This window comes from Bos indicus, chromosome 7 (genome assembly GCF_029378745.1).
Source record: "Bos indicus isolate NIAB-ARS_2022 breed Sahiwal x Tharparkar chromosome 7, NIAB-ARS_B.indTharparkar_mat_pri_1.0, whole genome shotgun sequence".
Lineage (NCBI taxonomy): Eukaryota > Metazoa > Chordata > Mammalia > Artiodactyla > Bovidae > Bos > Bos indicus.
Window position 1 is genome coordinate 9,215,140 of NC_091766.1, and position 72,089 is coordinate 9,287,228.

A 72,089-nucleotide genomic window follows, 5' to 3' on the forward strand; every position below is an offset into this window, starting at 1 on the left:
ATTAGTAAGGCTCATCCATGATGTTGAGTAGGACTGTATTGATCTTCTCTCTTGAATCAATTTATTATCAGTTTATTGCATTTCTATAGGTTAAGCATTTATTTACAAATAAAAAAGAGTTTATCACTTGAATTAATTAAATTTAATAACACCCATTCTATATCCATAACTGAGACTTGGCTTCTTTCCCAGTTAGAAGATACATCTCCCACCCTTTTTAAGTGAGAAACTGCTGCCTTTGTTCTAGATTCAAATCTTACTCATGCACCTTTAGATTTTTTACTATTTAGTTAAATTAGTGGAGTACAGTTGTATTCAATAAACTGAGTATTTAAAGTGAGCAACTTGATGAATTACAAGGTCTCTACAAAAATTAAGAGAAAATTTGCTGTTGTTCAGTGGCTAAGTTGTGTCTGACTCTTGGCGACCCCATGGACTACATACAGCACAGCAGTCTTCTGTCCTTCACTATCTCCCAGAGTTTGCTCAAATTCATATCCTTTGAGTTGGTGATGATATTTAAACATCACATGCCCTGCTGTCCTCTACTTCTTTTATCTTCGAACTTTCCCAGCATCTGGCTCTTTTCCAATGAGTTGGCTCTTCACGTCAGGTGACCAAAATATTGGAACTACAGCTTCACCATCAGTTAGTTCCAGTGAATATTTAGGGTTGATTTCCTTTAGGACTTTGATCTCTTTGCAGTCCATTGAACTCTCAAGAGTCATCTCCCGCACCAAAATTTGAAGCATCAATTCTTTGGTGCTCAGATCGGATCAGATCAGTTGCTCAGTCGTGTCCGACTCTTTGAGACCCCATGAATCGCAGCACACCAGGGCTCCCCGTCCATCACCAACTCCCGGAGTTCACCCAGACTCACGTCCATCGAGTCTGTGATGCCATCCAGCCATCTGTCTTTCCCTTCTCCTCCTGCCCCCAATCCCTCTGAGCATCAGAGTCTTTTCCAATGGTCAACTCTTCGCATGAGGTGACCAAAGTACTGGAGTTTCAGCTTTAGCATCATTCCTTCCAAAGAAATCCCAAGGGCTGATCTTCAGAATGGACTGGTTGGATCTCCTTGCAGTCCAAGGGACTCTCAAGAGCCTCCTCCAACACCACAGTTCAAAGGCATCAATTCTTCGGCGCTCAGCCTTCTTCACAGTCCAAATCTCACATCCATACATGACTACAGAAAAAACCATAGCCTTGACTAGACGAACCTTTGTTGGCAAAGTAATGTCTCTGCTTTTGAATATGCTATCTAGGTTGCTTATAACTTTTCTTCCAAGGAGTAAGCGTCTTTTAATTTCATGGCTGCAGTCACCATCTGTAGTGATTTTGGAGCCCAGAAAAATAGTCTGACACTGTTTCCACTGTTTCCCCATCTATTTCCCATGAAGTGGTGGGACCAGATGCCATGATCTTAGCTTTCTGAATGTTGAGCTTTAAGCCACCTTTTTCACTCTCCACTTTCACTTTCCTCAAGAGGCTTTTGAGTTCCTCTTCACTTTCTGCCATAAGGGTGTTGTCATCTGCATATCTGAGGTTATTGATATTTCTCCCAAAAATCTTGATTCCAGCTTGTGTTTCTTCCAGTCCAGCATTTCTCATGATGTACTCTGCATATAAGTTAAATAAGCAGGGTGACAATATACTGCCTTGACGAACTTCTTTTCCTATTTGGAACCAGTCTGTTGTTCCACGTCCAGTTCTAACTGTTGCTTCCTGACCTGCATACAGATTTCTCAAGAAGCAGGTCAGGTGGTCTGGTATTCCCAACTCTTTCAGGATTTTCCACAGTTTATTGTGATCCACACAGTCAAAGGCTTTGGCATAGTCAATAAAGCAGAAATAGAATTCCATCACCTCCACTAGCTTTGTTCCTAGTGATGCTTTCTAAGGCCCACTTTACTTCACATTCCAGGATGTCTGGCTCTAGGTCAGTGATGACACCATGTGCTCAGGCCATTGCGAAAGCTCGCGGTAGCTCCGAGGCACACGCTGGTGGTCCTCCCTGGCTCCGTTTACCTGAGGGACCTGCAGCTGCCCCTGGCCGGCGCTGCAGCCCCTCGGGAGCCCGGCCCCGAGGTGTGAGGGGAGCCCCGGGTCGTGCAGGCCCCTTCCTGTCCAGCTCAGTGGGAAAAGGACTTGGGAGTGGGGACTGAGGAGGTGCCACCACGGCTGCCTGCTCCTTCGTCTAACCCTGTGCCGAAGAGCCACCAGCAGGCGTGGCACCTCCTCCTCAGGGAACGTTATTCTCGGTGCCGCCAAAACAAAAGCCTTGGGCGTGCTGTGGAGGGGTGTCTCGGGGCTTTCTCGGGGTGGCTGGCTGGCCTGTGGGGGAGCCCGAGTTTGGGGCTGCGCGGACCGTGCTGCGAGGACTGGATTAACCCTCTCGGTCCCGAGCCCGCGCCGAGCAACCTGTTCGAGTGTGGCCCGCGCTCCCTGCGGGCCGCCCTCGGCCCAGCCCTGGGGCTCTGTCGGCGCCGCGGGGGCATGTGGCGCTCGCGGGCCGCTGGGGGCTGTGGGTGGAGCACGCGGCCGCTGGCGGGGAGGACAATACACAGAGGGCTGGGTGCGGGGGTGCGGGCAGCGTAGCAGCATCTGGACTGCTTCCTGTTTCTAGTTCTGAAAGTTGTCCCCTCTCCTCCCTCCCATCAGTTTTGCGAAGTCTGCATATTCCTCCTAGAGGCTTCCCCCTCTGCCCCTTTGGACGCTCCCTGTGTTTGCCCTGGGGTACCTCGGGGAGGTTCATCCATAGCCTCTGAAACAAGGTGCTGTTAAACATTTCAAGACATTTTAACATCTTCCTAGAGACCTTTTTCAGAATTAGGTGCCTTCCTCAATAAGAGAATAAGGGGTGGTTTTTTATTTCTTTCTTTCTTCAAAGAACAAAAGCATATGCCACTAATTTAGGCAAAGGGTCAACTAGAAGTTGCAAAATATCTAGGAAGGACAAAAGGTCTGGTTTTTTGCCCAGAATAAACGAAATTTTGAATTTTGGTTCCCTTCTGAATGTGGGCAGACAGAGCAGCAGAGCAGACCAGCAGCTATAGAAATAAATGACTGCTCCATAAGGTTGGTCAAACAATATCTTATTTTATAGAAGTAGTTTGGAGAGACCTGTAATGTTTATGTACGGGAATTGGGTTACTTGGCAAAGCCAATACCATAGGAGCAAGGAAACAAACACTTGACAAGGGGGATGTTACCTCCCTCTTGAGCATTCTTTTAGCCTTTAGTGGTGTGCTGATGAGAGGAGTTACCCAGAGCCATGGCTGCGCGGGCGCAGGAGGGCCTAGAGGAGCTATCCCACATTGAAGGTCAGGAAGGGTGGTGATGAGGAGATACCCCTTGTCCAAGGTAAGGAGCAATGGCTGCGCTTTGCTGGAGCAGCTGTGAAGAGATGCCCCACGGCCAAGGTAAGAGAAACCCAAGTAAGATGATAGGTGTTGCAAGAGGGCATCAGAGGGCAAACACACTGAAATCATACTCAGAAAACTAGTCAATCTAATCACACTAGGACCACAGCCTTGTCTAACTCAATGAAACTAAGCCATGCCCATGGGGTAACCCAAGACAGGTGGGTCATGGTGGAGAGATTTGACAGAATGTGGTCCACTGGAGAAGGGAATGGCAAACCACTTCAGTATTTTTGCCTTGAGAACTCCATGAACAGTATGAAAAGGCAAAATGATAGGATACTGAAAGAGAAACTTCCCAGGTCAGTAGGTGCCCAATATGCTACTGGAGATCAGTGGAGAAATAGCTTTGGTGCTCAGTTTTCTGTATAAGAGAGTATACTGCATGTTTATATGTGTGTATAATTTGACAGTGATAACAGTTTTAAATGCTTTGTTACATAGTTGCAAACAATTTATGCTTTCTGAACTTCCTGTCTCCTTATTTCTGAAGGCAATGTGGGATATTAAATGTAACTTCATATAGATGTTCTGAGAAATAAACAAAATGAATATAGAAATTCATGAATTTCTATATTCATTATTTAGTCTAAAGAAAACACTCAAGTGCAAATATTCTGTTTCTATGTGTGTGTGTTTGCCTACAATTTTTTTTCAAATAAGCACAATCCTATACATAAATGTAAGAGCTTCCCTGGTGACTCAGTGAAAAATAATCTGCCTGCCAATACAGGAGTCCATACTTCAATCCCTCGGTGAGAAGATACCCTGGAGAAGGAAAAGACAACCCAAGCCAATATTTTTGCCTGGGAAATCCCATCGACAGAGGAGCCTGCTAGCTACAGTCCATGGGGTAGCCAAAGAGTTCGACATGATCTAGTGACTAAAACAACAACAAACAATACACATATGTACACACAGATAAGATTAGGATTCCATCTTTTCTTTTTAAAGGAAACTAGAGATAAAAGTAGAGATAATAGAAACAAAATGAATGAACATTTCAATTAATATAAAATAAAATAATGTAGAAATATAGACACAAAAATTTTAAATACAATGGGTGACCTCTATCATCATACTGTATTACATTTCCTGCCTTAATGTCACAAGGCATCATAGTCAGGCAACTTTTACAGTTATGTAATGCATAGATCTTTTTATCAGCTAATGGTATGAAATAACTTCATACTGATTTAAAAGTTTTTTTTCTATTTAATGTGGGTTTTCAACATAAAATACTCTTATTAAAGTAACTGATGAATGAGTTAAACTCAATTTTTGCCAACAAATTTTATTGAATGAACATCTATATTAGGTTTCTGTTGCTGTTGTAAAATATCCCCAAACTATTGGTTACAATAAACAAATATGTGCTGTTACAGTTCTGGATATCAGACGTGTAAAATGAATGAGTCTCATTGGATCAATATCAAATATTAGAAGGTGGTTCAAGTTGGCAGCATAGGAAGATCAAACACTGACCTCGATCCACAGACACACCAAATGTGCAGCTACATATGGATCCATATCTTCTGAAATTTTCTGATTCTGAACCAGTACCATGCTGTTTTGTTTACTGTAGCTTTGTAATATATGTTGATACTAGTGACTGTGGCAACTCCAGCTTGTTCTTTCTCATGATTGCTTTGGCCATTTTCAGTCTATTGTTTTTATCCATACAACTTTTAGAATTATTTTTCCTGGTTCTGGAAAAAAGAAAGTGCCTTTGTTATTTTGATAGGGATTCCATTGAGTTTGGAGACTGCTTTGGGTGGTATTGTCATTTTAACAATTATTTTATTGTATATCTTTCTGCTTTTTGTGTCATCTTCAATTTCTTTCATGAAAGTTTTATGATTTTCAAAGTTCAAGTTTTTTGCTCCTTTATTAAATTACTCTTCAGTTATTTATTCTTTGATGTGACAGTAAATTATATTTTCCCATCTTTCTTATAGTTCATTATTGACAAATAGAAACTTAACAAATTTCTGTATATTAATTTTGCACTATGCAACTTTACTGAAAACATGTGTTATTACTGGTGGTATCTTTAGGATTTTCTATATACAGCATCAGGCTTCTGTGGTGGCTCAGTGGTAAAGAATCTGCCTGCCAGTGCAGGAGACATGTGTGTGATCCCTGAGTCAGGAAGATCCTAAGGAGAAATAAATCGAAACCCACTGCAGCATTCATACCTGGGAAATCCCATGGATAGAGGAGCCTAGTGAGCTACAGACCATGGGGTTGCAAAAGAGTCAGACATGACTTAGTGACTGAGCATGTACACGTATATAGCAACATGTCAATTGCAAACAGTAATAGTTCTTCCTTTCCAGTTGGATTATTTTCATATCTCTTTCTTATTTGATTGCTCTGCTTAGGACTTCCAATATTATGTTGAATAAAATTGTCAACAGTGGATATCTTTGCCTTGTTCCTGATTTTAGGAGAAATACTGTTAATTTTTCACCAGTGAACATAATATTGGCTATTGTTTTGTCATATATGGCCTTTTTTTTATGTTGGAGTATTTTCCTTTATACTCACTTTGTTGAGAGTTTTTATTATAAATACATATTGAATTTTGTCAAAAGGTTTTTTTTGTATCTATTCAGATGATACTACCAATTTTATTCTTAATATGTTAATTAGACCCTCTTACACTGTTGGTGGGAATGCAAACTAGTACAGCCACTATGGAGAACAGTGTGGAGATTCCTTAAAAAACTGGAAACAGAATTGCCTTATGATCCAGCAATCCCACTGCTGGGCATACACACTGAGGAAACCAGAAGGGAAAGAGACACATGTACCCCAATGTTCATCACAGCACTGTTTATAATAGCCAGGATATGGAAGCAACCTAGATGCCCATCAGCAGATGAATGGATAAGAAAGCTGTGGTACATATACACAATGGAGTATTACTCAGCCATTCAAAAGAATACATTTGAATCAGTTCTAATGAGGTGGATGAAACTGGAGCCTATTATACAGAGTGAAGTAAGACAGAAAGAAAAACACCAATACAGTATACTAACCCATATATATGGAATTTAGAAAGATGCTAACAAAAACCCGGTGTATGAGACAGCAAAAGAGACACTGATGTATAGAACAGTCTTATGGACTCTGTTGCAGAGGGAGAGGGTGGGAAGATTTGGGAGAATGACATTGAAACATGTATAATATCATGTATGAAACGAGTTGCCAGTCCAGGTTCGATTCATGATACTGGATGCTTGGGGCTAGTGCACTGGGACGACCCAGAGGGATGGTATGGGGAGGGAGGAGGGAGGAGGGAGGAGGGTTCAGGATGGGGAACACATGTATACCTGTGGCGGATTAATTTTGATATTTGGCAAAACTAATACAATTTGTAAAGTTTAAAAATAAAATAAAATTAAAAAAAAAAGTATCACACTGATCAGTCTATTAGTATTTAACCATTCTTGTATCCCTGGGGTAAATCTCAATTGTTCTTGGTGTGTGACTCTTTTAACATATTGCTGAATTTGGTTTGTTAATATTTTGTTGAGGATTTTTGCATCTATATACATTGGTCGAATCAACCTGTCATTATCTTTGTTGTGGTATGCCTGGTTTGTTGGACAATGAAGTTATAACAGCCTCTGGAATGAGTGAATACAATGTTCATTCAAAATAACATGCAAACATGAATTTTCATTCAGAATAGCTAAAACTACCTACACCTGAGTTGCATAGGCCCACAGCCTGGCTACTCAGAGTGGTCCACAATCTGAATATCTGGGCCCTCTAGGACCTGATGAATCAGAATCTGTATTAAAACTACAGCCATAGGTGATACCTATGCACACTGAAGATGGTGAAATGATGTTCTAGAAGAGGTTTTCTCACCTTCTCATGCTGACAGTTGAAACGGTATAATTATTTGTATTGAGAATTGCAGGTGTTTAGCAGCATTACTTCAGACATTGACAAATATTCACAGGGGCAAAATGATCTTGGGCTGATCAGTCTACAGTGTGAAAGCTGGATACATCTGGCAAAATTCTGATTAAGGTCCTTTCTATACTCAGTTTGAACCTTTAGGCATATCATTCAGTTCAGTTCAGTTCAGTTCAGTCGCTCAATCGTGTCCGACTCTTTGCGACCCCATGAATCGCAGCACGCCAGGCCTCCCTGTCCATCACTCCTGAGTGGTGTCCAGTCAACTCCTGAGTGGACTTCAGGAGTTCACTCAGACTCACGTCCATCAATTCAGTGATGCCATCCAGCCATCTCATCCTCTGTCTTCCCCTTCTCCTCCTGCCCCCAATCCCTCTCAGCATCAGAGTATTTTCCAATGAGTCAACTCTTCGCATGAGGTGGCCAAAGTACTGGAGTTTCAGCTTTAGCATCATTCCTTCCAAAGAAATCCCAGGGCTGATTTCCTTCAGAATGGACTGGTTGGATCTCCTTGCAGTCCAAGGGACTCTCAAAAGTCTTCTCCAAAACCACAGTTCAAAAGCATCAATTCTTCGGCGCTCAGCCTTCTTCACAGTCCAACCCTCACGTCCATACATGACCACAGGAAAAACCATAGCCTTGACTAGATGAACCTTTGCTGGCAAAGTAATGTCTCTTCTTTTGAATATGCTATCTAGGTTGGTCATAACTTTCCTTCCAAGGAGTAAGCATCTTTTAATTTCATGGCCGCCATCACCATCTGCAGTGATTTTGGAGCCCCCCACCCCCAAAAAATAAAGTCTGACACTGTTTCCACTGTTTCCCCATCTATTTTCCATGAAGTGATGGGACTAGATGCCATGATCTTTGTTTTCTGAATGTTGAGCTTTAAGCCACCTTTTTTACTCTCCTCTTTCACTTTTATCAAGAGGCTTTTTAGTTCCTCTTCACTTTCTGCCATAAGGGTGGTGTCATCTGCATATCTGAGGTTATTGATATTTCTCCTGACAATCTTGATTCCAGCTTGTGCTTCTTCCAGTCCAGCGTTTCTCATGATGTACTGTGCATAGAAGTTAAATAAGCAGGGTGACAATATACAGCCTTGACATACTCCTTTTCCTATTTGGAACCAGTCTGTTGTCCCATGTCCAGTTCTAACTGTTGCTTCCTGACCTGCATACAGATTTCTCAAGAGGCAGGTCAGGTGGTCTGGTATTCCCATCTCTTTCAGAATTTGCCACAGTTTATTGTGATCTGCACAGTCAAAGGCTTTGGCACAGTCAATAAAGCAGAAATATATGTTTTTCTGGAACTCTCAGGCATATCATTAAATTCCTTTAAACACATTTCTGCCATCTGGAATGGTGCTCATAGTAATACTACCCCATAATATAAAGTTTTCTAAAAGGTAATTTGAACAATGCCTAAGAGATGCCAACCTCAAGTGAATAGTATTGAAATATCTACATATAACATCTACATTTAACAAAATATTTTATAGTGAGGGGCTAAGTATCAGCTCTTAACTTGTGATGAAATTTGAAATCCCTAATTTTTGGACAAGTGTTTTAAGAAGCCCAAGATTATGGCCCCCCAAATTGCATTTCAGCTCTTCCCTTTGTTGAAGAGAGGAATAACAATTTTCTGAGGACAACAAGGCTGTGTGCTGACTATAAAACAGCCTTTTAGGGATCAAATGTACCTAGTTCTGACAAATTCCTTAATGTCAGAGTTTGGAGAAAATATTAATTCAGGGTTGGGATAATGTGATTGAGGTTAGATCTCCAAAAATCAGGAAAGATTGAGGACAAGTGTAATAAAAGACTGGATTCACTTGACTTCTAACCTGATCTCTAGGGAACAGAGCCATTAGGAGAATTTGCCTTTCTGTTTATTCCAGACGCCCAGTGGGAAATCATGTGCTTAGCGATTGGAATAATGGGAGGGAAATGTGCCTAGTGAGCAAGTATAGAGAGCTATTAATATCTCTCCTGCTGAAATGTCTTAGTGTTTGTATCCCTAAGCTGGACAGGACATGACAGGTGCTTTGGAGTCATAAGTCTCGATCAGGAGCCAACGTTTTACCACTACTCTCTGTTGTCTTGTCTGGTGACAGAGCTTCAGTTATCACCATCAACAATTCAAAGAGTAATTCAGATTTCAACCAGAGTACTCCCTCTCTGAGACCCCATATAGGTAAGTCTGAAAACCCAGCAGGTGCTCCAGAAAAGATTCAGAGAAAATTGAACCTGAGAACTTTTATCTTAAATCACCTGAGAACCTAACCATTCTAGCCCAGAAATGAGAGCTCACTGTGTTTGTATTCTTGATTAACTAGTGAAGTATAATTGATTTATTTACTATGTTAATAAGGATGTGTCTGTTTGAATCTGCAGTGCAAGCTGACAAGGAAGTGGTAGGAATGGAGGTTCAGTATGATGACATTGTAAAGTAAGTGAGATAAAAATATGGTTCCAGTAAAATTAAAACATACATGAGATTTGCTCTTCAGAGGAGTAGGAAAGTATAGTATTATATGTGGAGGACTATGCAGCAAATAAAGAATATTTTTCAAATTTCTAAGTTGCAGTATATTTGAGCATGTTCTGCATACATTAAGAAAGTCCAGATCAAAGGAGGTAGACATTACCTTCCAACAGCAGTTTTGTTGTTGTTCGGTTGCTAAGCCATGTCCAGCTCTTTGCAACGCATTAACTACAGCATTCCAGGCTTCCCTGTCCTTCACTATCTCCCAGAGTTTGCTCAAACTCAAGTCCATTCAGTTGATGCTATATAACTGTCTCATCCTCTGTCACCCCTTCTCCTCCTGCCCTCAATCTTTCCCAGAACCAGGGTCTTTCCAGGTGGCTCAGACAGTAAAGAATCTGCCTGCAATATGGAAGACTTGGGTTCGATCCCTGGGTCAGGAAGATCCCTGGAGAAGGAAGTGTCAACCTACTCCAGTATTCTTGTTTGCAGAATTTCATGGACAGAGAAGCTTGGGGGGCTACAGTCCATGGTGGCAAAGAGTAGGACATAACTGAGCAAGTGGCAGGTTTACATTCTGTATTGCAAATTGATTGTAAATATTATTAACACAATTTATGTATAAGGGTCTAAATGGCTCAGTGGTAAATAATCTGCCTGCCAATGCAGGAGATTCAGGAGACTCAGTTTTGATCCCTGTCTTGGGAAGATCCTTTGGAGGAGGAAATGGCAAACCATTACAGCATTCTTGCCTGGAAAATCTCATAGACTAGAGGATGCTGGAGGGTTATAATCCATAAGGTGGCAAAGAGTCAGACACAACTGAGCACCCACCCTTGCAAGTTTTTTTTTTAATATTTTTTTAATGTTTTCAGAAAAAAGTGATTTTTTCCCAATTAGTTTATTGTTTGACATAAATCATTTTAAATATAAATTTAGATATATGTGGGGAGTGTGTGAAAATGTACACATTTTGTATGATCAGTTCTATTAGTTAATCATGTCACACCCTTACATATAATTACATTTTATATGGAGAAAAATTTTCTGCATCCCTGAAAAGAATAGCAGACTTTTATATGCATTGTGTTCTTATTTCACATCTGTACTTCCTTAATGGTAGCTTTTTTGCCTTTTGTAGTTAGATTTGTTTTTAAGAATAATAATCATCTTCTCCCTTCTTGTGGAAAACATTTTTGGCATTCAACTGGCTACTGACATTTTTCATAAGCATATTGGAATCTGTTTATGTTTTTATTGATAGAAAGTTTAACTTAATATAGTTTCTTTATCTACTTTTCAAAAATTGTATCTTTATATTTCTTATATAATCTTTAATTAAGAGACCCATGTGGATGTGATTAAGTTTTTACTTTATATGTCTTATTTCATAATCAGTATTAGATTTTTGTTAAATATCATTTAATAAATTGTTTGAATCCACTAGTTTCCACATGGTTTTATTTTCCTTACCATATTTTTTATTTTGTGAATTCTCATTTCTTCAATTATTTTCTATATAAATGCACATATTTTGTAAACACAAAAGTGAACAAAATATGAAGTCTCTGTTCCTCTGGACCTTAAATCATAATGGGAAAGGCCTATTACATAATATAAATGCATGGATATGATATACTGACCTCAGAGATAAATCATGTTAAAAGACAAACTTTATAGCCTATGTAGTATTTTATGGAGTATGGTGTGGATAAGCCTCTGCATATTAAGCCTAGGAACAGAACCAGGTCTAGAGCATGCCCATCGGATGTGTCAAAAATGACCAAAGCCAAAGCTAAATAAAAACACAGAAAGGAATACCACAAAGAAAAATGAAAGAAGGGCCAGCACATCCACAGCTGCATGATTAAAAAAAAAAAAAAAAACAAAAAAAAACTGCTGTCAAATAAACAAAGATAAGTATAAAATCTTAGTAAGACCAAGTTCATGAAGTGGATTCCATGGTGAAGCAAGTGCAGTGGTAAAAGTCCAGTCAGTCTTTGGTCCCTCGAGACTGAGATGATGTCAGCACCCACATTGTTGCCTCCTCTATCTGCAACCTGGCTCCTCTGTTGGGCTCTTCATTTATGTTGCTTTCCCCTCATTATTAGAACAACTCTTCTTAAACGTTTCTTGCCTTTAATGCATTGGATTCTAGATGTTTTTGACTATGTATCAAATCCATGCCTTTATTTTGTGATCTTGCATGCTTGCTCACAAAAACCTTAATGGCAAAACCAATACAATATTGTAAAGTAATTAACCCCCAATTAAAATAAATAAATTTATATTTAAAATTTTTTTTTCTAAAAATGAACACATACACGCATATTCACACAGAACAGGACAAAGAGAACTATGAAGCAATATTACAGAGATTATTAATGATAGTCCTCAAGTATTTGACTGTATGTTATTTAGTCTGCAACACTAATGGGTCTCAATCTTAGAATATGGGAAACATTTTTCTGGCATATCCTACCCTCTTACATTAGTTCATTTGGCTCTCTGAATTTGTGGGTTCCACATCTATGGATTCACCCGACAATAGATTATAAATATTCCAGGAAATCCCAGAAAGTTAAAAAAAACCAAGATATGAATTTAAAACTCACCAATGTTCTTAATTATATGTACCACATTTTCTTCATCCATTCTTCTATCGATGGACATTTAGATGACTTCCATGACTTGACTATTTTAGATAATGCTACAATAAAAATTGGGATGTGTGTGTCTTTTGAATTATGGCTTTCTCTGGATATGTCCCCAGTAGTGGGATTGCTGGGTATTGCATGCATGCATATTCAGTTGTTTCAGTCTTGTCCAACTCTTTGTGACTCTATGGACTGTAGCCTGCAAGTCTCCTCTGTCCATGGGATTCTCCAGGCAAGAATACTGGAGTGGGTTGCCATGCACTCCTCCAGGGGATCTTCCCAACCCAGGAATCCAATGAGCATCTCACTCATCTCCTGCAATGCAGGCAGATTGTTTACTGCTACGCCACTGAGGAAGCCCCTTGCTGGGTCATATGGTAGTTCTCTTTTTTTATTTTTTAAGGAGCTTCCTTACTGTTTTCATAGTGGCTGTATCAACTTAAATTCCCACCAACAGTGCAAGAAGTTTCCCTTTTCTTCACATCCTTTCCAGCATTTATTGTTTGTAGATTTTTTGATGATGTTCATTCTGACAGGTGTGAAGTGATAATTTATTAGTTTTGAGTGCTCTGTGGTGACAGAAATGGGAAGGAAATCCAAAAAAGAAAAATATATATGTATAAATACAATTGATTCACTTTGAAGTACATTAGAAACTAACACAACATTGTAAGGCAAATATACTCCAATAAAAATTAATTAAAAATGAAAATCTCAAAATGCAACTAAATAAGCTATAGACTCTATTCTGTACATTACATCCCAATGACAATTTATATAACTGGAAGTTTGCATATTTTTACTTCTTTTACCCATTTTACTCATCTTTCTCTGGCAACCACTAATTTTTCTCTATTTTATGAGCTCATTTTTTGTTAAGGTTAGGGTTTTTTGTTGTTGTTATTTTAGAAACTGTCATGGTCTGTGTGCAGGTTGGAAAAGAATTTCCAGACAGGCAGAATGAGTGGAGAATAAAGTTTATTAGAGTGGAAGATGCTGTTAGAACAGTGGGCCAGCTCAAGGGACAGCTGATGTTGAACAGGGGTACTTAGTCCATTTTTATACCAAAGGTACAATGAACAGGATAGGGGTCTTATGGGTGATTTGCTGCTTGGATGAGGTGGGGGAAGAGTAAGGCAAATGCCTTCTCCCTATGGGTAGGAGGGGAGACAGGTTATACTGTTCAGGAGGACCTGAAATTCTTTAATAGTTACAACATGGGGGAGGGAGGGACAATAAGAGTCTGTTTTTTCCTGTTCCTGCATTCCAAGGCCCTCCTTGTTTTTTTTTTTTTTCTTTCTAAGTTTACTTTTATTGAAGGATATTTGATTTATAATGTTAATTTCTGCTGTACAGCAAAGTGATTCACTTATACATGTGTATATATATATATATATATTCTTTTACATATATTTTAAAATTTTGGTTTATTAAGGAGAGATAGAATTTTTAATGTGTCATTCTGGATGTGTTTTTTTTTTTTCTGTACAATATTGTATTGGTTTTGTCATACATCAACATGCATCCGCCACGGGTGTACATGTGTTCCCCATCCTGAACACCCCTCCCACCTCCCTCCCCATACCATCCCTCTGGGTCGTCCCAGTGCACCAGCCCCAAGCTTCCTGTATCCTGCCTCCAACCTGGACTGGCAATTTGTTTCTTATATGATATTATACATGTTTTAATGCCATTCTTCCAAATCATCCCCTCCTCCCTCTCCCAAAGAGTCCAAAAGACTGTTCTATACATCTGTGTCTCTTTTGCTGTCTCGCATACAGGGTTGTCATTACCATCTTTCTAAATTCCATATATATGAGTTAGTATACTGTATTGGTATTTTTCTTTCTGGCTTACCTCACTCTATAATAGGCTCCAGTTTCATCCACCTCATTAGAACTGATTCAAATGTATTATTTTTAATGGCTGAGTAATACTCCATTGTGTATATGTACCACAGCTTTCTTATCCATTCATCTGCTGATGGACATCTAGGTTGCTTCCATGTCCTGGCTATTATAAACAGTGCTGTGATGAACATTGGGGTACACGTGTCTCTTTCAATTCTGGTTTTTCTTCTGTTCTTTTGTCCTTGGGATACTACAGTATCCACACATGAGATTATATAGTATTAGTATTTTTCTTAGTCCATTTAACATAAAACAGTCAAGGTCCATCCATGCTATCACAAATAGCAATATTTCACTACTTTTTATGGCTAAATTAAAAAGACATAGCTTATTTTTTCATTTATTCATTGATAGGCATTGTATTGAATCTATAGGTTTCTTTCGGTAGTATGGGTGTCTCAACGATAGTAATTCTAGGGGGAGAAGGTGAGCGTGGGATGAATTGAGAGAATAGCATTGAAACATGTATATTACCATATGTGAAATAGATCATCCGTCCAAGTTTGGTGCATGAAAAAGGGCACTCAAAGCCGGTGCACTGGGACAACCTTGAGGGATGGGATGGGGAGGGAGGTGGGAGAGGGGTTCAGGATGGGGGACACATGTACACCTATGGCTGATTCATGTCAATGTACGGCAAAAAACACCACAATATTGTAAGGTAATTAGCCTCCAATTAAAATAAATTAATTAATTTTAAAATAATATTAATTCTCTCAGTTATGAATAGGGTATATCTTTCTGTATATTTGTGTCTTCTTCAATTTCTTTCACCAATGTCTTATACTTTTCAGTGCACAGGTCTAACACCTGCTTGATTATTCCTAGGTATATTATTCTTTTTGATGCAGTTAGAAAATGTGCTATTTCCTAATTTCTATTTTTGATAGTTCATGATTAATGTAGAGAAATGCAACAGATTTTCAACTGATATTCATAGCAGCATTGTTCACAAAAGCCAAGATATGGAAATGACCTAAGGTTCAATGGATGGATGAATGGATAAAGAGGTTATGGCAAATGCACACAGTGAAATAACACTTAGCCATAAAAAATGACACACAGAGTTGGACACAACTTAGCAACTAAACAACAACCTAACTAACATTGCTGTACAATATATAGGAAAATTGTTAAGAGAGTAAATATAAGAATTCTAATCACTAGGAGGGGCTTACCTCATGGCTCAGATGGTAAAGAATCTGCCTGCCAGTGCAGGAGACCCCGGTTCATTCCTGAGGTGAGAAATTTTTTAGTTTATTTTTTATTTTATTTCTTAGTTTATTTTTATTGTATATATATGAGAAGATGGATGTTAGCTTAACCCACTGTGGTAATCATTTCAAAATATATGCAAATTAAACCTTCATGCTATATCCCAAGAACTTACACAGTGGTGTATATCAATTATTTTTTAAATGAAACTGGAAAATAAACAGCTGACTTTTGTCTTGCTCCTGTTCAAAGAGGAAAAGCTTTTCTTCACTGAATATAATGTTAGCTCTGTGCTTGTGATACATGGCCTTTATTATGTTGAGCTCTGTTCCTGCTTTATCCAATTTGTTGAGAGATGTTAATCATAAAGATATGTTGGATTTTGTCAAGAGGTTTTTCTGCATCTGTTGAAAAGTTTATACAAGTTTTATCCTTCATTTTGTTAATGTATTATATCACATTGATCGATCACAGACATTGAACCATTCTTGCATGCCTGGAATAAGTTCACTTGATCAGGATACATGATCCTTTTTGTGCATTATTTAGTTTTGCTAGTGTTTTGTTGAGAATGTTTGCACTGGGGATACTCATCTTAAATTTTCTTGGCTTGTAGAGTCCTTGTCTGATTTTGGTATAATGGTAATTCTGCCTTTATAAAATGAATTTGGAAGAGTCTCTTCCCCTTCTAGTTTTCAAATACTTTCTGAAGATTGATATTAATTCCTTTTTGAATGTGTGGTATAATTCACCAGTGAAGGCATCTCATCCTAGACATCTGTTTGTTGGGAGGTTATTTATTATTGGTTCAACCTCCTTACTAGTGATTTACTTCTTCACATTTTCTGTTTTATAATGATTTAATCTTGGGAGGTTGTATTTTTTTAGACATTTTTCCATTTTTTTTCTAGATTATCCAACAACATATGATTGCTCACAAAAATCTCTCATCATCCTTTACATTTTTCTAGTATCAGTTGTAAAATCTCCTCTTTCATTTTTGAATTTATTTATATGAGTTCTGGACATTCCTTCTGCCAGGCACACACTTCCACACACAGCCTTTCATTTCTCACCTCTTACATGAAGTCACTGCTAAAATGTCACCTTGTTTTCAGGTCTTGCCTAAATACCCATGACAAAGTGAATGCACTATTCACTGTCTCCTTTATAGCTGCTCTAGATTTCTTTATACCACTTGTTGCCATCTGTAAGTATTGTATAATGTTATTAATGGCTTACATATTTTTATCCATCATTGAACGGTAGGCACTTTTGCTCTTCAGGACCTTTGAAGAAATTGCCTAGATAGTAACTATTAATGAATCATGGTCAGAGCTCAATTTACATTCCTGAAATCATGAAGAATTTTTCATTAAAACTGTAGAATACATAACTTCTTGAGGGGAAAGTTGATTGGAACAAAAATTTCAAGTCACAGATTGCACAGGGAAAACACTAAACCAGATCTGCACACAGAATATTAAAATTAGTTTCCTGATGGCCAAGTGTAAGGCCAATTTTAATTATATATTTCCTTCAAGTTTGTATGAATATTTGTAATATAATTTTTTTCTTTCCTAGTAGTTACTTCAAACACATGGAACCAGGCAATGATACACAAATTTCAGAATTTATTCTCCTGGGATTCTCAGAAGAACCAGAGCTACAGCCCCTCATATTTGGACTTTTCCTCTCCAAGTACCTGATCACTGTCTTTGGAAACCTGCTCATCATCCTGGCAGTCAGCTCAGACTCCCACCTCCACACCCCCATGTACTTCTTCCTCTCCAACCTGTCCTTTGTAGACATCTGTTTCATCTCTACCACTGTCCCAAAGATGTTGTGGAACATCCAGACCCAGAGCAAAGTTATAACCTATGAAGGCTGCATCACACAAATTTATTTTTTCCTACTCTCTGCAGTGTTGGACATCTTCCTCCTGACAGTGACGGCCTATGACTGCTTTGTGGCCATCTGTCACCTGCTGCACTACACAATCATCATGAATCCCCAGATCTGTGGACTACTGGTTTTGGTGTCTTGGATCATGTGTATTCTGAATTCCTTGTTACAAAGTTTAATGATGTTGCAGCTTTCCTTTTGCACTAATGTGGAAATCCCCCACTTTTTTTGTGACCTCAGTCAGATAACCCAACTTGCCTGTTCTGACAACTTTCTTAATTACATGGTGATTTATTTTACAACTGTCCTGCTAGGTAGTGGTGCCCTGACTGGTATTCTTTACTCTTACTCAAAGATTGTTTCCTCTATACATAGAATCACATCAACTCAAGGGAAGTATAAAGCATTTTCCACCTGTGCATCTCACCTCTCAGTTGTCTCCTTATTTTTTTCTACAAGCCTAGGAGTGTACTTTAGCTCTGCTTCTACCCACAGCTTACACTCAAGTGCAACAGCCTTGGTGATGTACACTGTGGTCACACCCATGCTGAATCCCTTCATCTACAGTCTGAGAAATAAAGACATAAATGGGGCTCTGAAAAGACTCTTCATGATGGTGAGTCCAAAAAGGCAAATAATTCTAGGTCTGGAGAAATGCCCATCATTGCAAGGCTCAATTCCTCAGAGTCAGTTGTTGTGATTCTTTAATCAGACTGTGGAAGTGAAAGTTGCTCTTTTATTTATTTCCTGAATTTTTATTTTTTCAACTATCTGGTACAATGGAATTACCTCATTTATTAATGAAGATATGCAATGGCTTTCTTCTCTTTTTTTTCTTCATGTTTCCTTACTTTTTTCTCAAATTTTGATATGAAAAAGTTGAAAAATCCTATATATTGCAAGGAACTGCCTTAATTTACTAAGAATCAGTTCAGCTCAATCCTTTGGGACCCCATGGACTGCAGCACACCAGGCTTCTCTGGCCATCACCAACTACTAGACTTTGCTCAAATTCATGTACATTGAGTCAGTGATGCCATCCAACCATCTCATTCTCTTTTGCCCCTTTTCCTCCTGCCTTCAATCTTTCCCAGCACAGTCTTTTCCAATGAGTCAGTTATTTGCATCAGCTGGTCAAAGAATTGGAGTTTCAGCTTCAGCATCAGTCTTTCCAATGAGTATTCAGGACTGATTTCCTTTAGGATTGACTGAGTTGATCTCCTTGCAGTCCAAGTGACCCTCAAGAGTCTTCTCCAACACCAGAATCCAAAAGCATCAATTCTTCAGTGCTCAGCTTTTCTTATGGTCCAACTCTCATATCCACACATAACTAGTAGAAAACCATAGCTCTGACTAGACAAGCCTTTGACAGCAAAGTAATGTCTCAGCTTTTTATTTTTTTAATATTTTATTCTATTTTTAAACTTTACAGTATTGTATTGATTTTGGCATATATCAACATGAATCCGCCACAGGTATACACGTGTTCCCCATCCTGAACCCTCCTCCCTCCTCCCTCCCCATGCCATCCCTCTGGGTCGTCCCAGTGCACCAGCCCCAAGCATCCAGCATCATGCATCGAACCTGGACTGGCGACTCGTTTCACATATGATATTATACATGTTTCAATGCCATTCTCCCAAATCATCCCACTCTCTCCCTCTCCCACAGAGTCCAAAAGTAAATAGTCTTTATTTCTTTGAGCTTAGGCGAGCATAGATTTGCATTTTGTTTTTCACAGGAAATTTCTCTATTTGAATAATGTTGGCATGTTTATAATAGCTATAAATTTTGGATAGCTCACCCTTGGCTTCTGTTTCTCAGGTATGGTTTGATTTGCTGTCAGGATCTACATGCAGAGACTGACCTGCAGGATTGTAGTGTTCCTCCTAGAAACATGATTCCTTCCCTCTTGTTTGTGCCCTCCCCTGACTTTGCTGCACTTTTCCTGTGGATTGATTTTGCTCACAGAGACACCTGTCATGTTGTCAAGGTACTTTGAATGCAGAATCAAGTTTTTATCTCCCCCATAAATGCCTCTACTGTTTATTTATTATTGTAGTATTCATAATAATAGTAATTACAGTGTTGGTGACAAAATGGGAAAACAAGCATGCCTTCCTATCCTTGGCAACATTAATACTTAAAAATTAATCTAAACTTGACAATCCTATTTAAAATTTAGATGTTGGTGATTCTTGGAAATAAAAATAAAGGAAGGTTGCATAATCAGAGGAAATGCTGGTAGTTCTCCCAAGGAAGAGCATGAGAAAAGGAAGAAGGACTCCTTTTGAAGCACACTGGTCTCCAAGAGGAGATTCTTTCTTTATAGAAATGTGACCAGCTGGCCATTTGCTCCTTTCATGGTGTGCTCTTATCAGTTCAGTTGCTCAGTCGTGTCCAACTCTTTGCAATCCCATGCACTGCAGCATGTCAGGCCTCCCTGTCCATCACCAACTCCCAAAGTTTACTCAAACTCAGGTCCGTTGAGTCAGTGATGCCATCCAACCATCTCATCCTCTGTCATCACCTTCTCCTCCTGCCCTCAATCTTTCCCAGCATCAGGGTCTTTTCAAATGAGTCAGTTTTTCACATCAGGTGGCCAAAGAATGAAGTTTCATTTTCAGCATCAGTCCTTCCAATGAATATTCAGGACTGATTTCCTTTAGGATGGACTGGTTGGATCCCCTTGCAGTCCAAGGGATTCTCAAGAGTCTTCTCCTACACCACAGTTCAAAAGCATCAATTCTAAGGCACTCAGCTTTCTTTATAGTCCAACTCTCACATCCATAAATGACTACTGGAAAAACCATAGCTTTGACTAGACGAACCTTGGTTGGCAAAGTAATGTCTCTGCTTTTTAATATGCTCTCTAGGTTGGTCATAGCTTTTCTTCCAAGGAGCAAGCGTCTTTTAATTTCACAGCTGCAGTCACCATCTGCAGTGATTTTGGAGCCCAAGAAAATAAAGTCTGTTACTGTTTCCACTGTTTCCCCATCTATTTGCCATGAAGTGATGGGACCAGATGCCATGATCTTAGTTTTCTGAATGTTGAGTTTTAAGCCAATTTTTTTCACTCTCTTCTTTCACTTTCATCAAGAGGCTCTTTAGTTCCTCTTCACTTTCTGCCACAAGGGTGGTGTCATCTGCATATCTGAGGTTATTGATATTTCTCCCAGCACAAGCTGGAATAAAGATTACTGGGAGAAATGTCTCAGCTTTTTAATATGCTGTCTGGGTTGGTCATACCTTTTCTTCCAAGGAGCAAGCATCTTTTTACTTCATGGCTGAACTCACCATCTGCACTGATTTTGGAGCCTCAAAAAATAAAGTCTCTCACTATTTTCATTGTTTCCCCATCTATTTGCCATGAAGTAATGGGACTGGATGTCATGATCTTAGTTTTTTGAATGTTGAGTTTTAAGCCAGATTTTTCACTCTCTTCTTTCACTTTCATCAAGAGGCTCTTTAGCTCCTCTTCATTTTCTGCCATAAGGGTGGTGTCATCTGCATATCTGAGGTTATTGTTATTTCTCCCAGAAATTGTGATTCCAGCTTGCGCTTCATCCAGCTGGCATTTTGCATGATGTACTTTGCATAAAAGTTAAATAAGCAGGTGACAATATAAAGCCATGATGTACTACTTTCCCAATTTTGAACCAGTCTGTTGTTCCATGTCCAGTTCTAACTGTTGCTTCCTGACTTGCATACAATTTTATCAGGAGGCAGGTAAGGTCATCTGGTATTCCCATCTCGTTCAGAAGTTTCCACAGTTTGTTGTTATCCACACAGTCAAAGGCTCTGGTATAGTCGATAAAGCAGAAGGAAATGTTTTTCTGGAACTCTCTTGCTTTTTCAGTGATCCAGCAGATGTTGGCAATTTGATCTCTGGCTCCTCTGTTGCACATCTGGAAGTTCATGGTTCACATACTGTTGAAGCCTGGCTTGGAGAATTTTGAGTATTACTTTGCTAGCATGTGATTTGAGTATTACTTTGATAGCACAACTGTGTGGTTTGAGCATTCTTTGGCATTGCCTTTATTTGGGACTTGAGTGAAAACTGACCTTTTCCAGTCCCGTGGCCACTGTTGAGTTTTCCAAATTTGCTGGCATATTGAGTGCAACACTTTCACAGCATCATCTTTTAGGATTTGAAATAGCTCACCTGGAATTCCATCACCTCCATTAGCTTTGTTAAGGCCCATTTGACTTCACATTCCAGGATGTCTGGCTCTAGGTGAGTGATCACATCATCATGGTTATCTGGGTCATTAGGATTTTGTGTGTGTGTGTGTGTGTGTGTAGTTATTCTGTGTATTCTTGCCACCTCTTCTTAATATCTTCTGCTTCTCTTAGGTCCATACTGTTTCTGTCCTTTATTGAGAAACATTTCTTCTCAAATGACAAATATCACCCTAGTTTACTCTGTCACTTGTTTTACTAAAAGTATCATCCATTGGAAAAAATTAATTTGGAAGCTAGGCCACGTTTATAATATTATAGAAGAGGAAAAACCAGAGAGTACAGTTTTTCACTTCTATGTCCATCATCCCTTTTTATATCATTCCTGAACTGGTGTTCTTGATGGTGTAGACCTTTATATAATTATGTGTTTTATAACAGTCCATTGAGTTTATTTTCCTAATTAGGATTTTGTTCTCTTGTCCACATTGGCTACCAAAGTCTCAGGCAAAACTTATTATCAAATAAATATCTGCCCTTATAGTCTACAAAGAAGCAGTGAGTGAAATGAAAGTTGCTCAGTCTTGTCTGATTCTTTGTGATCCCATGGACTACCAGGCCAGAATACTTGAGTGGGCAGCCTTTCCCTTCTCCAGACAATCTTCCCAACCCAGGGATCAAACCCAGGGATTCCACATTACAGGCAGATTCTTTACCATCTAAGCCACAAGGAATTGACTTAGTATGACCTTTAAGTCAGAGATGATATTGAATATAATAATGTAAACTTTATACTTTATAATATTATGCATGGCATTCATTTTCAGTCTGTACATATACCCATTAAAGTAACAAATACCTCCTTACCCATAGGTACAGACAGTAAGGAATAGAGGTATTAGCATAATATATAGGTGGTGCTAGTGGTAAAGAACCTACCTGCCAATGCAGGAGACAGAAGAGACCTGGGTTTGATCCCTGGATCAGGAAGATCCCCTGGACGACGGCAAGGCAACCCACCCCAGTATTCTTGACTGCAGAATCCCCATGGACAGAGGAGCCTCGTGGCTACAGTCCATAGGGTTGCAAAAAATCAGACATGACTGAAAGAGACTTAGCACACATGCACACATAGGAAGCATAGACTACTGAGAAGGGAGTATACAAGAATTCCATAGACTAATAAACAGGCAGTTCCTCTCCTAGACTATATGCTGGAAATCAAATAGAGACATTCACAACATCCAGCAATATCACATTTATGCATGAAATTTACACACTGCAAATGAAAATAAATGTTTCAGGGTCTATATTTCAGATTCAGTTGTAATTTTCTGTCTAGATAATTAATTAAAAATTAAAACATGTTTTTAATGAATCTGGTTAAAGGCTTGTCAATTTTGTTTATCTTCTTAAAGAGCAAGCTTTTAGTTTTATTAATCTTTATTATTGTTTCTTTCATTTCTTTTTCATTTTATTCCTGCTTGGATATAAAATGGTATGCATTTGAGTCAGTTCTGATGAGGTGGATGAACCTAGAACCTATTATACAGAGTGAAGTGAGTCAGAAAGAGAAAGATAAATATCATATTCTAACTGAATATAGAATATATGGAATATAGAAAAATGGTACTGAAGAATTTATTTACAGGGCAGCAATGGAGAAACAGACATAGAGAATAGATTTATAGACATAGGGAGAGGGGAGAAGAGGGTGAGATGTATGGAAAGAGTAACATGAAACTTACACTACCATATGTAAAATAGATAGCCAATGGGAATTTGCTGTATAGCTCAGGAAACTCAAACAGGGGCTCTGTTTCAACCTGGATGGGTGGGATGGGGAGGGAGATGGAAGGGAGGTTCAAAAGGGAGGAAATATATGTATACCTATGGCTGATTCATATTGAGGTTTGTCAGAAAACAACAAAATTCTGTAAAGCAATTATCCTTCAATAAAAAATAAATTTTAAAATATGCTTTTAAATTATAAAAGAAAAACTTTTAAATAGTGTGGAACACTGGTTTCATTGCAAAGGGCAATTTATTCATTAAGGTGAAAGACTGATGAAACTGTTTTTTATTTTCTTATTGAATTATCTTACAATTCCTGCTTGAAAACTTTCAGCAATGCCTACAACTATGATTTTTCCCATTTTTCTAAATAAAAAATCTTATTCATTCTAAATATTGCCATAAAATGAGTAGTGAACAAGTGATAGCATCCACTGTATATCTCCCATATGATGCGGTAGAATTTCCTCAACTTTCATGATCAAAACTGACTCATGAAAGAACTTGAATTTCTGCCTACTCATAAGGTTCAGAGTCAAAAGTTTTTGTGTACAATTATGTATGTGCTTGCAAGCTCTCCTTGGAACATCAATTAAGTCACTTTTTAACACAGTTCTTTGAGCAGTCAGAATAGCCAAGTGGTCTAAGACACCAGACTCAAGCTAACATATTTATGTGAAGAAAAACTTTTAAAAACAGAAACTTGAGTAACAAAGTAATCAGAAATGCTGTACCCATGTGTCAGAATATAATCAAACAGGGAAAATAATCCAAGACAGAGTGAATTATGTATATGTATAACTGACTCACCTTGTTGTACACCCAAAGCTAACACAACATTGTAAATCATCTGTACCTCAATATTTTTTGAAAGAAGCGGTAGATTATTATTGCCCACATCATTCATTTTGATTATTGCAATTTTAGTGGTTTGCATTATCAACCACTCTAAAATAAAATTTAAAACATAATGTGTGTGCATCTGTGCTAGCTCTCTTCAGTCATGTCCAATCTGTGAGACCTCATAGACTGTAGTCCACCAGGCTCTTCTGTTCATGGGATTCTCCAGGCAAGAATACTGAAGTGGCCTGCCCCATTCCAGGGGAATCTTCCCAACCCAGGGATTGAATCCACGTCTCTTATGTCTCCTACTTGGCAGCTGGGTTCTTTACCACTAGTGCCACCTGGAAAGCCCAAAACATAATGCATTTCTTTTCAGAGAGATGGTATGGTTTGGAATTGTTCCAAGCTGTTAGGTTCCTCATGATGCCAGATCCTGGTATCAACAACATCTGGGAGTTTGTTACAAATGCAGAATCTCTGAGCCACCCTAGTTCTCCCAAATTAGAATCTCTACTTAAAGAAGATCCCCTAGTGATTCATATACACTTTCAGATTGAGGAAGTTCTGGTTAAAAACACCCTGAAGCCAAAATCAGAACATCCATGATTTTATAGGAAAGAAACACATCTCTTTCCCAAGTTGAATAGAGGAACAATAATTTTCTAGAGACACTGAGAGGCATTCACTGTCACAAGGCAGTACTTTGGAGGTCCATGGGACCTAGAAAACACAGGTTATCAGTCTCAGATTTGGTGAAATTATTAACTCAAGAGTGGGAGGAGGTATAAGCAGATAAGACCTTTGGAAGGCAGAAGAGTTCATGGAAATGGAGAAATAAAGACTGACTGGACTCTAATCTGGTCTCTAGGATACAAAGACTCAATAGGAATCATTTTTCTTTGTATTCAGACAGGGAAATATGAGATTAGAAGTTGGGGTAACAGTGCAAACAGTGCCTAAGGAACAGTCTAGGGAGCTGTAACTATCTCCTCTATGTCCCTCAGTGTGTGTATCCCAGATGCCGGACATGATTCGGATGGTGCCTTGACATCCTTCTCATAGCTCAGGAACCAAAGTTGTACTCCTTCCTTCTGGCCTAATCTGGGAGCAGAGCTTCTGTCTCCATCATCAACCCTCCAGGGAGTAATTCAGACTTGCACACAGAAAATTTCCTCTTAGAGCCAAGTAAGTCTGAGAGTTCAGTAGGTACATGAGGAAAAGTTTAGAGGAAATTGAACCTGAGATCTTTTACCTAAAGTCACTGAGAGTCAGAACACCCTAGCCCACAATCAAGAGACTGTCAGGTTTCTATGATAGACTAATTAGTCTATAATTAATTTATTTAATATGTTGAAAAGAGAAGTGTCTTTTGAACTCAGAAATACACAGATCATTCAGCTAATTGATGGCAAAGGAAATTCAGATTAATGAGAATTAAGAAAGAAAAAGAGGCATAAAGTGGTTCCGCTAAAATTAGAACATAGCTGAGGAGATTTACATTTAAGAGACCTCGTAAGCTAGAATATTAAGTTTGGAGGCTTATACAGAGAACTGAAGCCATTTTTTAAATGTTTAAGATGGGTTGTATTTATTGAAAAATAAAAACCATATGATTATCTCAATAGATGCAGAGAAAGCCTTTGACAAAATTCAACATCCATTTATGATAAAAACTCTCCAGAAAGCAGGAATAAAAGAAACATACCTCAACATAATAAAAGCTATATATGACAAATCCACAGCAAATATTATCGTCAATGATGAAAAATTGAAAGCGTTTCCCCTAAAGTCAGGACCAAGAAAAGGGTGTCCACTTTCACCATTACTATTCAACATAGTTTTGGAAGTTTTGGCCATAGCAATCAGAGTAGAAAAAGAAATAAAAGGAATGCAAATTGGAAAAGAAGAAGTAAAACTCTCCCTGTTTGCAGATGACATGATCCTCTACATAGAAAACCCTAAAGACTCCACCAGAAAATTACTAGAGCTAATCAATGAATATAATAAAGTTGAAGGATATAAAATCAACACACAGAAATACTTTGCATTCCTATACACTAATAATGAGAAAACAGAAAGAGAAATTAAGGAAACAATTCCATTCACCATTGCAACGAAAAGAATAAAATACTTAGGAATATATCTACCTAAAGAAACTAAAGACCTATATATAGAAAACTATGAAACACTGGTGAAAGAAATCAAAGAGGACACTAATAGATGGAGAAACATACCATGTTCATGGATTGGAAGAATCAATATAGTGAAAATGAGTATACGACCCAAAGTAATTTATAGATTCAACGCAATCCCTATCAAGCTACCAACGGTATTCTTCACAGAGCTAGCACAAATAATTACACAATTTGTATCGAAATACAAAAAAACCTCAAATAGCCAAAGCAATCTTGAGAAAGAAGAATGGAACTGGAGGAATCAACCTGCCTGACTTCAGGCTCTACTACAAAGCCACAGTCATCAGGAAATATGGTACTGGCACAAATACAGAAATATAGATCAATGGAACAAAACAGAAAGCCCAGAGATAAATCCACACACCTATGGTCACCTTATCTTTGACAAAGGAGGCAAGAATATACAATGGATTAAAGACAATCTCTTTAACAAGTGGTACTGGGAAAACTGGTCAACCACTTTTAAAAGAATGAAACTAGAACACTTTCTAACACTATACAAAAAAATAAACTCAAAATGGATTAAAGATCTAAACATAAGACCAGAAACTATAAAACTCCTAGAGGAGAACATAGGCAAAACACTCTCTGACATACATCACAGCAGGATCCTCTATGACCCACCTACCAGAATATTGGAAATAAAAGCAAAAATAAACAAATGGGACCTAATTAAACTTAAAAGCTTCTGTACAACAAAGGAAACTATAAGCAAGGTGAAAAGATAGCCTTCAGAATGGGAGAAAATAATAGCAAATGAAACAACTGACAAACAACTAATCTCAAAAATATACAAGCAACTCCTACAGTTCAATTCCAGAAAAATAAATGACCCAATCAAAAAATGGGCCAAAGAACTAAACAGACATTTCTCCAAAGAAGACATACAGATGGCTAACAAACACATGAAAAGATGCTCAACATCACTCATTATCAGAGAAATGCAAATCAAAACCACTATGAGGTACCATTTCACGCCAGTCAGAATGGCTGTGATCCAAAAGTCTACAAGCAATAAATGCTGGAGAGGGTGTGGAGAAAAGGGAACCCTTTTACACTGTTGGTGGGAATGCAAACTAGTACAGCCATTATGGAGAACAGTGTGGAGATTCCTTAAAAAACTGGAAATAGAACTGCCATACAACCCAGAAATCCCACTGCTGGGCATACACACTGAGGAAACCAGAATTGAAAGAGACACGTGTACCCCAATGTTCATTGCAGCACTGTTTATAATAGCCAGGACATGGAAGCAACCTAGATGTCCATCAGCAGATGAATGGATAAGAAAGCAATGGTACATATACACAATGGAGTATTACTCAGCCATTAAAAAGAAAACATTTGAGTCAGTTCTAATGAGGTGGATGAAACTGGAGCCTATTATACAGAGTGAAGTAGGCCAGAAAGAAAAACACCAATACAGTATACTAATGCATATATATGGAATTTAGAACGATGGTAACAATAGCCCTGTATACGAGACAGCAAAAGAGACACTGATGTATAGAACAGTCTTTTGGACTCTGTGGGAGAGGGAGAGGATGGGATGATTTAGGATAATGGCATTAAACATGTGTAATATCATATATGAAACGAGTCTCCAGTCCAGGTTCAATGCACGATACTGGATGCTTGGGGCTGGTGCACTGGGACAACCCAGAGGGATGGTATGGGGAGGGAGGAGGGAGGAGGGTTCAGGATGGGGAGCATGTGTATACCTGTGCCGGATTCATGTTGATATATGGCAAAACCAATAGAATATTGTAAAGTTAAAAAATAAAAGAAAGTAAATGCTTTGCCAAAATCCTTCTGGGAGCTCTGGGTTTTTCTGTGGCCTGAGCTACCTGCCTCCTTGCATGGTGCTGCAATAAACCTTTCTCTGCTCAAAAAAAAAAAAAAAAAAAAAAGGGGGGGGTGTATTTGAGCAAATCTGTGTGTTTTTTAGAAAGACTCATTTTTTGATTGGGTTATTGTTTCATGATATTGAGTTACACAGCTGTAAATTTTAGAGATGGACCCTATGTTGGTTACATCTTTCACAAATATTTTCATGTTTGTGTATGTATCACATGCACGTATTTTCATGTTTGAGAATGTTTATTAGAAACCCTCAGACTAAGGGAAGCAGATATTAGCTTGCAACATCTGTTCCCAGGACAAAGAATTCACAGATATTCTCATGTTGGGTAGTCATACGAAAAACAAATTGTACTTAATAAGAAAAAGGATTAAGCTAACAGGCTTTACTTTACAACTATTTCATTATCTAGAGGTGGGGAAGCAACAGTGACTTTTCAAACGGAGAAGCAAAAATCAGCCACATCTCATCAACAGTGATAATCACTAATCTATTAACAGAAAGGAACTATTCTAAGCTTTTTACACACATTGAATAAATCTGTCAAGCATCTCTGGACAGTGGATACTACTCCCCTTACTACTTCAAAGAGAATATTAGCATTTACAGTGTTACATAAACAACTATGAATAACAGGTGGTAAATCTAAGGTTCAAAACTTAGTTTTCTGATGCCCAAAGTTTTGCATGCAATAGTTTTTTTTTTAAGACATCTCACTTTTCAACTCTAAAAAATATTCCATCACTATTGTACCTTGTATATTTTATATTATAAACTATAAGTTTATTTCCTAATACCTTTTATCTAATGGAATGTATAATCAGTAAAAGCCATAACATAAGATATTATTTGTTTCTCTGGAGAAAACAAAATGTGTGTTTTTCCCCTGCTTTATTAGGTATTCTGGGATTTAAGAGGATATAACTAGGGTTGGAATGCTGCCAGAACAAAAAAAGATTTCTCATCACAATCTCCAGGAACCACCTGAGCATTCTAGATCTTTTTGCCCACTGATGTGTAGGTCTCTCCTCTCACTCCCTGTTTTTGAATTGCTTTTTTAAAATTTTTCTTAAATACCAGATACAAAATGAGTGTATAAATATGGATCTCCTTGCTGACATGTCCTTGAGAGACTTATCAACTGGAATTTGTGTATTATTTCTGCATTCTTTTTGTAATGAGGTGACATCGGTTTATAACATTACATAAGCTATAGGTATACAAGACATTTTGACTTCCACTACAACATGCTCACCATCAAAATGTTAGTTTCCAACCATCACAACATAGTTGTCCATCTTTACCCATTTTTTCAGCCCTCTTTTCTCCCCTTCGACAGCTATTCTGTTTTCTGTATCTGTTTGTTTTTATTGGAATTTTTCATTTAATGTTTTTATTTATTTAATGTATTTATTTATTTTTAATGTATTTTTTAATTTTTATATTACAGGCATGAGTGAAATCATACAATGTTTGCCTTTTTCCATTTGACATCTCCTTCCATTATTCCCTCAAGATCCAGATGGACATTTGTTACAAGTGGCAAGACTTCTTCTTTTATTATGGCTCAGTACTTCTCCACTGTAGACCCACACCACATTTTCTTTATCCATTCACCTGTCAATAGACACTTAGGCTACTTCTATACCTTGGCTATTATAAATAATGCCACAATAAACACTAGTATGCAAATTAGTGCTTCAAGTCAGTACTTTGGGCCTTTTTTCTAAGGAGCCTAAATACTGAGAAGTGGAGTTGTTGGATTCCCCTGGAGAACAGAATGGCTACCTACTCCAGTATTCTTGCCTGGTGAATTTCATGGATAGAGAAGCCTGGTGGGCTACTGTCCATGGATTCGCAGAGTTGGACACACCTGAGTGACTAACACTTTCACTACACTTTTTTGTGGTAGTTTTGAGGCTTCCTTGGGGGGTCAGCTTGTAAAGAACCCACCTGCCAATGCAGGGGATGCAAGAGACATGGTTTCAATCCTTGGGTCTGGAAGATCCTCTGGAGAAAGAAATGAGAACCCTCCCCAGTACTCTTGCCTGGAAATTTCCATGGACAGAGGAAACTAGTGGGCTACAGTCCATGGGTTTGCAGACTCTGGCATGACTGAGCACATGTGCACAACATGATAGTTTTATTTTTAAAATTTGAGGACCATCACACTGTTTTCCATAGTGTATCTAATAATTTACATTCCCATCCACAGTGAATGAGGGTTACCTTTTTTCTTCAACTGCTTCCAACACGTGTCATTTCTTGTCTTTGGGATAATAGCCATTCTGTTTTTACTGGAATATAGTTGATTTACTTTCTAGCATGAGAGATGAATGCAATTGTGCGGTAGTTTAAGCATTCTTTGGCATTGCCTTTCTTTGGGATTGGAATAAAAACTGACATTTTCCAGTCCTGTGGCCACTGCTGAGTTTTCCAAATTTGCTGGCATACTGAGTGCAGCATTTTAACAGCATCATCTTTTAGGATTTGAAATAGCTCAACTGGAATTCCATCACCTCCACTAGCTTTGTTCATAGTGATGATTCCTAAGGCTCACTTGACTTCACATTCCAGGATATCTGGCTCTAGGTGAGTGATCACACCATCATGATTATCTGAGTCATGAAGATGTTTTTTGTACAGTTCCTCTGTGTATTCTTGCCACCTCTTCCCAATATCTTCTGCTTCTGTTAGGTCCATACCATTTCCATTCTTTATTGAGCCCATCTTTGCATGAAATATTCCCTTGGTATCTCTCATCTCACATGCTAGTAAAGTAATACTCAAAATTCTCCAAGCCAGGCTTCAACAGTTTGTGAACTGGGAACTTTCAGATGTTCAAGTTGGTTTTAGAAAAGGCAGAAAGATAAGATCAGATGAGGCTAGTCGCTCAGTCGTGTCCAACTATTTGTGACCCATTGAATTGCAACATGCCAGGCCTCCCTGTCCATTCACCAACTCCCAGAGTTGACTGAGACTCATGCCCATCTAGTCAGTGATGTCATCCAGCTATCTCATCCTCTGTCGTCCCATTCTCCTCTTGCCCCCAATCCCTCCCAGCATCAGAGTCTTTTCCAATGAGTTAACACTTCGCATGAGGTGGCCAAAGTCCTGGAGTTTCAGCTTTAGCATCATTTCTGCCAAAGAAATCCCAGGGATGATCTCCTTCAGAATGGACTGGTTGGATCTCCTTGCAGTCCAAGGGACTCTCAAGAGTTCTCCAACACCACAGTTCAAAAGCATCAATTCTTCGGCTCTCAGCTTTCTTCACAGTCCAACTCTCACATCCATACATGACCACAGGAGAAATCATAGCCTTGACTAGATGAACCTTTGTTGGCAAAGTAATGTCTCTGCTTTTGAATATGCGATCTAGGTTGCTCATAACCAGACCACCTGACCTGCCTCTTGAGAAATCTATATGCATGTCAGGAAGCAACAGTTAGAACTGGACGTGGAACAACAGACTGTTTCCAAATAGGAAAAGGAGTACATCAAGGCTGTATATTGTCAACTCTGCTTATTTAACTCCTATGCATCAGGAGAAATGCTGGACTGGAAGAGCACAAGCTGGAATCAAGATTCCCAGGAGAAATATCAATAACCTCAGATATACAGATGACACCACCCTTTGGCAGAAAGTGAAGAGGAACTAAAAAGCCTCTTGATGAAAGTGAAATTGGAGAGTGAAAAAGTTGGCTTAAGGCTCAACATTCAAAACACTAAGGTCATGGCATCTGGTCCCATCACTTCAAGGGAAATAGATGCGGAAACAAGAAACAGTGAGAGACTTTGTTTTCTTAGGCTCCAAAATCACTGCAGATGTTGACTGCAGCCATGAAATTAAAAGACAATTTACTCCTTGAAAGGAAAGTTATGACCATCCAAGATAGCATATTGAAAAGCAGAGACATTACTTTGCCAACAAGGGTTCATCTAGTCAAGGCTATGGTTTTTCCTGTGGTCAAGTATGGATGTGAGAGTTGGACTGTGAAGAAAGCTGAGAGCCGAAGAATTGATGCTTTTGAACTGTGGTGTTGGAGAAGACTTTTGAGAGTCCTTTGAACTGCAAGGAGATCCAACCAGTCCATTCTGAAGGAGATCAGCCCTGGGATTTCTTTGGAAGGGATGATGCTAAAGCTGAAACTCCAGGACTTTGGCCACCTCATGCGAAGAGTTGACTCATTGGTAAAGACTCTGATGCTGGGAGGGATTGGGGGCAGGGGGAGAAGGGGACGACAGAGGATGAGATGGCTGGATGGCATCACTGTCTCGATGGACGTGAGTCTGAGTGAACTCCGGGAGTTGGTGATGGACAGGGAGGCCTGGCATGCTGCGATTCATGGGGTCACAAAGAGTCGGACACGACTGAGTGACTGAACTGAACGGAACTGATAAATTGTAGGATAATTGTTTATATTCATGTGACAAATCTCATGTAGATTGCTTTGGGTAGTATGGGCACTTTAACAATATTAATTCTTCCAACCCAGGAGCATGGGATATCTTTCAATTTAACTTCTTTTATTAATGTTTTGTACTTCCCAGTGTATAAGTCTTTTGTTTCCCTGAAAGTGAAAGTCACTCAGTCATGTCTGAATCTTTGTGACCCCATGGACTATACAGTCCGTTAAATTCCCTACTCCAGTGGATCTTCCTGACCCATGAATCCTACCAAGGTCTCCTGCATTGCAGGCAGTTTCTTTATCAGCTGAGCTATCAGGGAACCCTTTGCTTCCTTGATGAGATTTATTCTGAAGGTTTTTTATTGAGATTTTAGATGAGTTTTTTGTTTGCATTCCATTTCTGATATTTCATGTTAATATAAAGAAATGCAACTGGTGTCTGTATGTCAATCTTATATCCTGCTACCTTGATGAATTTATCTGTTCTACTAGCTTTTGTGTGGGATCTTTAGGGTTTTCTATATAGATAGAATCATGTTATCCATGTTTAATAACAATATTACCACTTCCTTACCAATTTGAATACTTATTAATTTCTTTTTCTCGTCTGATTACTGTAGGTAAGACTTCCATACTATATTAAAGAGAAGTGGTGAGAGTGGGAATCCTTATCTTGTTGCAGATTTAGTGGAGGCTTTCAGCTTTGCAATGTTAAATGTTATATCAACTGTGCACTTATCATAAATAGTCTTATTATGTCCAGACAAGTTCCTTCCATACCTACTTTCATAAGAGTTTTTATCACAAAAGGATGTTGAATTTTATTAAACAACTTTTCATTATTTCTGCACTGATTTTTATTATAGCATTCTTTTATTATATTCTTCCTTCCTTCCAACACTAGGCTGTTTCTTTTTCTTTTACTACCTCCTTTAGATATAAAATTAAATTCTTTGTTAGAGATTTTCCTTGTTACTTGAGGTAGGTGTGTAATACTATAAACTTCCCCATTATTACACTGATTTAAATATGTCATATTTTCATTTTCATTTGTCTTCCTGATTTTTTAGTCACTCCATTTATTTATTTATTTTTTATTTTAAATTTGTTTACTTTTTCATTAAAGGATAATTGATTTATAGAATTGTGTTGGTTTCTGCAAAACATCAACATGAATCAGCCATAGGTTGACCCAATATTGTTCAGTAACATGATGTCCAGCTTGCATATATATGTGATTTTCCACCTTTTTTCTTATAGTTGATTTGTAGAGGGTGGGATGATTTGGGAGAATGGCATTGAAACATGTATAGTATCATATAAGAAGTGAATCACCAGTCCAGGTTCGATGCAGGATACAGGATGCTTGGGGCTGGTGCACTGGGATGACCCAGAGGGATGGTATGGGGAAGGAGGTGGGAGGGGATTTCAGGTGGGGAGCACGTGTACACCCATGGCAGATTCATGCTGATGTATGGCAAAACCAATACAATATTGTAAATTAATTAACCTCCAATTAAAATAAATTAATTTAAATTAAAAAAAATTAATGCAAAAAAAAAGATTTGTAGTTTCATACTATTACAATGGAAAATGCTTGACATAATTTCAGTATTCTAAACTTATTGAGACTTGTATTACATCCTGGCATATGGTCTATTCTTGAGAATTTTACATGTGCACTTTAGAAGAATGCATATTTTACTGCATTTGGATGGAATGTTGCTACTCTAAATATGTTCCCCAGAATAAGACCTGTAAAATCAACTTTACCCAGCAGGCTTTTTGATTTTTTTTTTTTCCCCAGAATCTGTGCCCACCAGAACCTGATGAAATCTTATCTGTATCAGAGCTACAATCCTGCATGATTCCTACACACAATTAAATTGGGGAAATGCAAATCTGGAACAGGTTTTCTCACCTTCTCCAGTTGACAAATGAGGCTGGATAATTACTTGTTTTGAGTACTGTAGGTGTATAGCAGTATTGCTTCAGATATAGACAAATATCTCAAGGGCAAAATTATCTCTGGTTGGGAACCAATGACTCACAGTTGAAACATGGAAGTATCCTGACAGAATTCTGATCAAAGCCCTTTCCTGCCTCAGTTTGAGCCTTTAAACAAATAATTTAACTGCTTCAGGCATACTTATTTCTGCAGTGGGAAATAGAGCACAACATATGCCATGAAGTGCCTAAAAGCTATTAGTCTCAGGTTAAATAACATTAAAACATCTAGTTTTTAAAAAACAATTAACAAATATTTTATGTGAGGGAATAAATGACAGTTCTTAACTTGAAATAAAGGAGGACACTCTTAAAATTTTGGACAAATGTTAGAAGAAGTCAACAAATGTGGTTACATATCAAAGGAACACCTTCTTCTTGTTGAAGAAAAAAAGCAATTTTATGAGAATTAAAGGACTTCGTGCTCACAAGTTAATCTTTTAAGGATCAAAGGGACCTAGTCCTAACAGTTCCCTTAGTCTCGAGGTTTGGAAAAAAATTTAATTTAGGATTAGGCTACAGCTGTCCAGGCTAGATCTCTGAAAAACAGACAAGATCAAGCACAAGGAGTAATAAAGACTGGATTTACTTGACTTTGAAGCTGATCTCTTGGGATCAGAGAATCATTAGGAAAATATTTCCTTCATTTTATTGCAGTGGCCCAGAGAGAAATCATATATGAAGAGGTATAACTAACTGGAGGGAAATATGCCTAATGAACAGGTATAGAGAGCTATTAATATCTCCCTTGCTGAGGTCCCTTAGTGTTTGCATCCTTAAGCTGGACAGGACACAGAGTTGCTTTCAGAGTCAAAAGCCTGAATCAGGGGCCAATGCTTTACTACATTCTGCTGTCTTGTCTGGTGACAGAGCTTCAGTCTTCATCATCAGCCACCCAGTGACTCAGATTCCACAAGAGACCTCCTTCTAAGAAACTCCATCTAGGTAAGTCTGAGAGCAGAGGAGTTACTTCAGGAAAGATTCAGAGTATATTAAACCTGAGAACTTTTATCTGAATTCAGCTAAGAGCCTAAACAACCTAGCCAGGAGATGAGAGAAGACTGTGTTTATATTCTTAGTTAACTAATAATGTACAGTTTATTTATTTACTCTGTTAATTATAATGTGTTCTTTTGAATCTGCAATGCAAGTTGACAATTAAGTGATGGGAATGAAGGTCTAGTTCGATGACAATGTAACATAAGTGAGATAAATAACATATTTCCAGTAAAATAAAAATATATATGAGTTTTTCTGTTCAGCAGAATAAGAACATATATAGTATTATATGTGGAGGCCTATGCAGCAACTTGAATATATATTTTTTAATTCTTAGAGGTTTTACTTTCTGTAGTTATTTAAAATTGTTTTAAGATGACAACTTTTTATTTTGAAATTGGAATAAGATTAGAAATTATGATTACCACTAGTAGAAAAAATCAATTATTTTGGAATATGCTTAATTTGGGAATACAGTATTTTCTTGTTATCCTCGTACACTTAGAGTTCCTTTTCAGTTTTAATATATTGAAGATGTACATTAAAATGATGTCACATCAGTTAAATCCTAGGTTTTGTAATGGTTTTAAATTTGAGCATATTCTGTATTCATTTTAAAAACATCCAAATCAAAGGAGATAGATATTACCTGCAACATCAGTTTGTGAGACATCTATTTCACAATGTCTTCTCTTATGCTGTGTGCTCACATGAAAAAAAATGCATTTAATAAATCTGAAGAAGAATACTGAATACTTTTTCTTTGCAGTTATTTCATTACTGATGAGTCCACATATATTGATATTTGGGGGATTTTTACACATTTTTTCTAATATACATTGAATATGAAAGTTTTTTCCACAGTTTATATACAGTTGCCTGAGTTTTCAAATATTGTTTTTGTTCCATATTTTCAGGAAAAATTGAATTTTTGCACTAACTGCTCTTTGACATTAATTAATATATATATCTGTGTATGTGTGTGTGTGTATGTGTGTGTATGTGTGCTGACATATGGTCTATTCTATACTATTTCCCAGCACAAAATTTTCTAAACATAAGTCACTCAGTGCCTATAAGATGTTAATCTCAGGTTAAATAGTATTAAAATATCTAAATTTTTAAAAATAGTTGACAGATATTTTATATGAGCATAAGTGATAGCTCTTACTTTGCAATAAAGGAAGACATTCCTAAATTTTTGAACAAATATTTTAAGAAGCCAAAAAATGTGGTACCCATGATGACATAATATGTATATGTTTTAGAGGGAAATCTGTAAAAATATATAGATTTTGAGTGGTTCACTCAATCAGTTCAGTTGCTAGTCATGTCTGACCCTTTATGACCCCGTGGACTGCCACAGGCCAGGTTTCCCTGTCCATCACCAACTCCCAGAACTTGCTTTATTGACTGGTTGCTGCTGCTGCTGCTGCTAAGTCGCTTCAGTAGTGGTGACTCTGTGCAACCCCATAGACGGCAGCCCATCAGGCTTTCCCATCCCTGGGATTCTCCAGGCAAGAACACTGGAGTGGGTTGTCATTTCCTTCTCCATTGCATCAAAGTGAAAAGTGAAAGTGAAATCGCTCAGTCGTGTCCGACTTTTAGCGACCCCATGGACTGCAGCCTACGGGGCTCCTCCATCCATGGGATTTGCCAGGCAAGAGTACTGGAGTGTGGTGCCATTGCCTTCTCCAACTGAGTGGTTAGTTCTATTATTTAATCATGTCATGTCCTCTCATATTTTTTTTTATATATTTAGAAATTTTTTTCTGTATCCTTGGCAGTAATAACAGTCTTTTATATGTATCAGATCAGATCAGTCACTCAGTCGTGTCCGACTCTTCGTGATCCCATGAATCGCAGCACGCCAGGCCTCCCTGTCCATCACCAACTCCCGGAGTTCACTGAGACTCACGTCCATCGAGGCAGGGATGCCATCCAGACATCTCATCCTCTGTCGTCCCTTTCTCCTCCTGCCCCCAATCCCTCCCAGCATCAGAGTCTTTTCCAATGAGTCAACTCTTCGCATGAGGTGGCCAAAGTACTGGAGTTTCAGCTTTAGCATCATTCCTTCCAAAGAAATCCCAGGGCTGATCTCCTTCAGAATGGACTGGTTGGATCTCCTTGCAGTCCAAGGGACTCTCAAGAGTCTTCTCCAACACCACAGTTCAAAAGCATCAATTCTTCGGCGCTCAGCCTTCTTCACAGTCCAACTCTCACATCCATACATGACCACAGGAAAAACCATAGCCTTGGCAAAACTAATACAATTATGTAAAGTTTAAAAATAAAATAAAATTAAAAAAAAAACCATAGCCTTGACTAGATGAACATTTGTTGGCAAAGTAATGTCTCTGCTTTTGAATATGCTATCTAGGTTGGTCATAACCTTCCTTTCAAGGAGTAAGCATATTTTAATTTCATGGCTGCAGTCACCATCTGCAGTGATTTTGGAGCCCAGAAAAATAAAGTCTGACACTGTTTCAAGTCTTCTCCCACCTATTTCCCGTGAAGTGATGGGACCAGATGCCATGATCTTCATTTTCTGAATGTTGAGCTTTAAGCCAACTTTTTCACTCTCCACTTTCACTTTCATTAAGAGGCTTTTTAGTTCCTCTTCGCTTTCTGCCATAAGGGTGGTGTCATCTGCATATCTGAGGTTATTGATATTTCTCCCAGCAATCTTGATTCCAGCTTGTGTTTCTTCCAGTCCAGCGTTTCTCATAATGTACTCTGCATATAAGTTAAATAAACAGGGTGACAATATACAGCCTTGACGAACTCCTTTTCCTATTTGGAACCAGTCTGTTGTTCTATGTCCAGTTCTAACTGTTACTTCCTAACCTGCATACAGATTTCTCAAGAGGCAGATCAGGTGGTCTGGTATTCCCATCTCTTTCAGAATTTTCCACAGTTTATTGTGATCCACACAGTCGAAGGCTTTGGCATAGTCAATAAAGCAGAAATAGATGTTTTTCTGGAACTCTCTTGCTTTTTCTTTCTTTTTTTTTTTTAAATCTTAACACCAAACTAGTTTATTTATTTATTTATTTTTTAGTTATCAACATTTATTTATTTTTTTTAAATTTTTAAAATTAAAAAAATTTCAGGTATACACGTGCTCCCCATCCTGAACCCTCCTCCCTCCTCCCTCCCCATACCATCCCCCTGGGCCGTCCCAGCGCACCAGCCCCAAGCATCCAGCATCGTGCACTGAACCTGGACTGGCATCTCGTTTCATACATGACATTTCACATGTTTCAATGCCATTCTCCCAAATCTTCCCACCCTCTCCCTCTCCCACAGAGTCCATAAGACTGTTCTATACATCAGTGTCTCTTTTGCTGTCTTGTATACAGGGTTATCGTTACCATCTTTCTAAATTCCATATATATGTGTTAGTATACTGTATTTATGTTTTTCCTTCTGGCTTACTTCACTCTGTATAATAGGCTCCAGTTTCATCCACCTCATTAGAACTGATTCAAATGTATTCTTTTTAATGGCTGAGTAATACTCCATTGTGTATATGTACCACTGCTTTCTTATCCATTCATCTGCTGATGGACATCTAGGTTGCTTCCATGTCCTGGCTATTATAAACAGTGCTGCGATGAACATTGGGGTACACGTGTCTCTTTCCCTTCTGGTTTCCTCAGTGTGTATGCCCAGTAGTGGGATTGCTGGGTCATAAGGCAGTTCTATTTCCAGTTTTTTAAGGAATCTCCACACTGTTCTCCATAGTGGCTGTACTAGTTTGCATTCCCACCAACAGTGTAAGAGGGTTCCCTTTTCTCCACACCCTCTCCAGCATTTATTATTTGTAGACTTTTGGGTCACAGCCATTCTGACTGGCGTGAAATGGTACCTCATAGTGGTTTTGATTTGCATTTCTCTGATAAGGAGTGATGTTGAGCATCTTTTCATGTGTTTGTTAGCCATCTGTATGTCTTCTTTGGAGAAATGTCTATTTAGATCTTTGGCCCATTTTTTGATTGGGTCATTTATTTTTCTGGAGTTGAGCTGTAGGAGTTGCTTGTATATTTTTGAGATTAGTTGTTTGTCGGTTGCTTCATTTGCTATTATTTTCTCCCATTCTGAAGGCTGTCTTTTCACCTTGCTAATAGTTTCCTTTGATGTGCAGAAGCTTTTAAGTTTAATTAGATCCCATTTGTTTATTTTTGCTTTTATTTCCAATATTCTGGGAGGTGGGTCATAGAGGATCTTGCTGTGATGTATGTCAGAGAGTGTTTTGCCTATGTTCTCCTCTAGGAGTTTTATAGTTTCTGGTCTTACGTTGAGATCTTTAATCCATTTTGAGTTTATTTTTGTATATGGTGTTAGAAAGTGTTCTAGTTTCATTCTTTTACAAGTGGTTGACCAGTTTTCCCAGCACCACTTGTTAAAGAGATTGTCTTTAATCCATTGTATATTCTTGCCTTCTTTGTCAAAGATAAGGTGTCCATAAGTGCATGGACTTATCTCTGGGCTTTCTATTTTGTTCCATTCATCTATATTTCTGTCTTTGTGGCAGTACCATACTGTCTTGATGACTGTAGCTTTGTAGTAGAGCCTGAAGTCAGGCAGGTTGATTCTTCCAGTTCCATTTTTCTTTCTCAAGATTGCTTTGGCTATTTCAGTTTTTTTTTTTTTGTATTTCCTTACAAATTATGAAATTATTTGTTCTAGTTCTGTGAAGAATACCATTGGTAGCTTGATAGGGATTGCATTGAATCTATAGATTGCTTTGAGTAGTACACTCATTTCACTATATTGATTCTTTCGATCCATGAACATGTTATATTTCTCCATCTGTTAGTGTCCTCTTTGATTTCTTTCACCAGTGTTTTACAGTTTTCTATATATAGGTCTTTAGTTTCTTTAGGTAGATATATTCCTAAGTATTTTATTCTTTTCGTTGCAATGGTGAATGGAATTGTTTCCTTAATTTCTCTTTCTATTTTCTCATTATTATTGTATAAGAATGCAAGCGATTTCTGTGTGTTGATTTTATATCCTGAAACTTTACTATAGTCATTGATTAGCTCTAGTAAATTTCTGGTGGAGTCTTTAGGGTTTTCTATGTAGAGGATCATGTCATCTGCAAACAGGGAGAGTTTTACTTCTTCTTTTCCAATTTGGATTCCTTTTATTTCTTTTTCTGCTCTGATTGCTGTGGCCAAAACTTCCAAAACTATGTTGAATATTTGTGGTGAGAGTGGGCACCCTTGTCTTGTTCCTGACTTTAGGGGAAGCGCTTTCAATTTTTCATGATTGAGGATAATGTTTGCTGTGGGTTTGTCATATGTAGCTTTTATTATGTTGAGGTATGTTTCTTCTATTCCTGCTTTCTGGAGAGTTTTTATCATAAATGGATGTTGAATTTTGTCAAAGGCTTTCTCTGTATCTATTGAGACAATCATATGGTTTTTATTTTTCAATTTGTTAATGTGGTGTATTACATTGATTGATTTGCGGATATTGAAGAATTCTTGCATCCCTAGGATAAAGCCCACTTGGTCATAGTGTATGATCTTCTTAATGTGTTGTTGGATTCTGATTTCTAGAATTTTGTTAAAGATATTTGCATCTATGTTCATCGTTGATATTGGCCTGTAGTTTTCTTTTTTTGTGGCATCTTTGTCAGGTTTTGGTATTAGCGTGATGGTGGCCTCATAGAATGAGTTTGGAAGTTTACCTTCCTCTGCAATTTTCTGGAAGAGTTTGAGTAGGATAGGTATTTGCTCTTCTCTAAAGTTTTGGTAGAATTCAGCTGTGAAGCTGTCTGGACCTGGGATTTTGTTTGCTGGAAAATTTCTGATTACAGTTTCAATTTCCGTGCTTGTGATGGGTCTGTTAAGATTTTCTGTTTCTTCCTGGTCCAGTTTTGGAAAGTTGTACTTTTCTAAGAATTTGTCCATTTCTTCCACGTTGTCCATTTTATTGGCATATAGTTGCTCATAGTAGTCTCTTATGATCCTTTGTATTTCTGAGTTGTCTGTTGTGATCTCTCCATTTTCATTTCTAATTTTATCGATTTGATTTTTCTCCCTTTGTTTCTTGATGAGTCTGGCTAATGATTTGTCAGTTTTATTTATCCTTTCAAAGAACCACCTTTTGGCTTTGTTGATTTTTGCTATGGTCTCTTCTGTTTCTTTTGCATTTATTTCTGCCCTAATTTTTAAGATTTCTTTCCTTCTACTAACCCTGGGGTTCTTCATTTCTTCCTTTTCTAGTTGCTTTAGGTATAGAGTTAGGTTTTTTATTTGACTTTTTTCTTGTTTCTTGAGGTGTGCCTGTATTGCTATGAACTTTCCCCTTAGGACTGCTTTTACAGTGTCCCACAGGTTTTGGGTGGTTGTGTTTTCATTTTCATTCGTTTCTATGCAAATTTTGATTTCTTTTTTGATTTCTTCTATGATTTGTTGGTTATTCAGCAGCGTGTTATTCAGTCTACATATATTGGAATTTTTAATAGTATTTCTCCTGTAATTGAGATCTAATCTTACTGCATTGTGGTCAGAAAATATGTTTGGAATTATTTCATTTTTTTTTTTTTTTTTGAATTTACCAAGGCTAGACTTATGGCCCAGGATGTGATCTATCCTGGAGAAGGTTCTGTGTGCGCTTGAGAAAAAGGTGAAATTCATTGTTTTGAGATGAAATGACCTGTAGATATCAATTAGGTTTAACTGGTCTATTGTATCATTTAAAGTTTGTATTTCCTTGTTAATTTTCTGTTTAATTGATCTATCCATAGGTGTGAGTGGGGTATTAAAGTCTCCCACTATTATTGTGTTATTGTTAATTTCTCCTTTCATACTTGTTAGTATTTGTCTTACATATTGTGGTGCTCCTATGTTGGGTGCATACATATTTATAATTGTTATATATTCTTCTTGGATTGATCCTTTGATCATTATGTAGTGACCTTCTTTGTCTCTTTTCACAGCCTTTGTTTTAAAGTCTATTTTATCTGATATGAGTATTGCTACTCCTGCTTTCTTTTGGTCTCTTTTTGCATGGAAAGTCTTTTTCCAGCCCTTCACTTTCAGTCTGTATGTGTCCCCTGTTTTGAGGTGGGTCTCTTGTAGACAACATATGTAGGGGTCTTGTTTTTGTATCCATTCAGCCAGTCTTTGTCTTTTGGTTGGGGCATTCAACCCATTTACGTTTAAGGTAATTATTGATAAGTATGATCCCATTGCCATTTACTCTATTATTTTGGGTTCAAATTTATACACCCTTTTTGTGTTTCCTGTCTAGAGAATATCTTTACTAAAAGATATTTGTTGGAGAGCTGGTTTGGTGGTGGTGAATTCTCTCAGCTTTTGCTTGTCTGTAAAGCTTTTGATTTCTCCTTCGTATTTGAATGAGATCCTTGGGTACAATAATCTCGGCTGTAGGTTATTTTCTTTCATCACTTTAAGTATGTCTTGCCATTCCCTCCTGGCTTGAAGAGGTTCTATTGAAAGGTCAGCTGTTATCCTTATGGGAATTCCCTTGTGTGTTATTTGTTGTTTTTCCCTTGCTGCTTTTAATGTTTGTTCTTTGTGTTTGATCTTTGTTAATTTGATTAATATGTTTCTTGGGGTGTTTCACCTTGGGTTTATTCTGTTTGGGACTCTCTGGGTTTCTTGGACTTGAGTGATTATTTCCTTCCCTATTTTAGGGACGTTTTCAACTATTATCTCCTCAAGTATTTTCTCATGGTCTTTCTTTTTGTCTTCTTCTTCTGGGACTCCTATGATTCAAATGTTGGAGCATTTAATATTGTCCTGGAGGTCTCTGAGATTGTCCTCATTTCTTTTAATTTGTTTTTCTTTTTTCCTCTCTGATTCATTTATTTCTACCATTCTGTCTTCTAATTCACTAATCCTATCTTCTGCCTCTGTTATTCTACTATTTGTTGCCTCCAGAGTGTTTTTGATTTCATTTATTGCATTATTCATTATATATTGACTCTTTTTTATTTCTTCTAGGTCCTTGTTAAACCTTTCTTGCATCTTCTCAATCCTTGTCTCCAGGCTATTTATCTGTGATTCCATTTTGATTTCAAGATTTTGGATCAATTTCTCTATCATTTTTTGGAATTCTTTATCAGGTAGATTCCCTATTTGTTCCTCTTTTATTTGGTTTGGTGGGCATTTATCCTGTTCCTTTACCTGCTGGGTATTCCTCTGTCTCTTCCTCTTGTTTATATTGCTGAATTTGGGGTGGCCTTTCTGTATTCTGGCAGTTTGTGGAGTTCTCTTTATTGTGGAGTTTCCTCCCTGTGTGTGGGTTTGTACAGGTGGCTTCTCAAGGTTTCTTGGTTAGGGAAGCTTGTTTCGGTGTTCTGGTGGGTGGAGCTGGATTTCTTCTCTCTGGAGTGCAACTAAGTGTCCAGTAATGAGTTATGAGATGTTTATGGTTTTGTAGTAACTTTGGGCAGCCTGTATATTGGAGCTCAGGGCTGTGTTCCTGTGTTGCTGGAGAATTTGCATGGTATGTCTTGCCCTGGAACTTTTTGGCCCTTGTGTGGTGCTTGGTTTTAGTGTAGGTATGGAGGCGTTTGATGAGCTCCTGTAAGTTAATGTTCCCTGGAGTCAGGAGTTCCCTGGAGTCAGGATTTGGACTTAAGCCTCCTGCTTCCAGTTATCAGTCTTATTTTCACAGTTCTCTCAAAATTTCTTCTATACAGCACCATCAATAAAACCTCTAGGTTAAAGATGAAAAGTTTCTCCACTGTGAGGGTCACCCAGAGAGGTTCACAGTGTTACATGGAGAAGAGAAGAGGGAGGAGGGAGTTAGAGTTGACCCGAATGAGATGAGATGGAATCAGTAGAGGAGAAAGTGGGCTAGCCAGTAATCACTTCCCTATGTGCACTGCATAACTGGACTGCTCAGATATCTTCACGGAGTTATACAGAGAAGAGAAGAGGAAGGAGGGAGACAGAGGTGGCCAGGAGGATAAAAGGGGGGAAAGAAAAGGAGAGAGACAGATCCAGCCAGTAATCTGTTCCCTAAGTGATCTCCACCGTCTGGAAGACACAGAAATTCACAGAGTTGGGTAGAGTAGAGAGGGGTTAGGGAGGAGACACAGGCGATCTGGTGGAGAAAAAAGAGAGTCCAAAGGGGGAGAGAGCAGTCAAACCAGTAATCTCACTCCCAAGTAAAAAATGGATACTGAAGATTGGGTTCTTAAAGGTACAAAATTGGTAACAAATACCTAAAAGCAAAAATTAAAAATCTAGAGTAGAGTTTGGAATTTCAAAAATACAATTTTAAAGAAAGGAAGAAGGAAAAGAACAAGAGAAAAAGAAAAGAAAAAAAAAAAAAACAAAGTCACAAAAATTATAAAGAAAATATAAGTACAAAATTGATAACAAATACAAAAAAGCAAAAGTTAAAAATCTAGAGTAGAGTTTGGAATTTCAAAAATACAATGTTAGAGAAAAGAAGGAGAAAAAGAAAGAGAAAAAACAAACAAACAAAGTCAAAAAAATTATAAAGAAAATATAGGTACAAATTGATAACAAATACCAAAAAGCATAAATTCAAAATCTAGAGTAGAGTTTGGAATTTCAGAAATACAATGTTAAAGAAAAGAAGAAGAGAAAGAAAGAAAAAAATAGTCACAAAAATTATTAAAATATATATATATATAGGTACAAAATTGATGACAAATACCAAAAAGCTAAAATTAAAAATCTAGAGTAGAGTTTGGAATTTCAAAAATACAATGTTAAAGAAAAGAAGAAAAGAAAAAGAAAAAGAAAGAAAGAGAAAAAGAAAAAAAAAAAACAAGGTTACAAAAATTGTAGAGAATATATATATATATGAAGTTTGCTTTAAAAAAATAGGGTCTTTTTTTTTTTTGCAAAGTAATAATAGGTTATAAAAGTGAAAATTAAAGGAGTAATAGGGGTCTTAAACATTTTTAAAAAATTTAAAAAAAGAAAGAAAGAAAGAATGATCATAAAAATAGTAAAAATATATCTAGGACTTTCTCTGGTGTTGTGGTTATTGTGGGGTCAGTTCATTTTTGGCTAGTTTCTTGGTCTGGCTTATATTTCTCAAGATCTATAGGCCCCTTCCTATGTAGTCCGTACTAACGACAGGGTTTTAATCTACTGCCTGTCACTTCCAAGGCGGTTCCCTCTGTTATAGATTCTTCTATTTATTGGTCTCTTCAGTGTCTGATTTCCACCCTGCTACAAAGGGGGTGGTGGTGGACACTTTTTTTTTAGGCTCACTTGTTCAGTCGCGCTGTGGGGAGGCAGGGGCGCTGCAAATAAATAACACTGGCATGTGCTCACAGTGCCTTAGCCACATTGGGCCTGCCCCCGCTCTCGGCACGTGTAGCCTCCCTGCCCACACTGCTCAGGCTCTAGGTTGCTCCGCTGGGAACCATCGGAGGCCGGCCCTGGGCTGCTGTGCCTCCCAGGTCTAAGCTGCTCAGGTTCAGGCACTCGAGTAGTCCTCAGAGGCTCAGACTCAGTTGGGCCTGAGTTTTGTGCCCTTCCCAGGTCTGAGCAGCTCAGGTGATGAGGTGTTTGGCGAGCACAGTTGCTGCGACTTATTGCCTCCCCACCACTCGGTTTTCTGGGTGTACAACCGGCGCACCTTCTCAGGTGGATGTTGACCGTCCAGAACCCCAAGAAGTCTTAGTTAGCAAAGAAGCCTGCTTGCAGTTTTGTAGATAATGTCTCTCTGGGGCTGCGATTGCCCCCTTCCGGCTCTGGCTGCCTGTCACCGGAGGGGGATGGTCTGCAGCCAGCTATCTCTGTTCAGTCCTTTGTTCCATGCACAGCCTGGCAGTGTCTTAGGTTAGGGCTGGCTTTTCATGTGGTAGTTATCCCACAGTCTGGTTTGGTAGCCCAAATTAGTTTGCTCAGGTAGCACTCGGAGCATTCAGGCCAGATCCTTACTCTAAGCAATGCATCCTGTGCCTCCTGGCCCAGCCCCCACTTGCTCCACTGCGGGAATTACTGTTGGGCTCATAATCTGTGGGTTTTAATTGTTTGTTTATTTTTCCTCCCTGTCATATTGCCCTCTGTGCTTCCAAGGCTTGGCACAGACTCGGCCATGAGAGTGTTTCCTGGTGTTTGGAAATTTCTCTCTTTTTAAGACTTCCTTCCTGGGACGGAGCTCCGTCCCTCCCTCTTTTGTCTCTTTTTTTGTCCTTTATATTTTTTCCTACCTCCTTTCGAAGATAACAGGTTGCTTTTCTGGGTGCCTGATGTCCAATGCCAGCATTCAGAAGTTGTTTTGTGGTTTTACTCGGCGTTTAAATGTTCTTTTGATGAATTTGTGGGGGAGAAAGTGGTCTCCCCATCCTATTCATCTGCCATTTTAGCTCCTCCCCCAATATTTTTCTATATAAGTGTACACAGTTTAAAACTCAAAGCTGAATAAAATATGAGGCCTCTGTTCATTTGAATAATAAATAATGAAAGAAAAATTTTATTGCAATCATATAGATACATAAATGTGATATACTGTCCTCAGAGATAAATCATATGTTAAAAGGATATATTATCTTGGCTTCTGTAGGATTTTATGGAATCTGGTGTTGAGATGCCTCTGCATGTTGGACTAGCAACAGAATCAGGTCTAGACTGTGCCCATAGCTATTGTAAATAGTGCTGCTATAAACATTGGAGTACACTGTTTTCTTAAATTATGGTTTTCTCAGGGCATATGCCCAGTAGTGGGAATGTTGGGTCAACTGGTAATGTTATTCTTAGTTTTTAAGCAATCTCCATACTGTTCCCCATCACAATATTATAAAGCAATTATACTCCAATTCAAATAACTTTAAAAATAAAAATAAACAAAAATAGAAACACTTCCATGCTACCATGAATTTATTTTGACTATGTAGAGAAGAAGACATGCCTTGTACATTGTTTTACATGCCTTTTACATTGCATATTTCAGTATATGAAATATAGAAATAAACGCATATGTACATACACAGACAGATATACTAACATACAAAGGACTGAACAAAGAGAACCCTGATATGATTTTGTCTGTATCCTTTCTCTGAAGGATGCTCTTTGATAAGTTATTTTGTGTTTTATTTAATCTATTATATTTAATTCTTAGGAAAGATAGTTTAATTCCCTAGTAGGTCCTCACCTCATAATATGGAAAATATTCATTTTGTGTGTCCTCCATACCTATTTTCACATTTCCCTGCCTCTGTTCATCCTTTCATCATCTTTCAGCCTTGGCAATTTTGTGGGACCATAATCTTTCAAGTTCAAGTGATATATATTTATTCATCTACCATTTCCAACTAAGTCTGGCATGGGTGGGGTCAGAATGGCAGTGAGTAAGTGTAGCATCATTACATGTGTCAAGATATTCACAGCATAGGAAAATAACAAGGAATTAGAAGTTGACATTGATGGCTTATACAACTAAATTAAGTGTGTGAGGAAATGTCCCTTTCCTTTAGAATTATTAATTTTAAAAATGGTTCATGAAAGAGCTTCCTACAAGCAATGTGAAAGTGTAGATGGAGTTTTTGAAGACAAAGGAGGCATGAACATTTCCAAGTAAGAAAGTGAATGAGACTCAAAAAAAGGGAAGAAGTATTATAGTGACTCTGAGCATTAAAACGTTCACATCTGGTGAAACAGTCAACTTCAATGTTTACCATATCTATGTGGCCAAGAGCAGGGCAATGTGAATGTGAAGTTTATAGAAAGCACACAAGGTGAGCATCCTTTTAAGCTACAGAATTTTGGCTTCATTCTCCAGTGGTGATTTGCTATTCTGAATTATGTGTTTATTCATTTTGCTCATTTTCCTACTTCATTCAGTAAACTATCTTTGCATCATAAGGACATCAGTCCTTTTCTTTTGAATAAATTAATATATTTCTGCTTTATTGGTTATTCTGGGCATCACAGGGCTTCTTTGGTGGTTTGGTGGTAAAAAATAAAATCCTCCTGTAAGGCAGGAGATGCAGGAAACACTGGCTCAGTCCCTGGGTGGGGAAGATCCCCAGAGAAGGAAATGGCAACCCGCTCCAGTATTCTGGAAAATCCCATGGACAGGGCAATAACAGAAGTTGTAGTACTCCCCAAACTAAAGAAGCTTTCTCCTCATCTCCTTCTCTCAGAGACCACCTAAGTTTATTAGGTTATTTTTCGCCCTCATGTCTATTTCTTTCCTATAACTATGCTTTTTGAACTGTTTTAAATGTTTCATCAAATAAAGAGGGAAAATAGTCATATTAAAATGGAAAGCCATGTTTCACTGTCCATAGAAAACTTAATAACTGGAATTTGGGTACTACTTCCCCATAATTGAGGTTATAGATAATCTGGTTTTGACAGCTCACCTTGTATTATTTCTGTTCTAATTTTGCAGCTGAAGTTGATAAGATTTTGTGTGTGTTTGTGTGTGTGTGTGTCTGTGTTGTGAGGTATGAGAGTTCTTATGGCAGGAGGAGCTGAACTCATATATACAAATTATTCTCCTTAAAATACAGACAGCAGAGAGTAACATGGAAACTTACACTACCATATGTAAAATAGACAGCCAATGGGAATTTGCTATATGACTCAGGGAACTCAAACAAGGCCTTTGTAACAATTTAGAGGGGTAGGATGGGGAGGGAGATGGGAGGGAGGTTCAAGAAGGAGGGGACATATGTATATGTATGGCATCATGTTATTTGGCAGAAAACAACAAAATTCTGTAAAGCAATTACCCTTCAATTAAATACAAAATCAGAATGATGGCCATCATAAGATTAGAGCAAAAATATATTAAATAAAATCAACAAAATTTATAATGTGCAAGAACATGTGAATGATGGACTCCCTGTATCTTCATTCCTTAGCACTCTGCCCTATTTCTCATCACTCTCCCTCTTGGTCATTTCCCCTTGACACACAAACTTCCACTTGAGCCTTGACTATCAGAAACTTCCACTTGAGCCTTGACTATCAGACCCTTCCTCAGGGTTTTTGCACTGGCCCTTCCTTCTTCCAGGCCCGCATTTCCTAAGATAACATTGACACCCCAGACCCTCTTCCTTGATATCTCTGTTCAAATGTTACATTGTTTGCCAGCCTAGCTGAACACCCAGTAAAATATAACACCTTTACTACTACCTTCTATATACCTTCTCTACTTTTCTTCATTTGACATTTTATTATATTTCTACTTGTTTACATTCTTTCTCCGTCATTGAACTGTAGGGACTTGTGACTCTCAGCATACTCTGCTTATTCAGGAGATGGTGAGTACTCAATATATAGCCTCAATACTTTGTCAGAATCCCTCGTTCAAAGTTTACAATACATGACCTCTTGGTGAATAGACAGAGATGAACAGGAATTTGTAATCAGAGGATGTCCCAAAAGGGAAAAGTTTCACACCAAAACTGTAGGTGTGCATTTCTTGACCACAAAATATAAATTGTACATTTTAAATTATACCAGTAAGGTCTATTTTTGTTAAATAAGTCTTATTATTATTTTTATTGCTAGGTAGAGCCCTGCAACTACGTGGAATTGGGAAACGATACACAAATTTCAGAATTTCTTCTTCTGGGATTTTCAGAGGAACCAGAACTGCAGCCCTTCATATTTGGGCTTTTCCTCTTCATGTACCTGATCACTGTGTTTGGAAACCTGCTCATCTTTCTGGCTGTGAGCTCAGACCCCCAACTCCACACCCCCATGTACTTCTTCCTTTCTAACCTGTCCTTTGTAGACATCTGCTTCACTTCCACCACCATCCCAAATGTGCTGTGGAACATCCAGAGGCAGAGCAAACATATAAGTTATGCAGGCTGTATTAGCCAGATACACTTTTTCCTACTCTTCGCAGGGCTGGATAACTTTCTCTTGACTGTGATGGCCTATGACCACTACCTGGCCATATGTTACCCCCTGCACTACACAGTCATGATGAACCCCTGGCACTGTGGACTGCTGGTTCTAGTGCCCTGGGTGATGAGTGCTCTGAATTCCCTGTTACAAAGCTTAATGATACTGTGGTTGTCCTTCTGCACAGGCTTGGAAATCCCTCAGTTTTTCTGTGAACTCAATCAGGTTATCCAATGTGCCTGTTCTGACACCTTTCTTAATGACATAGTAATATATTTTGTAGCTGCAATCCTGGGTGGTGGTGCATTCACTGGAATCATTTATTCATACTCTAAGATAATCTCCTGCATACGAAGAATTTCATTAACTCAGGGGAAATATAAAGCATTTTCCACCTGTGCATCTCACCTCTTGGTTATTGCCTTATTTTATTGTACAGTCTTATCTGTGTACCTTAGCCCTGCTTCTACCCACAGCTCAGTCAAATATAACAGCTTCAGTGATGTATACAGTGGTCACACCCATGCTGAATCCTTTCATCTACAGTCTGCAGAATAAAAACATAAAGAGGGTTCTGAGAAGATTCATTGGGATGGCATCTCTAAAAATGCCAACTTACCTCTGGTTGAAGAAGTGTAAATGATTGCCAGGCTAAAGAAACTGGAGTAAGAAATCACTATTTTTTTTGACTAGATTGTAGGTGTAGATGATGCTTTTTCTATTGTTTCCTGGTATTTCCTTTGCTTTGACCTTAACTTCTATCTACACTTAAGAGATTCAATTTTTTAAGATTTCCACTCTAACATATAAAATATTTTTCTGCTTTCACACAGTCAAAGAATAATAAATAAATGATCATGATATCTGGCTATTAATCATTTATTAATGATATAGACAGGTGCAGATTAGTTGGCATTAATGGTGGAAGTTAGATTGGGTGAAAAAATAGATAAGGACTTTTTTCCAAGCAGAGGAAGTGCCTAGGGGTTTATAAAACATGGTGGATTCATGTTGATATATGGTAAAACCAAAACAATATGGTAAAGTAATTAGCCTCCAATTAAAATAAATAAATTTACATTAAAAAAATAAATAAGGATCTGAAAAAAAATTCAAATCCATCACATGTAGAAGAAAAACTAGTTCTTTCTTAATGAGAAAAGGAAGCAAAATTTAGCAGACATGCAGGACCACACCTATGGAGAAGAATCTGGTTGCCAACTAACTGAGTGCATCAACTAGGTAAGAATGGGCTAATTTGAAGTAATTGATAGGACAAGGAGGAGAATTGTGATGGATGCCTGATCAAAAGTGTGTGGTCTTGGTGGGAAAGAAATGAAACTGGGAGGTGACTAATGAATTGAGAATTAAAGGAAGACTTGAAAGCCCCGAATTTTTGCTGGGCAGATGGTTGGATGGCATCACCAACTCAATGTACATACATTTGAGCAAAATGACCTTTCTTTCAAAATCTTTCCATACACTAGGATTGTAATGCCTCCTTCCCTTCATCCCTTCCTTTCTTCCTTCCTTTCCTGAAGTTCTTTTCTTCCCACCATTCTCCTGTTGTTGTTTTTTTTTTTAACCCCACAATGACTATTTCTTGTCTTCTGTATCTTCATACCTTAAACACCATCTTCCCCCATCCATATGTAAACTGATACCCTTGACTCCTTACTCACTGAGAAATCAGAAGAACTTAGAAACAATTTTCCAAAGGGATGCACCTCCATAACAATCCACTCACCAACTCTACCACCAAAATATCTGCCTCCCTACCTGTCACTCTAAACACTGCTGCTATGAAAGCCAGTATATATATATATATATATATAATCTTATCAGCTCAAGGGAAGTATAAAGCATTTTCCACCAATGCATCTCACCTCTCAATTGTCTCTTTATTCTTTTGTACAAGCCTAGGAGTGTACCTTTGCTCTTTTGCTACTCCCAGCTCAAGTACACTGCCTTGGTGATGCACACTCTGGTCACATCCATGCTGAAACCTTTCATCTACAGTCTGAGAAACAAAGACATAAAGGGGGCTCTGAAAAGACTCTTTGTGATGGTGAGTCCAAAAAAAGCCATTTATACTGGATTTGAAGAAATGCCCATGACTACAGAGCTCAAAGTTTTAGAGTCAGTAGTTGTGATTCTTTAATCAGATTGTAGATGTAGAAGTTGCCTTTTTATTTGTTTCCTGGAATTTTTATGTTTTTTCAGCTGCTCTGTACAATGTAATTACCTCATTATTAATGAAAATATCCAAAGGCTTTCTCTTCTTTTTCTTTCCTCCTGTGTCCCTTCTTTTTTCTCAAACTTTGATATGAAATGTTGGAAATTACCATGTATCTCATGGAACTGCCATAATTTATTAATAATCACTTCTTCTTAAATGACAAATATCACCCCATGTAATATGTCTTCAGTTTTACTGAAAAGACTAGTCATGAGTTACCACTCTATTGGGGGGGTGGGGAAACAAAAACTAAGCTTGGAAACTTGGTCGTGTTTATAACATTACAGAGAGGAAAAACCTGAGACTACAGTTTTTTACATCTATGTCCATTGTTCCTTTTTGGTGTCACTTTCTGAATAGGTGTTCCTGATAATGAGGACTTTAACGTACTAGTGTCTTTTTTTTTTTTTTTTTTTAATAATAAGCCATTGAGTTTTATCCTCCTAAATAGGATTCTGTTCTCTTAGCAGGCTCTATATCCACATTGAATACCATAGTTACTGGAAAAAACTGATTATCAAATACACGTCTGACAGTTTCAGCCTACACAGAAACAGAAACTGCAATAAATAGATTGACTTAATATGATCTTCAAGTCAGAGAAGGTATTGAAAATAATGAAACAAACTTTAAATTATACTTTGTAATATTATGCGTGTCATTCCTTTTCAAACTATACATCTACTCAATAAATTAAGGAAAACCTCCTTACCCATAGGTAGAGACAGTAAGAAATGGAGGTATTAGCATAACACATAAGAAGCACAGAATACTGAGAAGGGAATATGCAGGAATTTCACAAACTAATAAACAGACAATTCATCTCCTGGACTATATGCCGAGACATTCACAACATCCATAGTTTTATCCATTTATGAATGAAATTTACATACTACAAATGAATGTATGTTTCAAGGTCTATATTTCAGATTCAGTTGTAATTTTTTGTCTAGATAGTTCATTAAAGATTAAAAATGTTTTTAAATTGTAAGGTAAATTTTAAAAATAGTATGGAACATCAGTGTCAATGTATAAGATGATTTCTTCATTGAGGTGAAGGACTGATGAAACTGTTCTATATTTTCTTATTGAGTCATCTTATTCTTCCTGCTTGAAAACTTGTAGTGATGCCTACAACCATTATTTTCCCCATTGTTCTACATAAAAGAATTAATTCATTCTAAATACTGTCATAAACAAAATGAGCAGTAAGTGATATTATCCGCTTCATATCTCCCATATGATACAATAGAATTCCTTCAGTTTTCATAATCAGGATTCATGAAAGAACTTGAATTTCTGCCTACTCAAATCGTTCAGGGTCAACAGATTTTGTGTACAAATATGTATGTCCTTGCAAGCTGTCCTTGGTATCTGGACAGAAATATCAATGAAGTCACTTTTTAATGCAGTTCTGTGGGCTATCAGGATGCCCAAGTGGTCTAAGGCATCAGACTCAAGCTAATACAATTTTGTGAAGAAAAATTTAAAAAAAAACAAAAACAAAAAACTTGAGTAGCAAAGTAATCAGAAACACTGTCTCCAAATGTCAGAACATGGTCTAACATGGGGACGATAATCCAAAAAAGACTGGATATGTGTATGTATAACTGATTCACTTTGCTGCACACCTGAAACTAACACAATATTGTAAATTAACTATATTCCAATAAAACTTTTTTTAAAAGAAACAGTAGATTCCTGCTTCATTCACTTTGATTATTATATTTTTTAGTGGATTGCATTATCAGCCATCCTAAAATTAAATGGTGAAATGTAATGTGTGTGCATGCTAAGTCACTTCAGTCGTGTCTGACTCTTTGTGACCCCATGGACTGTAACCCACCAGGCTCCTCTGTACATGGAATTCTCCAGGGAAGAATACTGGAGTGAGTTGCCATGCCTTCCTCCAGGGCATCTTTCTGATCCAGGGATTAAACTGGTGTCTCTTATGTCTCCTACATTGGCAGCCAAGTTCTTTACCACTAACTAGCACCACCTGGGAAGCCCCAAAATATAATGTATTTATTATTTAATGGGATGGTATGGTTTGGAATTTTTCCAAGCTCTGTTAGCTTCCTCATGAGCCTGTAATTAGCTATCTATCTCTACATCGGGTTTCTAAGGCTCATCTGTGCCTGGCTATAGTGCTCTTCCATCTTAAACTAAATGATAGTTAGTTTGTTCATTTCTATATCTAGTTAATCTAGTTTACAGGAAAAAATTTATTTTATCATATGTACATTTTCTTAGTTTATTCCACTGCTTCTATGGTCATACATAACACTTTACTTTCTTCCCAGTTAGAAGACATATCATCCACACTTGTTCAGTGTAGCTCAGCTACCTGTATTCAATCTGACCCTGAGTCATGCATCTTTAGATTTTTTTTTTCCCCTTTAACTAATTAGAGTATGCCATGTGATAAACTGGAGAAGGAAATGGCAACCCACTCCAGTACTCTTGCCTGTAAAATCCCATGGATGGAGGAGCCTGGTAGGCTGCAGTCCATGGTATTGCAAAGAGTCGGACAGGACTGAGTGACTTCACTTTCACTTTTCACTTTCATGCATTGAAGAAGGAAATGGCAACCCACTCCAGTGTTCTTGCCTGGAGAATCCCAGGGATGGCAGAGCCTGGTGGGCTGCGGTCTATGGGGTCGCACAGAGTCAGACACGACGGAAGCGACTTAGCAGCAGCAGCATTCGATAAACTGAATATATTTAACATGCACTAGTAATAGAGGTGGAGAAGGCAATGGCACCCCACTCCAGTACTCTTGCCTGGAAAATCCCATGGACTGAGGAGCCTGGTAGGCTGCAGTCCATGGGGTCGCTAAGAGTCGGACACGACTGAGTGACTTCACTTTGACTTTTCACTTTCATGCATTGGAGAAGGAAATGGCAACCCACTCCAGTATTCTTGTCTAGAGAATCCCAGGGATGGGGGAGCCTGGTGGTCTGCCATCTATGGGGTCGCACAGAGTTGGACACGACTGAAGCAACTTAGCAGCAGTAATAGAGGAAGTACAGGGACTTTCCCAGGGTGACATCAAAACAAGATGGCAGTGTAGGAAATCCTATACCTGTCCCCTCCCAGAAACATCAAATTGAAGAACTATCCATTCACCAGAATACCTTCATACAAGCAAAGCATTTCAGGTGAGGCATTACAGCACCTTGATGAAGGAAATTACTATTTTTTAAGAAGCATTGAATAGAATAGGAAGGACAATTTCACATTATCCTTGCCACTCCTACCCCAAATCTAGACATCCCAGGACGAAGAGAGAAACATCCAATGGGGGAAAGACAAGTGAAGGAGGTATTTGACTTCACTTCATACTCCAGTGCCATGTCTTTAGTAGTGTCAGTCTAGCCCTTGTGGTCTAGACCTCAAACCAGTTCCTGCAAACATAAGATCTGAACTTACTGGAGCACCAGGCTATTCCTCATGCTTTCAGTGTCCATGCAAGCTCCAGCAGACAGTTTATGCCATCTCCTTCAGACACAGGCTTGTGGCTCATCTAAGCATCAAGGCTGGCCCCTGAGACCCAACATCCAGGCCTGACATGGAACCAACCCACCATATGGTCCCCATTCTCTAGGAAATCTCCCGCAAACTAAAGATCTCAACCTTCACCAGAATGAAACCAAACTCTAGCGATTGAAATGTCATGCCCAAAGCAGGGGTCCCTGGCACCTGGTTGGCAACTTTGGACAAAATTTTCATTCCTGATCATAGAACTACATGTCATGCTCACCACCACAGACTCAAGCAGGTGATTTCAAGATCCAGCCCTTGCTTGTATGGTCTCAGACATTGGACAGGCCACAGGGACCTGAGAATTAGGCAACTTGATTACTCAGACCCCAGGCCTGCCCACCCAAGGATTCCAGAAGCACTTCCACCTTTAGATATCATCAGGGAACTCACTCAGTATCTTTTGTAGGATGAATGCAGAAGGACTTGGGCTACTATCATGAAGAAATTTTTTTTTTTTTAAGAAGTAGGAAAACTTTATTTATTTATTTTTACTTTACAATATTGTATTGGTTTTGCCGTACATCAACATGCATCCGCCATGGGTGTACACATGTTTAAAATCTGTTTTCAGATTTTACTGTTTTCTACAGTGGATGCACCAATTTACATTCCCACTAACAGTGTAAAGAGGGTTCCCTTTCCTCCAGACCCTCTCCAGAATTTGTTATTAGCTGACTTTTTAAAGGTGAAAAATCTGACCAGTTTGATGTTGTACCTCATTGTTGTTTTGATTTGCATTTCTCTAATATTTAGAGATGATGAGCATCTTTTTATGTGTCTATTGGCCATCCTTTGGAGACATGTGGATTTATGTCTTCTGTGCATTTTTTAATTGAGTTTTTTAATTTAATTTGCATGGTTTTGAAATGAACCCCCTGTTAGTCACATCATTTGCAAATACTTTATCCTTGTCCATAGGCTGTCTTTTCTATTTATTTATGGTTGCCTTTGGAAGCAAAAGCTTATAAGTTTGATTAAGTCACACTGGTTTATTTTTGCTTTTATATCTATTGTCTTAGAAGACTGACATAAGAAAACATTGCTATGATTTATGTTGTAAAATGTTTCGCCTGTGATCTTTTTTAGAAGGTTCATGGTGTCTTCACTTATATTTAAGTCTCTAAGCCATTTTGAGTTTATTTTTGTGTATAGTGTAAAGATATGCTCTTGCTTCATTGATTTACATGTGGTTGTTCCAGATATCTGAACATCACTTGCCAAAGAGACTGTCTTTTTCCCATTGTTTCCTTTTTCAAAATTTAAGTGTCCATAGGTCTGTGGGTTTATTTTCTGGGCTCTCTACTGTGTTATATTGATCCACAAAAATCCAGTGATTTTTGCCAATAGCACAGTTTTGATAACTATAGCTTTATAGTATTGTCTGAATGTGGGAGGGTTTTGTCTTCTGCTTTGTTCTTTTGTCCTCAGGATTTCTTTGTCAACTGTGGGTTTTTCATGGTTCCATATATATTGTTGGATTATTTTTTTCTAGTTCTATGAAAAATGTCATGGGTATTTTGATAGATATTACCTTAAAACTGTAGATTGCTTTGGGTAGTATGTCCATTTAACAATATTAATTCTTCCATTCCAAGAGCATGAAATAATTTTCAATTTCTTTAAACCATTTTTGTTGTTGTTCAGTTACCTAGTCATGTTTGACTCTTCATGACCCATGAATTGCAGCACACCAGGTTTCCCTGTCCCTCACCATCTCTGGTTGTTTGCTCAAGTTCATGTCCATTAAATTAGTGATACTATCCAACCATCTCATTCTCTGTCACCCTCTTCTCCTCCTGCCTACAATCTTTGCCAGCATCAGGGTCTTTTCCAATATTGAATCATTTTAAATTTTCTTTCTTAATGTTTTGTAGTTTTCAGTATATACGCCTTTTCCCTCTTTGGTGAGGTATTTTCCTGAGTACTTGTTAGATGCAATTTTAAATGAAATTGCTTGTTTACATTCCCTTTCTGAGATTTCATTGTTAGTGTAAAGAAATGCGACTGATTTATGTATGATAATTTTGTATCCTGTTACCTTGATGAATCTGTTCATCAGTTCTACTACTTTTTGTATGGAATATTTAGAGTTTCATGTTTATATAGAGCATTATGTTGTCTGTGTTTAATGACAACATTACTTCTTCCTTGAAAATCTGAATACATTTTATTTCTTTTTCTTGTCTTCCAATTCTATATTAAAGAGAATTGGTGAGAGTGGGAATCATAGTCTTGGTTTAGATTCTAGTGGAAAGTCATTCAGCTTTTCAATGTTGAGTATCATATCAGTTTTCAATTATCATATGTAGTTTTTATTATGTTGAGATATGTTACTTATATAGCATTCCTACTGATTTAGATGGTAAAGAATCTGCCTGAAATGCAGGAGACCCAGGTTTGATCCCTGGATCAGGAAGATGCCCTGGAAAAAGGAATGGCTATCTGTTCCAGTGTTCTTGCCTAGAGAATTCCATTGACAGAGGAGTCTGGTGGGCTACAGTCCATGGATTGCAAAGAGTTGGACATGACTAAGCACTAACATTTTCCCTATATATTTACTTTAATAAAGGTTTTTATTATGAAAAGATGATGAATTTTATCAGTACTTTTTCATTTTCCTATTACGATTTTTATTATTTCTTTCCTTTTATTATTTTCTTCCATCCTTCCAACTTTGGGCTCTTTGCTCTTCTTTTGCTGCTTCCTTTAGATGTAAAGTTAAATAGTTTGTTAGATATCTTTCTTGTTTCTTGAGTAGGTATGCATTACTATGAACTTCCCTCTTGTTAACACTATTGCTTTATCTCAGAGGTTAATATATGTCATATTTTGATTTTAAATTGTCTTCAGGGTTTTTTATGACTCCTTTGGTTTCTTAAATGACTCAATATTGTTAAGTAGATCATGTTTAGCTTGCAGATATTTGTGATTTTCCAGCTTTTTTCTTATAGTCCATTTGTAGTTTCATGCTATTACAATCAGAAAAATGCTTAATATAATTTCAGTCTTCTAAATTTATTAAGATTTGTATTGTGTCCCAACATATGGTCTATTCTTGAAAAGGTTACATGTGCATTTATGAAGAATGTGCATTCTGCTGCATTCCATTTGGATGGAATCTTGCTACTCAAAGAGTGGTCCACAGACTAAGACCTGTAGTATCAACACCAGCAGAAGGTTTATTTGATTTTCAGAATCTCTGGGCCTACCAGAACCTGATGAATCCCAATCTGCCTCAGAACTACAATCCCTCATGATTCCTATGCACAATGAAGTTGGGGAAATGTTGGTCTGGAACCGGTTTTCTCATCATCTCAAGTTAACAATTGGACTGCATAATTATTTATATTGAGTACTGTAAGTGTCTAGCAGTATTGTTTCAGACATTGACAAATATCTCCCAAGGGAAAATTATCTCTGTTTGAGAACCAGTGACCTATGGTTGAAACATGGTGTATCCTGACAGAATTCTGACCAAAACCCTTTCCTTCCTCAGTCTGAGCCTTTAAACAGACCATTTAACTGCTTAAAACACATTCCTGCAATGGAAAATTGAGCTCACAATAATACTACTTCTTAGCACAAACTTTTCTAAAACTTAAATCAAGTAGTGCCTATAAGATGCTAATCTCAGGTTCAGTTCAGTTCAGTTCAGTTCAGTCACTCAGTGGTGTCCAACTCTTTGCGACCCCATGAATTGCAGCACGCCAGGCCTCCCTGTCCATCACCAACTCCCGGAGTTCACTCAAACTCACGTCCATCGAGTTGGTGATGCCATCTCATCCAGCCATCTCATCCTCTGTTGTCCCCTTCTCCTCCTGCCTCCAATCCTTCCCAGCATCAGAGTCTTTTCCAATGAGTCAGTTCTTCACATGAGGTGGCCAAAGTACTGGAGTTTCAGCTTTAGCATCAGTCCTTCCAAAGAACACCCAGGACTGATCTCCTTCAGAATGGACTGGTTGGATCTCCTTGCAGTCCAAGGAACTCTCAAGAGTCTTCTCCAACACCACAGTTCAAAAGCATCAATTCTTCGGCGCTCAGCCTTCTTCACAGTCCAACTCTCACATCCATACATGACTCCTGGAAAAACCATAGCCTTGACTAGGCAAAGTAATATCTCTGCTTTTCAATATGCTATCTAGGTTGGTAATAACTTTCCTTCCAAGAAGTAAGTGTCTTTTATTTTTATTTTTTTAATTTATTTATCTTAGTTGAAGGCTAATTACTTTACAATATTGTATTGTTTTTGCCATACATCAACATGAATCCGCCACGGGTATACACATGTTCCCCATCCTGAACACCCCTCCCACCTCCTTCTCCATACCATCCCTCTGGGAGTCTTTTAATTTCATGGCTGCAATCACCATCTGCAGTGATTTTGGAGCCCCCCAAAATAGTCAATATCTAAATGTGTTTTTTAATAATTAACAGATTTGTATAGTAGGGGACTAAGTATCAGCTCTTAACTTGTGACATTCCTAAATTTTGGGGCAAACATGTCAAGAAGCCAAAGAATGTAGCATCCATAAAAAGTGTAAAAGTTAGTCATACATTGTGTCCAACTAATTGTGACTCCATGGGCTTTAGCCCACCTGACTCCTCTGTCCATGGAATTTTTCAGATAAGAATACTGGAGTGGGTTACCACTTCCCAGGAGATCTTCCTGACCCAGGGATCGAACCCAGTTCTGCATTGCAGGCAGATTCTTTACCATCTGAGCCAAAAGGGAAGCCAATTTTTGGGGAATTGTGTCAAGAAGCCAAAGAATGTGGCATCCATAACTATATATCAAAAGAACACTGTCCTCCCTCTAATTTAAGGAAGAAAGAACAGTTTTCTGACAATAAAGTCTTGTGTGCTCACCATAAATTAATATTTTAAGGATCAAAGGGACTTCAGTCTGAGAGTTGCCTTAGTCTCAGCCTTTGAAAAAATATTAAACCAAGGGTTAGGATAATATGGTCCAAGTTAGACCCCTGAAAAACAGACATGATTAAATTCAAAGAGTAGTAAAGACTGGATTCACTTGACTTTGAACCTGTTCTCTTGAGAGCAGAGCATCATTAGGAGAATTTTTCTTTCATTTTATTCCAATTACACAGAGAGAAATCGTGTACATAGAAGTAGAAATAATAAGAGGGAAAGGTGCCTAATAAGCAGTTATCAGTTCAGTTCAGTTGCTCAGTCATGTCCGACTCTTTGCAACCCCATGAACCGCAGTATGCCAAGCCTCCCTGTCCATCATCAACTCCCAGAATCCACCCAAACCCATGTCTATCCAGCCACCTCATCCTCTGTCGTCCCCTTCTCCTCCTGCCCTCAATCTTTCCCAGCATCAGGGTCTTTTCCAATGAGTCAGCTCTCTGCATCAGGTGGCCAAAGTATTGGAGTTGTCTATATGCTGTCTATGTTGGTCATTAAGTTTCCTTCCAAGGAGGAAGCGTCTTAATTTTAATAAGCAAGTATAGAAAGCTGATAGTATCTCCCTTGCTGAGGTCCCTTAGTGTTTGCATCCTTAAGCTGGACACGACACAGAGTTGTTTTTGGAGTCATAAGTCTGGATCAGGGGCCAGTGCTTTACTACACTCTGCTGTCTTGTCTGGTGACAGCTTCAGTCTTCATCATCAATCACCCAAGGAGTGACTCACATTCCACAAGAGACTTCCTTCTAAGAAACTCCATCTAGGTAAGTCTGAGAGCACAGGAATTACTCTAGGAAAGATTTAGAGAAAATAAAACCTGAGAAGCTTTACCTGAAATAAGCTAAGTGCCTGAACAGTTTAGTCCAGAGATAACTGTTTGTATTCTTGGTTAACTAGTAATGTATAATTTGTTTATTTAATATAATAATAAGATGTGTCTGTTTGAGTCTGCAACACAACCTGACAATTAAGTGATGGGAATAAAGGTCCAATTAGAGGACACTGTAAAATAAGTGAAATAAATAACATGGTTCCATGAAAATTAAAACATATGTGAGTTATGCTGTTCAGAGGAACAGAAACATGCATTATGTGTGAGGGACGATACAGAACATCAAGTATTTTTTTAATTTAAAATTTGGGGTGTATTTGAGCATGCTCTGTATTCATTGAAAAGATCTAAATCAAAGGAGGTAGCTATTACTTTGCAACAACAGAGAGTGATATATCTATTTCACAGTATCTTTTCTCATGCTGTGTGCTCATATGAAAAAAAAAATGCATTTAATAAATCTGAAAAGGAACACTAGGTACTTTTTCTTTGCAACTATTTCATTTGTGAGTTTGCATGTATTGATATTTTAGGTTTTTTACACATTTGCTTTTTATATTTATATTTCATATTGTATGTTTATTTTATATTATAAAAAGTTCCTGCACAGTATATGTGTGTGTGTGTGTGTGTGTGTGTGTGTATGTGTATATATATATATATATATATATATATATATACACATATATATACAAAATGGTCTGAGTTTTAAAGATTCTTTTTATTCCATATTTTCAGAAAAATTGATTTTTTCCACTAACTGCTATTTGACATCAATTCACATATATATATATATATATATATATATATATATATATACACAGAGAGAGAGAGAGAGAGAGAAATGTGAGAAACTGTATATATTTTGCATAGTTCTATTAATTTTGTCATGTCTTACCATGTTAAATTTTATTCAGAAAAAGTTTTCCTCTATGCTTGGTAGTAATAACAGGCTTGTATATGTATAACACTCTTATTGTGTGTCTATATTTCTTTAATGGTATTTTTTTTTCCTTTTTTTGGTTACATTTGCTTTTATTTATTTTTTTTCTGTTTTATGTATTTATTTATTTATTTATTTATTTTTATTTTATTTTTAAACTTTACACTATTGTATTGGTTTCACCAAATATTGAAATGAATACGCCACAGGTATACATGTGTTCCCCATCCTGAACCCTCCTCCCTCCTCCCTCCCCATACCATCCCTCTGGGTCGTCCCAGCGCACCAGCCCCAAGCATCCAGTATCGTGCATCGAACCTGGACTGGTGACTCGTTTCATATATGATATTATACGTATTTAAATGCCATTCTCCCAAATCATCACACCATCTCCCTCTCCCACAGAGTCCAAAAGACTGTTCTATACATCAGTGTCTCTTTTGCTGTCTCGTATACAGGGTTATTGTTACCATCTTTCTAAATTCCATATATATGCATTAGCATACTGTATTGGTGTTTTTCTTTCTGGCTTACATCACTCTGTATAATAGGCTCCAGTTTCATCCACCTCATTAGAACTGATTCAAATGTATTCTTTTTAATGGCTGAGTAATACTCCATTGTGTATATGTACCACTGCTTTCTTATCCATTCATCTGCTGATGGACATCTAGGTTGCTTCCATGTCCTGGCTATTATAAACAGTACTGCGATGAACATTGGGGTACACGTGTCTCTTTCAATTCTGGTTTCCTCAGTGTGTATGCCCAGCAGTGGGATTGCTGGATCATAGGGCAGTTCTATTTCCAGTTTTTTAAGGCATCTCCACACTGTTCTCCATAGTGGCTGTACTAGTTTGCATTCCCACCAACAGTGTAAGAGGGTTTCCTTTTCTCCACAGCCTCTCCAGCATTTATTGCTTGTAGACTTTTGGATCACAGCCCTTCTGACTGGCGTGAAATGGTACCTCATAGTGGTTTTGATTTGCATTTCTCTGATAATGAGTGATGTTGAGCATCTTTTCATGTGTTTGTTAGCCATCTGTATGTCTTCTTTGGAGAAATGTCTACTTAGTTCTTTGGCCCATTTTTTGATTGGGTCATTTATTTTTTCTGGAATTGAGATGTAGGAGTTTCTTGTATAAAATCAACACACAGAAATCCCTTGCATTCCTATACACTAATAATGAGAAAACAGAAAGAGAAATTAAGGAAACAATTACAGTCACCATTGCAACAAAAAGAATAAAATACTTAGGAATATATCTACCTAAAGAAACTAAAGACCTATATATAGAAAACTATAAAACACTGGTGAAGGAAATCAAAGAGAACACTAATAGATGGAGAATATACCATGTTCATGGATTGGAAGAATCAATATAGTGAAAATGAGTATACTACCCAAAGCAATCTATAGATTCAATGCAATCCCTATCAAGCTACCAATGGTATTCTTCACAGAGCTAGAACAAATAATTTCACAATTTGTATGGAAATACAAAAAACCTTGAATAGCCAAAGCAATCTTGAGAAAGAAGAATGGAACTGGAGGAATCAACCTACCTGACTTCAGGCTCTACTACAAAGCCACAGTCATCAAGACAGTATGGTCCTGGCACAAAGACAGAAATATAGATCAATGGAACAAAATAGAAAGCCCAGAGATAAACCCACGCACATATGGACACCTTATCTTTGACAAAGGCAAGAATATACAATGGATTAAAGACAATCTCTTTAACAAGTGGTGCTGGGAAAACTGGTCAACCACTTGTAAAAGAATGAAACTAGAACACTTTCTAACACCATACACAAAAATAAACTCAAAATGGATTAAAGATCTAAACGTAAGACCAGAAACTATAAAACTCCTAAAGGGGAACATGGGCAAAACACTCTCCGACATACATCACAGCAGGATCCGCTATGACCCACCTCCCAGAATATTGGAAATAAAAGCAAAAATAAACAAATGGGATCTAATTAAACTTAAAAGCTTCTGCACAACAAAGGAAACTATAAGCAAGGTGAAAAGACAGCCTTCAGAATGGGATAAAATAATAGCAAATGAAGCAACTGACAAACAACTAATCTCAAAAATATACAAGCAACTCCGAGCTTTGCTTTTAAAAATATTAATGCAGGGGACCTGGTTTCGATCCCTAGGAAGATTCCCTGGAGAAGGGAATGGCTACCCACTCCTGTATTCTTGCCTGGAAAAATCCATGGACAGAGGAGCCTGGTGGGCTACATCCGTGGGGTCACAAAGAGCTAGATATGACTGAACGACTAAGCATAACACAGCACAGCACAGCAAGCAACTAACACTTTCACTTTCCTCTAATTTGGGGTGTAGAGAATCTGCTTTTGAGAGCATGCTTTGTATTATTTCCATCCTAGTTTTGCATCTGGAGGTGAAATGATGGTGTGTGTGTGTGTGTGTGTGTGTGTATTGCGAGGCATAAGAGTCCTAGAACAGAAGGACCTGAGCTCATATAACCAAATTATTCCCCTTGTAATACAGACACCTGAATGTTAGCATAGTATTAAAATTAAAAGTGGATCCATTCCCATGTACAGAATTCTTGGGAATAAAGCAACTCCTACAGCTCAATTCCAGAAAAATAAATGACCCAATAAAAAAAAATGGGCCAAAGAACTAAATAGATATTTCTCCAAAGAAGACATACAGATGGCTAACAAATACATGAAAAGATGCTCAACATCACTCATTATCAGAGAAATGCAAATCAAAACCACTATGAGGTACCACTTCATGCCAGTCAGAAGGGCTGTGATCCAAAAGTCTACAAGCAATAAATGCTGGAGAGGGTGTGGAGAAAAGGAAACCCTCTTACACTGTTGGTGGGAATGCAAACTAGTACAGCCACTATGGAGAACAGTGTGGAGATTCCTTATAAAACTGGAAATAGAACTGCCTTATGATCCAGCAATCCCACTGCTGGGCATACACACTGAGGAAACCAGAATTGAAAGAGACACGTGTACCCCAATGTTCATCGCAGTACTGTTTATAATAGCCAGGACATGGAAGCAACCTAGATGTCCATCAGCAGATGAATGGATAAGAAAGCAGTGGTACATATACACAATGCAGTATTACTCAGCCATTAAAAAGAATACATTTGAATCAGTTCTAATGAGGTGGATGAAACTGGAGCCTATTATACAGAATAATGTAAGCCAGAAAGAAAAACACCAATACAGTATACTAACGCATATATATGGAATTTAGAAAGACGGTAACAATAACCCTGTATACGAGACAGCAAAAGAGACACTGATGTATAGAACAGTCTTTTGGACTCTATGGGAGAGGGAGATGGTATGATGATTTGGGAGAATGACATTGAAACATGTATAATATCATATATGAAACGAGTCACCAGTCCAGGTTCGATGCACGATACTGGATGCTTGGGGTTGGTGCACTGGGAAGACCCAGAGGGATGGTATGGGGAGGGAGGAGGCTTCAGGATGGGGAACACATGTATACCTGTGGCAGATTCATTTTGATATTTGGCAAAACCAACACAATATGTAAAGTTAAATAAAATAAAATTTTAAAAAATAATAATAAAATCTGAATTCCTTATTAAACTTGAAAAAAATTAATAAAGTGTAAGAACAGCACGTGAATGAGGGACTCCCTGTGTCGTCATTCCTTAGCATTGTTTGTCCAACCTCTCATCACTCTCCCTCTTGCTCATTCCCCTTGACACTCAAACTTCCACTTGAGCTTTTAGTATTAGAAACAATTGCCTTCTTCAAGGTCTTTGCACTACCCTTTCTTCCTGCCAGGTCAACATTTACTGAGATAACTTTGACATCCCAACCTCTCTTCCTTGTGGTCTCTGTTCAAATGTTACATTGTTTGACAACCTAGCTATATATCCAGGAAAGAATATCACCTCATCCACCACTTCCTATATATCTTCTCTGTTCTTCTTATTTATCAGTATTTGACATGTTATAAGACTTCTATTCTTTATATTCTTTCTCCATCATTAAACTGTGAGGACTTTTGTCTCTCAGCACACTCTACTTCTTGCTTAGGAGATGGTGAGTCCTCAATATACACCTTCAATGTTTTGTCAGAATTTCTCATTCAAAGTTTACAATGCATAATCTCTTGGGGGAAAGACAGAGATGAACAGGAATTTACAGTCAGAGGATGACTGAAGGGAACAAGTTTCATACAAAAATTGTAGGTATTGATCTCATGACTGCAAAATACAAATTGTAGAATTTCAACTATGTCAGTAAGGCCCAGTTTTGTTAAATCTATTATTTTTTATTTCTAGATATTGTCCTTCAGCACATGGAGTTAGAAAATGATGCACAAATTTCAAAATTTCTTCTTCTTGGATTTTCAGAGGAACCAGAACTGCAGTCCCTCATATTTGAGCTTTTAATCTCCATGTACCTGATCACTGTCTTTGGAAATTTGCTCATCATCCTGGCTATCAGTTCAGATCCCCACCTCCACACCCCTATATACTTCTTCCTCTCCAACCTGTCCTTTGCAGATGTGTGTTTCATCTCGACCACCATCCAAAAGATGCTGTGGAACATCCAGACACAGAACAAAAGTATAACGTATGAAGGCTAAATCAGCCAGATAAGTTTTTTACCTGCTTTTCGCAGGGCTGGTTAACTTTCTCCTGAATGTGATGGTCTATGCCGCCTACCTGGCCATATGCGACATAGTCATTGTGAACACCAGGATCTGTGGACTGCTGGTGCTAACGTCCTGGATCTTGGGTGCCCTGAATTCCCTGTTACAAAGCTTAATGACGCTTCAGTTGTCCTTCTGCACAGACTTGGAAATCCCTCACTTTTTCTGTGAACACAATCAGGTTGTCCAATATGTCTCTTCTGACATCTTTCTTAGTGACACAGTAATATATTTTGCCGCCGCAATCCTGGGTGGCAGTCCATTCACTGGAATCATTTATTCAAACTCTATGATACTTTCCTCCATACTACAAACTTCATCAACTCAGGGAAAGTATAAAGCATTTTCCACCTGTGCATCTCACCTCTTGATTGCTACCTTATTTTACTGTACAGTCCTATCAGTGTACCTTCTACCCACAGTTCACAGTTAAATACAATGGCCTCCGTGATGTACACAATGGTCACACCCATGCTGAACCTCTTCATCTACAGTCTGTGGAATAAAGACATAAAGAGGGCTCTAAGAAGATTCATTGAGGTGGCATCTCTAAAAGTGCCAACTTTCCTGTGGTTGAAGAAGTGAACATGATTGCAGGGCTCAGAAAATCAGAGCCAGAAATCTCTATTCTTTGATCAAATTGTAGGTGTAAACTATATTTTTTCTATTATTTCCTGATATTTTATTTTCTTTGACTTCAACTTCTATTTACATTTAAGAAATTAAATTTAAGTTTTCTGCTCTAATATATAAAGTGTTTTTCCTTTTGTATATTTTTTGCTTCACACAGTCAGAGAATAATTAACAAATGATCATGAGGTCTGGTTATTAGTAAATCATTAGTGAGATATGTATGTGTGTGTGTATATGTATATACACACACAGGCGCAGATTCAGTTCAGTTGAGTTCAGTTGCTCAGTCATGTCTGACTCTTTGCAGCCCCATGAACTTCAGCACGTCAGGCTACCCTGTCCATCACCAAATCCCGGATCTTACTCAAACTCATGTCCATCGAGGGGCAGATCAGTTGAGATTAAATGTAGAAGCCAGACTGGGGGGAGAAATAGATGAGGACATATTACCAAGCAGAGGAAGTGCACAGGAATTTATAAAGCATCAGAATTCAAATCCACAACTATAGAAGAAAAATTAGCTCTTACCCAATGAGAAAATGAAGTAAAACCTCCCAACATGCAGCCCCGTACTTATGGAGAAGAATGGTTTGAAGCGAATTAGTGTATCAGCAAGGTAAGAATGCACTGATTTGAAGTAATTGATAAAACAAGGAGTCGAAAATATGATGGATGTCTGACCAAAAGTGTGTGGTCTGGGTGGGAAAGCAATGAAACTGGGAGGTGACTAATGAAATGAGAATAAAAGGAAGAGTCGAAATCTGAATTTTGCTGGGCAGATGATTGGATGACATCACAGACTTAATGAGCAAGAGTTTGAGCAAATTCTGAGTGATAGTGAAGGATAGGGAAGCCTGGTGTTCTGTAGCCCATGTGGTCTCAGAGAGCTCAACATGACTTAGTGAGTGAACAACAACAACAACAATCAGAAGAGGAGAAACAAGAACAGATAGAAAGCTGTGATAAAAGAGTACAATATAGGAAGTTATTAATAGGATTGAAGAAGATGCTAAGATCCAGGGGACTTTCCTTCCAAAATCTTTCCACACACTAAGATTATAATGCCTCCCTCCCCTCATCCTTCCCTCCATCTCTCCCTCTCTCTCTTCCTTCCTTCCTTTTCCCTTTCCTCTTCTTCCCACCATTCTCTTCTTTTTTTTTTTTTTTTAACTCATGATGACTATTTCTTGTCTTCTGTATTCTCATACCTTAAATACCATCTACCCCATCCCTATTTTAAACTGATACCATTGGCTCCAAACTCACTGAGAAATCATAATAATTCAGAAGCAATTTCCCAAAGCGATCTGCCTCCATAACAATCCACCCAGCACCTCTATCACTAAAATCTCTGCCTTCCCGCTGTTACTATAAACACTGCTCCTATGAAAGCCAATATCTCCACATGTACCCTAGACAGATTCTCTTCCCCTACCAAAGAAAATCTTCAGAAAATCTCCTGTCTTTTGTAGCATCAAATTTGCTGTCACCAGTAGATTACACACCAAATTATCCAAACACACTGCCACTTTCTCCATATTTCTTGAAGTTTATAATATGTGATTTGTGTGTTAATAAAATTGTGTTATTTTGACCCCACATTCCCCTCCAGATACTGCCCCTGTATCTCTGGTCTCCACTTCATGAAAATTTCTCCAGAGAGCATTCCAAAAGTACTAGCTCCTCTTTCTCTCCTCTATATAACAGAATGTGAACAGAGAACTGCAAGATGTACAATCTGGATTTAAAAAAAAAAAAAAGGCAGAGGAACCAGAGGTCAAATTGCCAAGCTCCATTGGATCATTGAAAAAACAAGAGAATTCCAGAAAAAAAAATCTACTTCTGCTTCATTGACTATACTAATGCCTTTGACTGTGTAGTTCATAACAAAACTGTGGAAGCTTCTTAAATGATGGGAATACCAGACCATCTTTCTTGCCTTCTGAGAAAACTATATGCAGATCAAGAAGCAACAGTTAGAACTAGACATGGAACAACAGACTGGCTCAAAACTGGGAAGGGAGAAGGTCAAGGCTGTGTGTTATCATCCTGCTATTTAACTTACATGCAGAGTACATTATGCAAAATGCCAGATTGGATGAAGCACAAGCTGGTATCAAGATTTCCAGAAGAAATATCAATGACCTCAGATATGCAGATGAAAACACCCGTATCACAGGAAGTGAAGAGGAATTAAAGAGCCTCTTGATGAAGGTGAAAGAGGAAAGTGAAAAACCTGGCTTAAAACTCAGCATTCAAAAAACAAAGGTCATGACATTCAGTCCCATCACTTCATGGCAACTAGATAGGGAAACAATGGAAACAGTGACAAACTTTATTCTGGGGGGGCTCCAGAATCACTGTGAATTGTTACTACAGCCATGAAATTAAAAGATGCTTGTTTCTTGAAAGAAAAGCTCTGACCAACCTAGACAGCATATTAAAAAGCAAAGATATTACTTTGCCTACAAAGGTCCATCTAGTCAAAGCTATGGTTTTTCCAGTAGCCATGTACAGATGTGAGAGATGGACAATAAAAAGGGTGAGCACTGAAGAACTGATTAGTTTAAACTGTGGTTCCACAGAAGACTCTTGAGAGTCCCTTGGACTGCAAGATCAAACCAGTCAATCCTAAAGGAAATCAATCCTGAATATTCATTGGAAGGACTGATGCTGAAGTTGAAACTCCAATACTTTGGCCACCTGATGCGAAGAACTGACTCACTGGAAAAGACCCTGATTCTGGGAAAGATTGAAGGCAGGAGATGGGGACGACAGAGGATGAGATGGTTGGATGGCATCACTGACTCGATGGACAGGAATTTGAGCAAGCTCTGGGAGTTGGTGATGGAAAGGGAAGCCTGGCATGCTTCAGTCCGTGGGGTCAGAGTCAGGCACAATGAGCAACTGAACTGAACTCAGATCTTTTATGATTAGATATATATTTGCACAATTCCAAGGGGAAATTATCTATATTCTGGTCTACAATAAGATAGACCAGAAGAAGGACAGGGATCATCTTTGAGTAGTAATATGAATCCTGATTTTTAGATTAATTTTACTCTACTATATCTTTCCAGCACTACAAATAGACACACAGATAATATATCCTTAAGAAACAAACATTTTAAGATTTGAAGATGTTGTAAATTAAAGTTTTACAAAACAAAACTATTAAAGTAAAAAAGCTAAAATCAAAGTTAAAGAATTAAAAAGAAAAATATATTTAACTAAGAAATAAGTTTCAGAGCTAATTCTTTGACAAAAGTCAAATAGAAAAAATGAGATATTTAAGAAAAGCAATAAAAAGAAAGATTAGGAAAAAAAATAGGAAAGAGAAAAATGGACACATGCATAAGAAAATGCTTAAGTTTTCAAGACATTATAACTGAAAGTCAAATTTTTGAAAACATCTAAGAAATTAATTTATTGATTAATTTATTGGTTGATTCAGGATGGAGGATAACATATCAATAGTTAAGAAAATAATGAAATGAACATCACAACTTACCTGAGAATGCCATGGAAATGTGTGACATGAATATTGGATGAAATCCCCTTTAAGTCTTAAAGAAAAAAGAAAGTCTACCATCACTAATGCTGTTTAC

General features: G+C 38.0%; 1 protein-coding gene and 2 pseudogenes across 1 annotated transcript; all 3 read left to right on the top strand.

Moving 5' to 3' along the window:
- The first annotated feature begins 17,224 nt into the window (after window positions 1–17,224).
- LOC139183957 (putative olfactory receptor 7A2) lies at window positions 17,225–18,229 on the top strand. The gene has a single exon (XM_070792256.1). It carries the CDS (start codon window positions 17,225–17,227, stop codon window positions 18,227–18,229), a length of 1,005 nt encoding a protein of 334 aa, XP_070648357.1.
- Window positions 18,230–19,426: 1,197 nt separating this feature from the next.
- LOC139183958 (olfactory receptor 7A17-like) lies at window positions 19,427–51,305 on the top strand (annotated as a pseudogene).
- A 16,186-nt stretch (window positions 51,306–67,491) lies between these two features.
- LOC139183959 (olfactory receptor 7A10-like) lies at window positions 67,492–68,433 on the top strand (annotated as a pseudogene).
- The last annotated feature ends 3,656 nt before the right edge of the window (window positions 68,434–72,089 follow it).

Bases quoted from the DNA above. Each gene is read 5' to 3' on its own strand.
- LOC139183957 (XM_070792256.1), top strand. From the start codon at position 17,225: ATGGAACCAGGCAATGATACACAAATTTCAGAATTTATTCTCCTGGGA.